We start from the raw sequence: 62,911 nt of genomic DNA on the forward strand, positions 1-62,911 counted from the left end.
CTTCCATGTAGCATGCTCATAACCAAGACCATGCCATTTTGCAAGCCATTCATAGAGGCAATCCGGGATGTCACCAGCCTGCCCAGTATAATAGCCATCACGCTGCTTTGTGGGCATTAACAGTCTCTTTAGTAGCAAATGATGTGGCACAGTCCATTCTAGCTTATACCTTATGACCTGATTCTTTCGATTGAATTTTGCCGCAAAAGATGGAGCCTCAAGAAGCAGCTGAGGTTCTGGTATCCAATGATTGTGCACATGATCAAAAACTGTTTATATCCTTCTCTAAGGCACATGCCTTTATGCCTTTCTCATATTTGGTTGTCCATTGATTTTCCATAGAGGATCTTAGGATCTTCATGAAGGATATTCCTATCGCAAATTTCATTTTGCTTCCGAGAATGAGGGCTTGACTGATTTAAAATCTTAAGCACATTGCATGGAAACGATTCAGATGGTAGATGACAGATGTTTTCTGAACTATTCAGTCTCTGATCGTTCAAAGGCTGGCAAATCCTCTTTCTTTTGAAAACACACAGTACTGGTGGGAGAAGTGGTAGTTTCTTTCCTATAAAATTACTATCCCAATAAGTGAAGTTCATGCTCTGTTTCATCCTAGCCAAAATAGAAACCGCTTCTAAAGCTTCAGCAACATCTCGATTAATAATTCTATTGCACATCACAAAATTCTGTAATGCACAAATTACCACCGTTTTGTGCAGATTTTAAGGAATGCCCTGATAAACTGACAAAAATTCGCAGGCAGAGAGGACTCTAGTGCATTCAAGTTATCACCTATAGTTTGTGGGGTATTTTATCAAACAGCTTCTGGACAAAAGTAAAGCTTCCCACCTCAACATATGCACTGACTGTTGCAGTTTGACACACCAAACCCTGCTCACGAATTGAAGAAAAAAAAATCCAATAGCAAGCAGCCAAGCCATCCAATCCTGCCACATGTAAACTAAATCACTTCCTGCTTGAACCCATATTTCAGAACAGCACCATGTACAGACGAACTGAAACTTTCACGCAGAGAATACGAAGCTAGACACATTGCTCGTCATTGATTCCCCCGTCCAATCATCCTCCTCTGCTTTCTTCTCAAATTTAACCTCTGATTCTGTGACCCACAGGTGCAAAACTCTTTTGCCATATTTGCTATCATTCCCAAATTCGTCGGAAGACTTGGCACCATTAAGCTTACCTCTCATATCAACTCTTCCGCCATCCTCCAATGCAACCCAAATACAAAGGCCAGGATTCGAACACCGTGCGGAGAAAGGAATATTGAACCAGTAAAATAAAACACAACAAAACTCGGAGAAGGAAGAGAATAGGAGATTTTGGTTAGTAGACATAAGTAGCCCCCCACTTCAAATTTTAATCCATGGGCTGATAATAGTGGGAATAGAGCAGAATAGGATTTAAACAAAAAAAATGACAAAACGTGATCACATTCAGGCATAGAGTCATATACTTTCGAAGACATCAATGACACCTAAAATTAGAACGAGGTAAACAAGCAAGCAACCAATCTCAACAAAACAAACCATGGCCCTTTCCGCCCACACCAAATCAACAATACAATAGATATCCAGAAACGATTGTGCCGGAAAATCGAACATAGGTAAAAATTCCAAGAGTAATGAAAAACATACTTGGATAGCCTTGGTTGCAATTGCTCTTTTCCGTTTCCTCTGTTCTTCTCCCCCCCAAAAATTTTCAGAATCCTCCAATGCGTGCTGCTCCAAGAAGAATCTCCTCCCTCAATAAAAAAAAGCCTTTTTTTTCTCTCTAAAACTCCAATACGTGCTCAAAGTTTTCTTCAAAAAATCTCTCTTTTTGCTATCTTCCTTCTTCCTCTCTAAAACCAATCCCCTCCAATGCGTGCTGCCAGTCCCACTTTTCCAAAAAAAAAATAAACCTTCTTGCTGAAAAGGAAAATCCTACTTCCTTTTTTCCTTTCTTTCCTTTCTTTCCTTTCTTTCCTTACCCAGACTCCAATACGTGCTGCCTCCAAGAATAATCCTCCGAATTCTCTTTTCGCCTGCCCCCCAATGCGTATCCCACCTTCCATTCTTTTCCTTTTTCTCACCTATATATATCACCCTTCAAGACCTAAATTTGTTTCCAAAAAGGAGAATTCTCCTATTTCCTTTCTTCTCCTCTTCTCTTTTTTTAAATCTTCCAATCAAAAGCAATCTTCCCAATTTCAAATTCCCCTCCAAAACCTTCCAAGGAGAGTCCCGCCTTCCTTAAACTCCAATGGTAAGTTTCCTTGCAAAAAAAAACATGAAATTTTTGAAGTTAAATAATTGCATGAATAGATAAATAAGTAAATAAATTAAAAAATGGTAAAAATAATAAATAAATAAATAAATAAGTTAAGGAAAATAATATAAAGAGGAAGATAACCAATAAAAAGTGAATGATAATCATAAAATTAAAACTAAAAACAAAATAAATAAATAAATAAAATAAAATAAAATAAAAGTCTTCGTAGGCCTAGTGTGCCGAAACGGGCCTAAGGTGAGACTAAGTAGGCCTAGGGTGGTGCCTAATGGGCCAAGTGTATCTAAAAGCTATCCTAAACAAAAACAAGAAAAGCCTAAGTCTAAGTTAGGGCTACCAAGGGTCACAATAAGGGATCAAATAATCCCTCAACCAAAATCTCTGAGGTGACTCAGAAAAAGGTAAGTGGTACGAGTAGTAATGGGCCACCAAGGAACTACTGTGGAGCACTGAAAACGAACTTAAAGACATGTGCTAAAGGGACAAAATTGAGGGTCTACAGTACTGAGGGCTCTAGATCCTATGAATAGCTCAAAGCTATGGTGGACACAAACAATTCCACGTACTAAGCTCAGGACACTAGATGCTATGAAAAGCTCATGGCAATGGATGACATGAAGGACTCCAGGTCGTGAGCTCTGAATTGTGGCTAACATGAACAACTTCGAGTCATGAACTCAAGGCTCTAGATGCCATGAACAACTCACAGTTGTGAATGATATGAACGACTCAGTATCCTGTGATCTCAGGCCTCCAAATGCTATGAATATTTCAGGGATGAGGATCATATAAATGATTCTTGGTCATGAGCCTATGAGTCCAAATGCTATGAACAACTCAGGGTGGTGGATGAAATTAAAGACTCTGAGTCATGAGGTCAGGGCTCTAGTTGCTATTAAAAGCTTAGAGTTGTGGATGACATGAACGACTCTGGGTCGTGGGCTCAAGGCTTTAGATGCTATGAATTTCTCAGAGCTATGGTTTACATGAATGACTCAAAGTCATGAGCTCAAGGGTCTCGATGCTATGAATAGCACAGGGTTATAACACATAGGTGCTACTCTGGCTTGTTAGTTTAGAGCTATGAATTTTATCAAGAAGTCAACATTATGGATTATATAAACAACTTGAAATCCTTTGAGCTGAAGCCTCTAGATGTTATGAGCTCAGGATTATGGATGACATGAGCTACTCCGAGTCATTAGCTCAGCGCCTTGGATTCTTGAAATAACTTAGGGTTGTGGATGATATGAAAGATGTTGGACCATGTGATTCGTGCCCAATTGGTGTCTCAGCTGATTCGTGTCCAGCTGGTGCTCCTTGATTGAGGGAGTAATCAACAAAATTTATAACCTATTACACCATGAACTAGGGTAGCAAAGACAAAGCTACTATAACATAGTGGCTCTAGGATCGTTCACTGGGATGGGTTTTCACTTTGCAAATGATATTAATTCAAAGCTGAATTGGTGCATTTTCATTTCAAGGTTAGCTTTAAAAGAAAACATAAAGATGTTTGAATGAAAAAGGTTTGGTTTTAAACTAATAAAAAATAGTCACTGATTTTACTTACAAAGAAAAGTGTTTCTTGGAGTTTAGATCACTAGGCTCAGGTTCCTCATACAAAAAGGGAGTTCCGGTCACTTGTTTCTTTTCCTCGCATTAAAGAATTAACATATAGTTCCTTCTCCAACCGGTGTTGTACAGATGCTTCCCATTAATGGGTTCAAACACTAAATCCCTCTCACTGATGCACCTTGCAATGGCTCATACCTCTCACCTAGCACTTGCCATTCAAGGTGATCTTTAACCTTGGACTTCCCTTCAAAAGCTCGCAAGAGATAACTAATGGATGTCTCCTTGGAGTCCAAAAGCTTACCAAGTGTTGGCTATTCTAGAAAATCCTACCTTCAAACCACCTCCCAAAAGCTCGCAAGAGATAAACTAGTGCATCTCCATGGACGGAGATCACTTGCCTTACCAAGTGTTGGCTCAGGTGAATTAAAGGCGTTTTAATTTAACTAAAAAGATAAAAACCATTAACGGGTCACACTTTCTCTTCATTAAAAACTAAAACAACAAAACTTCCAATTTATGCATGTGGCAATTTACCCGGCTTTCCTCACTCCAAGAGACAAAAAGCCTAGCCTCTCATCCTCTGATGAAAAATCCTCAGAGAATGTTTGGCTAGCAAGAAAATGAAAATGAAAGAGAAGGAAAAATAGAGCAAGGCTCTGTATATTCTATATATTTATATATCTATATATTTTACAGTGGATGCAAGGGAATATATATAGAGACGTTTTTCCAACCTTCCTAACTAAGAAATCTTATGGTTGGTGGATTACAAGGAGAATAATGGAAATTTATACAAAAATATCTGAAGAAAATATCTAAAAGAGTCGGTGCACAAATATCCCAGTTCGCACGTAGATTTCGCACGATGCATGGTGACTTGCGAAAATCTCGCAAGTTGATTTCGCAACTTGGAATCCATTTTCGCACATTGAGCTCCAAGTTCGCAAGTTGAAAAATCACTTTCACAAGTTGGGCTTCTATGTGACTGTGCGGCTGCATTCCATTTCCATTTCGCAAGGTAGGCTTTAATTTCGCACGTTGGAGTTCCAAATTCGCAAGATGCGAATTTGTCCTTCAACTGGATGCAGTTGTCTTACGAAGGCCATATCTTCCTCATTTCAGCTCCAATTCGTACACCGTTTGAAGCGTTGGATTCTTGACTTCCTGAGCTTTGAAATTTTATATAGCATGTAGAAAATGGACTTCGGTAAGTGTTCCAAAAGTGAAAAATAATACTGTAGCTGCCGTCCTCTGTTTTCTTCACTTTCTTTTTCCTCTCTCCGTTGTTCTTTCCTTGCATACTTTGAACGACTTTGGAAAAGGGCTATGGAGCTCCAAAGCTTGGTTCTTCATGAATTTGAGCTTCCAAAAGCTTTTCCATGAACTATATACAGCTCTCCCTCATTCTTGGATTGCTTTGGTGTAGCTAAAAGCTATCAAAAACACCAAAACTTAACACAATTTGATTAGAAACGATTGCAAGGGTCCTTAACATGTCAATTGAGTTAAAAGGTAATAATTAATACTCAATAGTGTTTAAAAAAGTTAATTACAAGCTATGAAATAGCACTTTTTGAGTAGTAATCACTCCCCCAAACCGACATATTGCTAGTCCCTTAGCAATGAAAGAGAGAAAAATAAAAATAAACAATACTATAATTTACAACATCATGCTGATCAAAAAAACAATTTTCAAGTGGCATGATGATCTAACTCTCACATGGAACATTAAATAAATAAAACTCAAACTTCAACAAGAGTTATCAAATAACTTGTCTAATCACAATTCATAAAGAGAAGGCATTATGAAAATTTAAGCTTTTAAAAGAGTTTCCACTCCCAAAGGGTCAAACCTTACTCTTCCACAAAAATCTAAGTGTTATTTATTAGCTTCTGAATATAGTATGTTAAACTAATCTCTTCCCCAAACCTAGTTCTTTTTCAAAGCTTAGCAAACTGATCAACCTCTAATAGGTTAAGAACGCACCTCTTTTTTCACAATTTTTTCATTGTAGGAGTACAAGGCTTAAAGGTATTATTTTTTAAATTGTCCATGTAACGGGGGTCCATCGATGACTCCCAACCAATTAAGGTTTAGGGCATCAAGCTTTAAGGATCTTTCAACCACTAACTCCTCGGATTTTATCCCGGACTTTTGAGAATGAATTTTAATACCCAAGCACCTACAGTATGTTAAACTCCACCTATTCACCCTTGTCACGAGTATTGAGGTCGGTGACTCCCAACCAATTAAGGCTTAGGGCACCAGGTTTTAAAGATTTTCACTATATACCCCTCAGACCTTGCTCGGGTTTCAAGGCAAGCAAACATTTTTTCTTTCTTTCTTTTTTTTCTTCAAAGACTCATTGGCCTTTTACAAGGGGTCCCAACACTATTAAATAAGGTCAAAGGTACCAAGTCTAAAATTTTCCTAAGTCAAGAGGGAAATAGTTTTTCATTTTACACTCGGAACCTATTGTGCACAGTGTGTGAATAGCTTAAAGTGGAAGAACTAAGGTTGAATCAATAGAAGTTTCAACAATTCATCAACTTTAGTAAGCATAATACAAACTCTAAGTCAAGTAAAAAGACAAAAATTCAATTTCTCCCTTTTTAGTTTGAAAATTTTTCCTTAATAACCATGGAGAGTAGAATAAAAACTTTCAAAAATTTTAAAAATTAAGCAAAAAGCAACTAAATTACCAAAATAACTTAGCATTATTAACAATACTTACTTCCTCGACTCTCCCCCCAAGCAAGCTGAACATTGTCCTCATTGTGACAAAAGCGATTGAAAAATAGGGAGGAAGTGGTACCTCCTTAGTGACATGAAGTCTGAGTCGTATAGGAGAAACCACATGTTTAAAAAAAACATAAGAGTTAGTAACTAGAGGAAATAGAAAAATGTCAAGTTTAAACAAAAAACGATGTCTATATATTAATCTTGAGAAAGTAGAATATAAGATATGATCAATGGATATCTCCAATCCCAGAATATAAGACATCAAAACATGGAATTATGTATACTAATATAATAAGTAAATACAAAAATAAAAAGATGATCAAGTAGTGGTAGGGTCCTATGGAGCTAATGCAACTATGGTGGCCTCTTGAGTGGATTGGATCAGGACTTTGGCCTCTGTTCTGGTAGTCTTCTTAGGTGGCATAGTCTCCTCAGTTGGAGCTATGGGCTCTGATGGTTTAAGGAGGTCAAAAATGGAGTGAGAGGCTTAGTGTGTGTGATCCTAGGGTGCGCGGGGCTCTCCTCTTCAGATGCATGGTCGCGGGACTCTATTGGCATTTTAGCAACTTCCCTTGGCTTTGCAAAGTGTTTTTGCAAATCACCCTCCATTTCGCAAGTCAATTTCGCCATTTGAAGGCCATTTCTAAGCTTGGAGGTCACTTCGCAGCCATTTCGAAGCTTGGAGATCATTTCGCAGCAAAGTGGCATTTTCGTAGACCATTTCGCAGCCTAAAGGTGACTTCGCAGCCCATTTCGCAGCTGCGAAATGAGTGTATGGGGCTTCGAAATGGCACTCGTGTGCCAAAAAGTGGTTTCGCAGCTTTGAAATACCTTGCGAAATGGAGCTTTGGCTGTGAAATTGGAAGTTTTTACGCTTTGGGATTTCGTAGCCGTTTCGCAGCTGTGAAACACCCTGCGGAATGGGGCTTTGGCTGCGATTTTTTTTTTATTATTATTATTATTTTTGGATTTTGCAGCCATTTTACAGCTGCGAAATGAGGTTCACTGTGCTACAAAATGGCACTCGTGTGCCAAAAGTTGGTTTCGTAGCTTCGAAATACCCTGCGAAATGGAGCTTTGGCTGCGAAATTGGGATTTTTCACGTTTTGGGACTTCGCAGCCGTTTAACAGCTGGGAAATGAGGGTCACTGTGTTGTAAAATGGCACTCGTGTGCCAAAAGTGGTTTCGCAGCTATGAAATTTTCGCAAAGAGGGGCCTGAGGCTGCAAACTGGTTTCGCAGCAAAGTACTGATTTCGCAGAGACTGCGAAATCTCGCAGACCCCTGTTTTTGCCCTATTTTTGCCCTGTTTTTGCTCTGAAAGACTTCCTTTCAATTTCTTTGCATTTTCTCCTACCTGAGATCATCCAAAAACCTATATTACATCAAAACAAATTAGAATTAAAGCATTGAAATCAAAATTAAAGCATTTAAATCAAAATTAAAACAAGTAAAAAAAACAAAACAAAAAGATATGGACTGGCTAGTCTTTAAAAAGACTAAGTCCATCAAAAAATTTACTCCTGATTTAGCTTGCTCGGATCCCATATGAAGCTTGCATTTCTCACTTGGGGCTTTCTCTGTATGATTTTGACATACAAAGCTTGGAGAAAAGGTGGAGGCATGTGTTTCTTCATCAATTCTTCCTTGATGACTATCCTCTGTGGTTCTCTTTGTACATTAACATCATAGCCATCTTTCTCTATGCTTTTCCCCTTTTTCTTTCCTTTGATTTCCTCCCTCTTTTCTTTCTCTGTTTCACTCTCTACCTTATGCTCTAGCTTGCATGTGGGCAGATCAACCTCTTTACCACTCCTCAGAGTGATCACTTCTTTGACTTCCCTCTTTTGTGAAGGTTCTCCCTCCTTAGCCTCCATTTCATGGATACTCATGGAATTTTGATAAGGTTGAGAAGGAGAGTTTTCTTTCTCTTGCACTGTGTTGAGGTTGCCAAACCTTGAGATTGAATCTTGGAGATTATCTATCTTCTGAGATAGATCATTTTGCACTTCATCCATCTTTTTGTTCAATGAACTCTCTACACTGTCAATTCTTTGACTGAGCTGAGCATTGATGGATTGTTTAGCTTCAACAAAGTCTTCCATGACCTTGTTAAGATTCATCATAGCTTGTTCAAGGTTTGAGGCTTGCTGAAGTGCTTGAATAGGTTGCTGATACTCAGGTGGATGTGGTTTCCAAGAGAATGTTGGATGGTCCCTCCAATTGGAATTGTAGGTGTTGCAATCACCAAACATTTCTCTCACCGTTGGAATGGTAAGACACTCATCCACCAAGTGCTCATATGATCGACAAATGGAACAGGGCATAGCTTGCAATGGTGTTTGAGAGATGGTTTGCACTTCTTGCATCTTCTTTATTTCTAGCTCTTCCAATCTCCTTGCCATAGCTGTAATCTTTGCCTTCATGTCTATGTCGTCATTCAAAATATACATCTCACCCTTAGCATTAGGTTGAGACGTCATTCTTCCCATATCTCGAGCATTTGGTTCATCCCATCCTCTTGAGACTTCAGCCACATAACTCATGAAGTTCATGGCTTCCTCTGCTATCTCTTATTCAATATGGCATGCACAACTAGCAATTTGTGAATTAAAAACAGAGAAAACAAAAGAAAAACAATTCAAAGGAAAAAAATTAAGGTAAACTAAAAACTAAATAAAAGGTATACTAAAATATGAACAATAAAGAAATAAAAAGAGTTAGTAAAAGGAAAAGAAAAGTCACCAAACTTGTGATGAAGATCACAAGTACTCTGAAAAGGTGATATCACTGTAAAGTGGCACCATCCCCGGCAACGGTGCCATTTGATTCGTGCCCAATTGGTGTCTCAGCTGATTCGTGTCCAGCTGGTGCTCCTTGATTGAGGGAGTAATCAACAAAATTTATAACCTATTACACCATGAACTAGGGTAGCAAAGACAAAGCTACTATAGCATAGTGGCTCTAGGATCGTTCACTGGGATGGGTTTTCACTTTGCAAATGATATTAATTCAAAGCTGAATTGGTGCCTTTTCATTTCAAGGTTAGCTTTAAAAGAAAACATAAAGATGTTTGAATGAAAAAGGTTTGGTTTTAAACTAATCAAAAATAGTAACTGATTTTACTTACAAAGAAAAGTGTTTCTTGGAGTTTAGATAACTAGGCTCAGGTTCCTCATACAAAAAGGGAGTTCCAGTCACTTGTTTCTTTTCCTCGCATTAAAGAATTAACATATAGTTCCTTCTCCAACCGGTGTTGTACAGATGCTTCCCATTAATGGGTTCAAACACTAAATCCCTCTCACTGATGCACCTTGCAATGGCTCATACCTCTCACCTAGCACTTGCCATTCAAGGTGATCTTTAACCTTGGACTTCCCTTCAAAAGCTTGCAAGAGATAACTAATGGATGTCTCCTTGGAGTCCTAAAGCTTACCAAGTGTTGGCTATTCTAGAAAATCCTACCTTCAAACCACCTTCCAAAAACTCGCAAGAGATAAACTAGTGCATCTCCATGGACGGAGATCACTTGCCTTACCAAGTGTTGGCTCAGGTGAATTAAAGGCGTTTTAAGTTAACTAAAAAGATAAAAACCATTAACGGGTCACACTTTCTCTTCATTAAAAACTAAAACAACAAAACTTCCAATTTATGCATGCGGCAACTTACCCGGCTTTCCTCACTCCAAGAGACAAAAAGCCTAGCCTCTCATCCTCTGATAACAAATCCTCAGAGAATGTTTGGATAGCAAGAAAATGAAAATGAAAGAGAAGGAAAAATAGAGCAAGGCTCTGTATATTCTATATATTTATATATCTATATATTTTACAATGGATGCAAGGGAATATATATAGAGACGTTTTTCCAACCTTCCTAACTAAGAAATCTTATGGTTGGTGGATTACAAGGAGAAGAATGGAAATTTATACAAAAATATCTGAAGAAAAGATCTAAAAGAGTCGGTGCACAAATATCCCAGTTCGCACGTGGATTTCGCATGTTGCATGGTGACCTGCGAAAATCTCGCAAGTTGATTTCGCAACTTGGAATCCATTTTCGCACGTTGAGCTCCAAGGTCGCAAGTTGCAAAATCACCTTCACAAGTTGGGCTTCTCTGTGACTGTGCGGCTGCATTCCATTTCCATTTCGCAAGGTAGGCTTTAATTTCGCACGTTGGAGTTCCAAATTCGCAAGATGCGAATTTGTCCTTCAACTGGATGCAGTTGTCTTGCGAAGGCCATATCTTCCTCATTTCAGCTCCAATTCGTACACCGTTTGAAGCGTTAGATTCTTGACTTCCTGAGATTTGAAATTTTATATAACATGTAGAAAATGGACTTCGGTAAGTGCTCCAAAAGTGCAAAAGAAGACTGCAGCTGCTATCCTCTGTTTTCTTCACTCTGTTTTTCCTCTCTCCGTTGTTCTTTCCTTGCATACTTTGAACGAATTTGGAAAAGGGATATGGAGCTCCAAAGCTTGGTTCTTCATGAATTTGAGCTTCCAAAAGCTTTGCTATGAACTATATACAGCTCTCCCTCATTCTTGGATTGCTTTGGTGTAGCTAAAAGCTATCAAAAACACCAAAACTTAACACAATTTGATGAGAAACGATTGCAAGGGTCCTTAACATGTCAATTGAGTTAAAAGGTAATAATTACTACTCAAGAGTGTTTAAAAGAGTTAATTACAAGCTATGAAATAGCACTTTTTGAGTAGTAATCACCATGTGAGCTTAGGCCTCTAGATGCTATGAATAGCTCAATGGTGTGTTCTTCGTCGTGTATCCATGGCTCTAAATTCTATGAATAACTTAAGGATATAGATGACATGAACAACTCATGATTGTGAATAATATGAACAACTCCGATCCGTGAGCTCACAGTTCTAGTTGCTATGAACATCTCAGGGTTATGGATGACATGAGCTACTCTGGGTTGTGAGCTAAGGGCTTTGGATGCTATGAACAAGTCAGGGTTGTGAATGATTTGAACGATTCATGGTCATGAGCCCAAGGCTCTAAATCTTATGAACAACTCAGAACTGTAGATGACGTGAACGACTCAAGGTCGTGAGCTCAAGACACTAAATACTATGAACAACTCATAATTATGGTCGACATCTTGAGCTCAAGGCTCTAAATACTATCAACATCTCAAGCCTATGGATGATATGAGTTGCTCCGCGTCTTGAGCTCATGGCTCTAAAATCTATGAATAACTTAAGGTTGTGGACAATATGAATAACTTAGAATCTTGTGAGCTCAAGCCTCTAGGAGTTATGAATAACTTAGGGTTGTGGATGATATGAACAATTCTTTCTCATGAGCCCAAGGCTCTAAATGTTATGAAGTGGTCAAGGTTATGAATGACATGAATTACTCAAAGTCGTTAGCTCAAGGCTCTTCATGCTATGAACAACTTAGGGTTGTGATTGACATGAATGACTTTATGTTGTCAGCTCAAGGCTCTAGATGCTATGAACAACTTAGAGTTGTGGATGATATGAATGGCTTGGGATCCTATGGGTTACGGTCTCTAGATGCTTTGAATAGCTCCAAATTGAGGATGATATGAATGATTTTTAGTCATGCATATAACGCTAAATGTTATGAATAACTTGGGATTATGGATGACATGAAAGAATAAAGGACGTGAGCTCAGGGCTTTAGATGTTATGAACAACTTAGGTTTATGGATGACAAGAACGACTCTAGGTCATGAGCTTAAGGCTCTAGATGCTATGAACAGCTCAAGGCTAAGGTTAATATGCATGTCGTGAGCTCATGGTTTTGGATGCTATGAACTACTCGGGGTTATGGATGATATGAATGACTTGAGATCCTATAAGCTTAAGCCTCTAGGTGCTATGAATAACTCATGGTTGTGATTTTTGGTCATGAGCCCAAGGCTCTAAATGTTATGAACAACTAAGGGTTGTGGATGACATGAATGATTGAAAGTCGTGAGCTTAGGGCTCTAGATGCTATGAACAACTTGAGGCTCTAGATTCTATGAATAGTTCAAGGCTATGCAAACATGAATGACTCTAAGTCATGAGCTCTATGAAAAAATCAAGATTGTGGATGACATGAACGAGTCAAGATCATGAGCTCTGGGCTCTAAATGTTAAGAATAGCTAAAGGCTTGGATGACATGAACAACACTGGGTTATGAGCTCAACACTCTAGATGTTATGAACAACTCAGGGCTATGGTTGACATGAACGACTCTGGGTCATGAGTTAAGGGCTCCAAATGCTATGAACGGTTAAGGGATGTTGATGACATGAACAACTCTGTGTGATGAGCTCAGGGCTCTAGATGCTATGAACAACTCAGAGTTGTGGATGATATGAACAACTTGGGATCCTGTGAGCTCAGGCCTTTAGATGCTATGAATAACTTCGAGTCATCATCTCAAGGCTTTAGATTTTATGAACAACTTAGGGTTATGTATGACATGTGCTACTCTGGGTCATCAGCTCAGGGTTTTAGATACTATTCATAACTTAAGGTTGTGGTTGACATGAATCACTCTGGTTCGTGTGCTTAAAGCCTAAGATGCTATGAGAAGCTCAGGGTTGTTGATGACTTGAGCAACATTGGGTTGTAAGCTCAGGGCTCTAGATGTTATGAACAACTCTTGGCTATGGTTGACTTGAATGACTTTAGGTTGTGAGCTTAGGACTCTAGATGCTATGAACAACTCAGGGTTGTTGATGACACAAAAAAATCTAGGTCATGAGCTTAGGGCTTTAAATGATATGAACAACTTAAGATTGTGGATACAAAGAAAATCTCAAGGTCGTGGTTGACATGAATGACTTTGGGTTGTGATTTTAGAGCTTTAGGTGCTTTGAACAACTCAAGGTAGTCGAAAACATAAGCTACTCTAGGTCGTGAGCTCAGGGCTTTAGAAGTTATGAACAGGTTTGGGCAAAGATTGACTTGAACAACTTCAAGTCGTGTGCTTAAGGCTCTTGATGCTATGAACAACTCAGGTTTATTAATGATATGAAAGAATTCGGGTTGTGAGCTTAGGGCTCAAGATGCTATGAAGAGCTTAAGGCTGTGGATCACATCAGCTACTTTGAGTTGTGAGCTCAAGGCTCTAGATGCTATGAACAACTCTGTGTTGTGATGACATGAGCTACTCTAGGTCGATCTCTCAGGGCTATAGATGTTACAAATAGCTCTGAGTTGTGGTGGAAATGAACGACTCTAGCTCATGAGTTTAGGTCTCTAGACACTATGAACTACTCCGAGTAATGGATAACATGGCCTACTCTTAGTCGTGAGCTCAAGGCTCTAGTTGCTATGAACAACTCTAGGTTGTGGTTTACATGAACAACTCTGGGTTGAGAGCTCAAGGCTCTGGATGTTATTAACACCTCACAATTGTGGATGACATGAGCTACTATGAGTTGTGAGCTCAAGGCTCTAGATACTATGAACAACTCTAGACTTTGGTAGACATGAATGACTCTCGATCATGAGCTTTAGCCTCTTAATGCTATGAACAGTTTAGGGTTGTCATGACATGAAAGTCTATAGGTCGTGAGCTCAAGGCTCTTGATGTTATGAACAACTCAAGGTTGTGGATAACATGATCTACTATGGGTTGTGAGCTCAAGGCTCTAGATTCTATGAATAACTCAGGCCTGTGGATCACATTACCTACAATGGATTGTGAGCTCAGGGCTTTAGATGCTATGAGTAGCTATAGACTATGGTTGACTTGAATAACTTTGGGTCATGAGCTTAGGTCTCTAGATGTTATGAACTGCTCTGGGCTGTAGATGACATGGGCTACTCTAGGTCGTGAGTGTAAGGCTCTAGCTATTATGAATAGCTCTCGACTGTGGTTGACATGAACAACTCTGGGTCATGAGCTTAAGGCTCTGGATGCTATTAACAACTCAAGATTGTGGATGACATGAGCTACTATGGGTCGTGAGCTCAGGGCTCTAGATGTTATGAACAACTCTAGGCTTTGGTAGATATGAATGACTCCCGATTGTGAGCTTATACCTCTTGATGCTATGAACAACTCAAGGTTGTCGATGACATGAAAGACTACAGTTCATGAGCTAAGATCTCTTAATGTTCTGAATAACTCAAGGTCGTGGATGACATGATTTGCTCTAGGTCATGAGCTCAGGGCTCTAGATAATATGATTAGCATAGGGTTGTGGATCACATTAGCTACTTTAGGTCGTGTGCTATGGGTTGTAGATGCTATGAATAGCTCTTGGTTGTGGTTGACTTGATCGACTCCATGTTGTGAGGTCTAGGCTTTAGATGCTATGAAAAACTTAGGGTTTTCGATGACATGAAAGACTTTGGGTCATGAGCTTAGGGTTCTAGATGTTATAAAAAGCTTAAGGTTCTGGATGACATGAATGACTCAGAGTCATGAATAAAGGACTATAGATACTATGAGCATCTCAGGGTTATGGTTGACATGAACGACCCTAGGTCACGAGCTCAGGGTATTAGATGCTATAAATAGTTCAAGGTTGTTAATGACATGAGCCAATTCAATTCGTGACTTTAAGGCTGTAGATGCTATAAACAGTTCAAGGCGGTCAAAGTCATGAAAGAATCCGGGTCATGAGCTCAAGCCACTAGATTCTATGATTATCTTAAGGTTGTGGAAAATATGAATAACCCTAGGTCTTAAGCTCAAGGCTCTAGCTGTAATGAACAGCTCTAGGTTGTGGTTGACATGAACGACACTAGGTCGTGAGCTTAAGAGTATAGATGCTATGAACAACTCAGGGCTTTCGATGACATGAGCCACTCTAGGTCTTAAGGTCAAGGCTTTAAATGTTATGAACAACTCTGGTTTGTTGATGATATGAAAGACTTTAGGTCATGAACTCAGGGCTCATGATTTTATGAAGAACTTAGGACTGTGGATGACAAGAATGACTCTTGGTCATGAGCTCAGAGCTCTAGACGTTACAAATAGCTTTGTGCTATGGTTGACATGAACAAATCCCAATCGGGAAATCAGAGCTCTAAATGCTAATAACAGCTCAGGGCTATAGATGACATAAAAGACTACGAGTTGTCAGCTTAGGGCTCTTGATGCTATGAACAACTTAGGACTCTGGATGACATCAACTACTCAGAGTCACGAGCTTAGAGCTCTAGATGTTATGAATAGCTCCAGGTTGTGGATGACATCAGCTACTCTGGGTTGTGATATCAAGGTTTTAGATGCTATGAACAGATTTAAGTTATTTTTTACATGAATAACTTTAGGTTATAAGCTCAGAGCATTAGATGCTATGAACCACTATGGGCTATGGATAACATGGTCTACTCTGGGTCATGGTCAAGGGTTCTTGATGTTATGAACAGCTCTAGGTTGTGGCTCACATGAACAACTTTAGGTCATGAGCTCAGGGCTCTAGATGTTATTAACAGCTTATGGTTGTGGATGACATGAGCTACTCTAGGACGTGAGCTCAGTGCTCTAAATGTTATGAACAACTGTTAGCTTCGGTTGACGTGAACGACTCTCAATCATGAGCTCAAGCCTCTTAATGCTATAAAAAACTTAGGGTTGATGACATGAAAGGCTACGGGTCGTGAGCTCAGGGCACTTGAGGCTATGAACAACTCAGGGCTATGGATTACATTATCTACTCTGAGTTGTGAGCTCAAGGCTTTACATGCTACGAACAACTCTAGGCTATGGTTGACTTGAATGACTCTAGGTCGTGAGCTTTGGGCTTTAAATGCTATGATCGGCTTAGGGTTGTTGATGACACGAAAGACTCCAGGCCATGAGCTTAGGGCTTTAAATGTTATGAACACCTCAGAGTTATGCATGACATGAATGACTCGGGGTTATGAGCAAAGGGCTATAGATACTATGAGCATTTCAAAGCTATGGTTGACATGAATGACTCGAGGTCCTAAGCTCGAGGCTATAGATACTATGAACATCTTAGGGTTATGGTTCACATGAACAACTCTAGGTCATGAGCTCAGGGATTTAGATGTCATGAAGAGCTTAGGGTTGTCAATGGTATAAGCCACTCTAGGTCTTGAGCTCAAGGCTTTAGATGCTATGAACAACTTTGGGTTATGGTTTACATGAATGACTTCAAGTTGTGAGCTCAAGCCTCTAGATTTTATGAACATCTTAGGGATGTGGATGACATGAATGACTCTAGGTCTTGAGCTTAAGGCTCTAGATGTAATGAGCAACTCTAGGTTGTGGTTAACATGATCGGCTCTGGGTCATCAACTCAAGCCTTTAGATGCTATTCACAGCTCAGGTTGTTGATGACATGAGCAACACTATGTCATGACCTAAGAGCTCTAGAGGCTATGAACAACTCTGGGTTGTTATTGACGTTAATGACTTTAGGTCGTGTGCTCAGGGATCTTGATTCTATGAACATCTTAAGCCTATCGATGACATGAAAGACTATGGGTCGTGATCTTAGAGCTCTTAATGCTATGAACAACTTAGGGCTCTAGATTCTATGAATAGTTTTGGGTTGTGGTTAACCTAGACAACTTCGAGTCATGAACTCAAGGCTTTAGATACTATTAACAACTCAGGGTTGTGGATAACATGAGCTACTCTAGGTGGTGAGCTTAGGATCTATAACAGCTCTAGGTTATGGTTGACATGAACGACCATGGGTCATGTGCTCAATGCACTTTTTGCTATGAACAACTCAAGGCTATTGATGATATGAAAGTCTATGGGTCGTGAGCTCAGGGCTCTTGATCTTATGAACAACTTAGGGCTATGGATGAAAAGAGCTACTCTAAGTCAATAGCTCATGTCTCGAAATGTTATGAACAACTAAGGCTTGTGGATGACATGAGCTCCTTTCAGTCATGATCTTAGGGATTGAGATGTTATGAACAAGTTTGGGTTGTGGTTCATGAGAATGACTCTAGGTCATTAACTCAAGGCTATAGATGCTATGAATAGCTTAAGATTATGGATGACATGAGCTACTTAGGGTCATGAGCTCAGGCATCTAGATGAGATGAATAGATCTAGGTAGTGCTTTACATGAACAACTCCGGGTTGTGAGATCAGGGCTCTAGATGCTATGAACAACTCTAGACTTTGGTAGATGTGAACAACTCTCGATTGTGAGCTTTAGCCTCTTAATGCTATGAATAGTTCAGGGTTTTGATGACATGAAAGACTACAAGTCGTGAGCTGAAGGATCTTAATGTTATGAAAAATTAAAGTCTATGGATGACATGATCTACTTTGGGTTATGAGCTCAAGGATCTAGATGCTATGAACAACTCAAGTCTATGGATCACATTACCTAAAATGAATCATGAGCTCATGGCTTTAGATTCTATGAATATCTCTAGGCTATGGTTGACTTGAATGACTCTAGGTCGTGAGCTTAGGTCTTTATATGCTATGAACTGCTCCAGGCTATGGATAACATGGGCTACTGTAGGTCATGAGCTTAGGGCTCTAGCTATTATGAATAGCTTTGGGTTGTGGCTAGCAAGAAGAACTCTGGGTCATGATCTCAAGGCTCTGGATTCTATTAACAACTCATGATTGTGGATGACATCAGCTACTATGGGTCATGAGCTCGAGGCTCTAAATGCAATGAATAGCTCTAGGCTTTGGTAGATATGAACGACTCCCGATTGTGAGCTTAGGCCTTTTGATGCTATGAACAACTCAGGGTTGTCGATGACATGAAAGACTACAGTTCGTAAGCTAAGAGCTCTTGATGTTGTGAACAACTCAAGGTCGTGGATGACATGATCTACCCTTGGTCATGAGCTCAGGGTTGTAGATGCTATGAATAGCATAGGGTTGTGGATCAAATTAGCTACTTTAGGTCATGAACTTCATGCTTTTGATGCTATAAATAGCTCTGGTTTGTGGTTGACTTGAACGACTCTAGGTTGTGAGCTCCGAGCTTTAGATGCTATGAAGAACTTAGGGTTCTTGATGACATGCAACACTCTGGGTTATGAGCTTAGGGTTCTAGATGTTATGAAAAGCTTAAGGTTCTGGATGACATGAATGGCTCGAGGTCATGAACAAAGTATTATAGATACCATGAACATCTCAGGGTTATTATTGACATGAACAATCCTAGGTCGTGAGCTTAAGGCTTGAGATGCTATGAACAGTTCAGGGTTGTCAATGACATGAGCCAATCCAAGTCACGACCTTAAGGCTCTAGATGCTATGAAAAACTCAAGGCAATCGAAGACATGAAAGACTCTGGGTCATGAGCTAAAGCCACTAGATTCTATGATTATCTCAAGGCTGTGGAAAACATGAACAACCCTAGGTCTTGAGCTCAAGGCTCTAGATGCTATGAATAGCTTTAGGTTATGCTTCACATGAACGAAACTGGGTTGTGAGCTCAAGGGTTTAGATGCTATGAACAACTCAAGGCTTCTGATGATATGAGCCACTCTAGGTCTTGAGATCAAGACTTTAAATGCTATGAACAATTGTAGGTTTTTGATGATATGAAACACTATGTGTCGTGAGTTCAAGGCTCATGATTTTATAAAGAGCTCAAGACTATGGATCACAAGAACGACTCTTAGTCATGAGCTTAGAGCTATAGATGTTGTGAATAGATTTAAGTTATGGTTGACAAGAACAACTCCTAATCAGGAAATCAAAGCTCTAGATGCTATTACCAGCTTAGTGTTATCGATGACATAAAAGACTATGGGTTGTTAGCTTAAGGCTCTTGATACTATGAACAACTTAGGACCATGGATGACTTTAACTACTCAGAGTCGCGAGCTTAAGGCTCTAGATGCTATGAATAGCTCCAGGTTGTGGATGACATCAGGTACTCTCGGTTGTGATATCGAGGCTTTAGATGCTATGAATAGGTTTGAGCTATATTTGACATGAATAACTCTAGGTTATGAGTTTAGAGCCCTAGATGCTATGAACTGCTATGGGTTGTGGATAACATGGGCTACTCTGGGTCATGAGTGAAGAGCTCTTGATGTTATGAACAACTTTTGGTTATGGCTCCCATGAATAACTTTGGGTCATGAGTTAAGGACTTTAGATGTTATTAACAACTTACGATTGTGGATGACATGAGCCACTCTAGGTCATGAGCTCAAGGTTCTAGATACTATGAACAGTTGTTAGCTTTGGTTGATGTGAACGACTCTCGATCATGAGCTTCGAGCTTTAAATGCTGTGAACAGCTTAGGGTTGTTGATGACACAAAAGACTTTAGGTCATGAGCTTAGGGCTCTAAATGCTATGAACACCTCAGTGTTATGAATGATATCAATGACTCAGGGTTGTGAGCTAAGGCCTATAGATACTATGAGCATCTCAAAGCTATGAATGACTCAGGGTCGTGAGCTCAAGGCTATAGATACTATGAACATTTTAGGGTTATGGTTCCCATGAGCGACTCTAGGTCATGAGCTCAAGGCTTTAGATGCTATGAAGAGCTCAGGGTTGTCAATGGCATGAGCCACTCTAGATCGTGAGCTCAAGGCTTTAAATGTTATGAACAACTTTAGGTTATGGTTTACATGAATGACTTCAAGTTATGAGCTCAAGCCTCTAGATTTTATGAACATCTAAGGATGTGGATGTCATGAACGACTCTGGGTCTTGAGCTCAAGGCTCTAGATGCTATGAGTTGCTATAGGCTATGATTAAAATGATCGACTCTAGGTCATTAGCTCAAGCCTCTAGATGCTGTAAAAATCATGGTAACGGTAATAGTGATGGTAATAGTAACGATAATGGAAACAGTAATGGTGACAGTAAAGGTGACAGTGACGGTAATGGTTACGGTTACTGTAATGGTTACGATGATGGTAACGGTAATAGTGACTGTGATTGTAACGGTAACAATAACGGTGATAGTGGGGTGACGGTGACGGTAACGGTAATGGTTACAGTAACAATGAAGATAATGGTAACTATCACAGTAACGGTCACTTTAACGATTATGGTTATGATAATGATAATCGTAAAGGTGATGGTGACAATAATGGTAATTGACGGTGATAGTAACAGTTATGCTAATAGTTACGGTGATGGTAACGGTAACGGTCACGATAACAGTATCGAATACGATAGCAGTAATGGTAACGATAATGATAACGATAACGGTGTTGGTAATGACAATGGTGACGGTAACGGTAATGGAGACGTTGATAGTAATAGTGACGGTAACGGTAATGGTGATAGTAACGGTAACAGTAACGGTGATTACTACTCAAAAAGTGCTATTTGATAGCTTGTAATTAACTCTTTTAAACACTTTTGAGTAGTAGTTATTACCTTTTAACTCAATTGGCATGTTAAGGACCCTTGCAATCAATTCTAATCAATTTGTGTTAAGTTTTGGTGTTTTGATAGCTTTTTGATCACCAAAGCAATATGAGATTGAGGAGAGTTATTTGGAATCCATGGCAAAGCAATGGAAAGCTCAGAAACATGAAGAACCAAAGCTTTGAGGTCCTTTTCCATAAGCAAATCCGGAATGCAAGGAGGGGAAGCAAAGAGAAATCTGCCATGAAGCATTTTTTATGATAGTAATGTCAGCCACTTTTGGAGCACTTCCTGAAGTCCAATTTATGCATGCTATATGTCGTTTCAAAGCTTAGGAAGTCAACAATTCAATGCTTTAAATGGTGCACAATTCGGAGCTGAAATGAAGGAGTTATAGCCGTTGGAAGCCAAACACTGCAAGCTGAAAGCCAACTTCGCAGCGCTGCGAAATCAGCCTTTTGCTGCGAAGTGATTTCGCAGCCCTTTTTGTGTGTCTGCGAAATCTCGCAGACCTCGTTTTCACCTGTGAAATGGTCCTTAGTGCTTCCTGATATTTGCGACCGACACATTGAGATATTTTTCTTCAGATTTTTGTTGTCTAAATCCCAAAACTCTCCTTGTAAGCCACCAATTATAGGATTCCTTAGCTATTAAGTTAGGAAAAATGGTGAATATCCATGTAATAATTATTATTGTAATTTTCATATAAATAGCTCTCGGGAGCCTGTTCTCAGGGAGAAAGGACGACGAACCCTTTTGTATAAGTAAGAAATATATCTATAGAGCACTTGCTCTGCTTTTCATATATATTTTTGTTTTCTCGTTCTTTTTCTTTCTAGCCAACCAAACTCTGAGGATTTTTCCTCAGAGGATAAGAGGCTAGGCTCTTCGTCTCTTGGAGCTAAGGTAACCGAGTAAGTTTTTGAATACATAAATTGGAAGTTTTGTTGTTTTAGTTTTTAATGAAGAGAAAGTGTGACCCGTTAATGGTTTTTATCTTTTTAGTTAACTTAAAACGCCTTTAATTCACCTGAGCCAACACTTGGTAAGGCAAGTGATCTCCGTCCATGGAGATGCACTAGTTTATCTCTTGCGAGCTTTTGGTAGGTGGTTTGAAGGTAGGATTTTCTAGAATAGCCAACACTTGGTAAGCTTTTAGACTCCAAGGAGACATCCATTAGTTATCTCTTGTGAGCTTTTAACAGGTAATCCAAGGTTAAAGATCATCTTGAATGGCATGTGCTAAGTGAGAGGCATGAGCCATTGCAAGGTGCATCAGTGAGAGGGATTTAGTGTTTGAACCCATTAATGGGAAGCATCTATACAACACCAGTTGGAGAAGGAACTATATGTTAATTCTCTAATGTGAGGAAAAGAAACAAGTGACCGGAACTCCCTTTTTGTATGAGGAATCTGAGCCTAGTGATTTGAAACTCCAAGAAAAACTTTTCTTTGTAAGTAAAATCAGTTACTATTTTTGATTAGTTTAAAACCAAACCTTTTTCATTCAAACATCTTTATGTTTTCTTTTAAAGCTAACCTTGAAATGAAAAGGCACCAATTCAGCTTTGAATTAATATCATTTGCAAAGTGAAAACCTATCCCAGTGAACGATCCTAGAGCCACTATGCTATAGTAGCTTTTTCTTTGATACCCTAGTATATGGTGTAATAGGTCATAAATTTTGTTGATTACTCCCTCAATCAAGGAGCACCAGCTGGACACGAATCAACTCAGACACCAATTGGGCACGAATCAAACGATAATGGTGACTGTGATGGTGACGATAATAGTGATGGTAACGGTGACGGTCACAATGATGGTAAGAGTAACGGTCACGGTAACGGTAACAGTAACAATGGCGGTAACGCTGACGGTAACGGTGATGGTAACAATAATGAGGACAATCACGGTAACGGTAATGGTGACGATAACATTCACGATTACGGCAAAAGTAGCGGTGATGGTAATGGTAACTGTGATGATAATGATAATGGTGACGGTGACGGTAACGATAATGGTAATGGTAATGGTGATGATAACGGTAAAAGTAGCAGTAACTATAACAATGACGATTACGATAACGATTATGGTAACGGTTATGGTAACGATAACGGTAAAAGTAACAGTTATTGTAACAGTGACGGTGACAATAACGATAATGGTAACGATCACTGTAACTCTGACGGTAATGGTAACAGTAATGATGATGAAAATGATGACGGAAACGGTGATGGCAACAGTGATAATGACAATAAATGTGACGGTGATTGTAAAAGTGACAGTGACGGTAATACTGCCAGTAACGATAACGGTGACGGTGATGGTGACGGTAACGAAGACATTAACGGTGACTGTAATAGTGACACTAATGGCTACAATAACGGTAATAATAACGATAACGTTTATAGTGACAGTAATGGTAACACTCTCGATAATGGTCACAGTAATGCTTATGGTGACAGTAACGGTAACGGTAACGATAGCAATAATGGTGATGGTGACGGTAACAATAACGATGACGGTGACAATAATAGTAACCATGACAATAACAATGACACTAACGGTAATGGTAAGAATGACGGTGAGAGTAATGGTAATTCTAACAGTGACGGTTACGATGACGAAGAAAGTAACGGTAACAGTGACGGTGACTGTAGCGGTGATGGTAATAGTCACAGTAAAGGCTAGGGTGACGATGGTAGAAATAGTAACAGTAGTGGTAATGGTGTCAGTCACTATAACGGTAGCGATAATGGTAAGGGTAACGGTCACGGTCACGGTTATGATAACGGTGACGATAATTGTGACGATAACTATGATGGTAATGGTAATGGTGATAGTAACGATTACGATAACAATTATGGTAACGGTTATAGTGATGGTAACAATAATGGTATCAGTGACAGTGACAGTCATAGTAAGGATAACGGTAATGGTAATAGTAACTTTAACAGTAACAGTAATGGTAATGGTAACTTTAACAGTAACATTAATGGTAATGGTAACTTTAACAGTAACAGTAATGGTAATGGTAACAATAATGATGACGGTAACGGTGATGAAAACAACAATAGAAACGGTGACAGTAATGGTGACAATGACGGTAACGGTGACGATGACGGTGATGGTAACGGTTATAGTGACGGTAACGGTAACGGTGATGATGACACTAATGATAACGGTCATGGTCATGGTAATGATGATGGCAATAGTGACGGTTACTATTACTGTGACGGTAACAGTAATGGTAATGGTATCAGTGACGGTAACAATAACAGAAACAGTAACGGTAACGGTAATGATGGTGGTAAAAGTAACGGTAACGGTAACGGTTATGATAATGGTTAGGGTGACTGTAACTTTAACGGTAACAATAACCGTGACGGTGACCGTAACAGTAAAGGTAAGGGTGATGGTGATGGTGACGGTGACGGTAACCGTAACGGTAATGATAACGGTGACGATCGGTGATGGTAATGGTGATGGTGACACTAACAGTAATAGTAACAATAATAGTGACGATAACGGTGACGATTATGATTATTATAACAGTTACGGTAATAACAGTAATGGTTATGGCTACAGTAATGGTGATGGTAACGGTCACGATCACGGTAACGGTCACAGTAATGGTAACAATATCAGTAATGGTAACAGTAACTCTAACCGTAACAGTCACGATAATAGTGACGGTAATGGTGACAGTAACGGTGACGGTGATGGTGACGGTAACGGTGATGGTGATGGTCACAGTGACATTAATGGTGATAGTAACGGTGATGATAACGATGACGATAACAATGGCAGTCATGGTGATGGTCACGGTGACAGTAACAGTAATGGTGACGCTAACAATAACGGTGACGATAATGGTAACGGTGACGGTAAAGATAACAGTGACTGTAACTGTAACTGTAACTATAACGGTAACGGTAACGGTGATAATAACGGTAAAGAAAACGATAACTGTAACAACAACGGTGATGATTACAGTAACAGTGATGGTAATGGTAACTGTAACGGTAGCGGTCACGGTGATGATAATGGTGACGGTGACAGTAACGACGATAGTGATGGTAACGGTAACACTGATGGTAATGATGACAGTGACAATAATGGTGATTATGATGATGGTCACGGTAATGGTAACGGTAACGGTCACTGTATCCGTAACAATCATAGAATGATGAGAGTAATGGTAACGGTATTAGTGATGATAACAATGATGGTGACTGTGATGGTAATGGTTACGGTGACGGTGTTAGTAATGTGACGGTAATTATCACAGTCACAGTAATAGTCACATTCATGGTGACGATATTGGTTACGGTGACAATGACGGTAACAGTAATGATTACTGTAACGATGACGTTAATAGTAACAGTAATGGTAATGGTAATAGTCATGGTAACGGTAACGAACACGATGATTGAAACAGTGACCACGGTGATGGTAACGATAACGGTTACAGTGATAGTCACGGTCAAGGTAATGATGACAGTAATGGTGATGGTAACGGTTACGGTAACAGTCACGATAACGGTAACGGTGATGGTAATAGAGACGGTAACACTAACGGTGACTGTAATGGTGACGATAATGCTAACGATGATAGTGATGATAACAATTATGGTAATAGTTACAGTGACGGTGACGTTAACGATCATGATAACGGTATCACAGATAGTAATGGTAGCTGTAACGATAACGATAACGGTGACGATAATTGTAAAGGTGATGGTAAGGGTAACGGTGATGGTGACGGTAACGATAACGGTGACGTTGACTGTAATAGTGATGGTAATAGTGATAGTAACAGTAACAATGACGTTAACGGTATTGGTGACTATGATGGTGACTATGACGGTGACGGTGATGGTAACGGTAATGCTAACGATAATTGTGACGGTGACGGTGACGGTAACTTTAACAATAACGGTCACGATCACGGTAACTATAATGGTGACGATAATGATCACAATTATGATGACGGTAATGATAACAGTGATGATAATGGCAACAGTGACACTAACGATGATATTGATAATAATAGTGACGATAATGGTATCAGTAACGGTAACAATGATGATGATAAAAGTAACGGTAACGGTAAAGGTAACAGTAACAGTGATGCTAACAGTAATGGTAACGGTCATAGTAACGATGATGGTAATAGTAACAATAATGGAAATGGTAACAGTAATGGAAACGGTGACGATGACGGTGACGGTAATGATTACGGTAACAGTGACGATAACGGTTACGGTGATGGTAACGGTGATAGTAACAGTAACGGTGACGGTAATGGTACTAATGACTGTAATGGTGATGGTAACAGTGACGGTCACAATGACGGTGACGAAAACGGTCACGGTGATTGTAATGGTAATAATGACGGTTACGTTAATGGCGATGGCAACGGTCACGGTCACGATAACGGTCATAGTAACTGTGATGGTAATGGTTATGGTGACAGTAATGGTAACGATAACAATAACGATAATAGTGTTGGTAATGATAATGGTAACGATAACGGTAAAGGTGACAGTAACGGTAACGGTGACGGTAACGGTAACGGTGACGTTGATAGTAATAGTGATGGTAACGGTGATAGTAACGGTAACGATGATAGTAACGGTGATAGTAACGGTAACTGTGATGGTGATGGTAACGATGATAGTAACGTTGATGGTAATGGTAATGAGGACAGTCACGGTAATGGTAATGGTGATGATATCATTCACGATTACAGTAACACTAACGGTGACGGTAAAGGTAACAGTTACGGCAACGATACTAGTGACGGTAACGATAATGGTAACAATGACAATTACTACGACGGTAAGGGTGACGATAATGGTAACAGTAACGATAATGGTCACAGTGATGATAATAGTGACATTGAAGGTGACAGTGACGGTGACGGTAACGGCGATGGTGACGGTAACAGTGAACGTGACAATAATGGCAATTACAAATATGGTCATGGTAATGGTCACCGTAACAATAACGGTGACGGTGACAGTGACGATGACTGGAACGGTAACGGTCACGGTCACGATAATGGTCAGTGTATCGGTAACAATCATAGTAATGACGAGAGTAGCGATAACGATGACGGTAACAATGACGGTAACGGTCACAGAGACAGTAACGGTTATGGTAACAATTACAGTGACGGTGATGGTAACAGTCACGGTAACAGTGATGATAACTGTATCAAAGACGGTAATAGTAATGGTAATAGTAACAATAACGATAAAGTTGTGGATAATGATAACGATGACGGTAAAGGTAACGGTGAGGGTAATGGTGATGGTAACAAGGACGGTCACGGTAATGGTAATGGTGATGATAACGTGTGATTATGGTAACGATGATGATAGCGGTAATGGTAACGATAATGATAATAGTGATGATAATGGAAACGGTAATAGTAACGGTTACTGTGACGGTAACAATAACGGTAATGGGAACGGTAACGGCGACGGTGATGGTAACGATAACGGTGACGGTAACAATGACGGTGATGGTAGCGGCGACGGTGACGGTAACGACGACGGTGATGGTAATGGTGACGGTGACGGTAACAATGACGGTGATGGTAGCGGCGACGGTGACTGTAACGACGACGGTGATGGTAACGGTGACTGCGACGGTGACAGTGACGGTGACAGTAATGGCAATTACGGTGATGGTCACGGTAACGGTAACGGTATCAATAACGGTGATGGTCACGGTGATGATGACGATGACTGTAACGATAATAGTGACGGTAATGGTCATTATATTGGTAATAATCATAGTAAGGATGAGAGTAGCGGTAATGAAAATGGTATCAGTGACGGTAACAGTGATGGTTACGGTAACGGTAATAGGGACAGTAACGATTATGGTCATAGTGACGGTGACGGTATTGGTTACGGTGACAATAACGGTAACAATGACAGTAATAGTAACAATTATGGTAACGGTGATGGTTTCGGTGATTGAAACAGTGATGGTAATGGTGACGGTGACGGTAATGGTAACGGTTATGGTAACGATCATGATAACAGTAATGGTAATGGTAAGAGTAACGGTAACGGTGACGGTAACAATAACAGAAATAATAACGGTAATGGTGATGGTAACGGTGACGATAACTGCAAAGGTAAGGGTGACTGCAACAGTAACGGTGATGGTCACAGTAATGGTGACGGTAATAGTCACTGTATCGGTAACAGTCATAGTAATGATGAGAGTAACGGTAATGATCATGGTAATGGTGATGGTAACATTAATGGTAACGGAAACGGTAACGGTAATGGTAATGGAAACGGTAACGATAACAGTGACGAAAATGGTCATGATAACGGTAACGATCACGGTAATGGTAATAGTGACTGTTACAATAATGGTGATGGAAACGGTCATATTCATGATAACGGTCACAATAACGATGACGGTAATGGTAACAGTAATGGTTACGATAATAGTAACTGTAATGGTGACGGAAAAATAATGGGAACAATAAAGGTAATGGTAAAAGTGATGATAATAGTAACGGTTATGGTGACGGTAATGGTGACTCTAATAGTAATGGTACCAGTAACGGTGAGGGTAACGGTTACAGTGAGGGTAACGGTGACGGTGACGATAATGGTAACTGTCACGGTAATGGTCACTTTAACTGTTATGAATACGGTAACGATGACGGGGATAATAATGGTAATTGTAACGGTGACGGTGACAATAACAGTTACGATGACGGTGACGGTAACGACCATGGTAACGGTGACAATAACAATATTGAAGAAGGTAACAACAGTGGTAACGGTAACGATAACGATAATAGTGTTGGTAATGATCACGGTGACGATAATGGTAAGGGTGACGTTTTCAGTAATAGTTAAGGTAATGGTGATAGTAATGGTAACGGTGATAGTAACTGTAACGTTGACGGTAACGGTAATGGTGACGGTACCGATAATGGTGATGGTGATGGTAACGGTAACGGTGACAATCACAGTGACAGTAACGATAACAGTAATAGTAACGGTAACGATAATGGTGACGGTGATGGTAATGGTGACAATAACGGTAATGATGATGGCAATGATGACCGTAATTGTAATGGTAATGGCAACGGTAATGGTAACGGTAACGCTAATGGTGATGATGACGGTAACGGTCATGGTCACGATGACTGATACGGTGATGGTAACGATGATGGTAACGGTGACGATGAGGGTGGTGATAATTGTGACGGTCACGATGACGATCACGATAACGTTGACGGTTACGATAATGGTGACAGTCAAGGTAAAGATGACGGTAATGGTAACGATGATGGTAATGGTTACAGTAACAATCACGATAACGGTAACAGTGACGGTAACAATAATAGAAACAATAACGGAAACGGTAACGATGATGGTTATAAAGACGATAATGGTAATGGTGATTGTAATAGTGATGGTAATGATAACGGTGTCGATGATGGTAACGGTCATGATAACAGTATTACGGACGACAACGGTAATAGTAACGGTAACGGTGATGGTAAGGGTAATGATGATGTTGATGGTAATAGTGATAGTAATGGTGATAGTAACGGTAACGGTGGCAGTAACGGTATTGGTGACTATGATGGTCACAGTGACGGTGATGGTAATGTGACGGTAATGATCACAGTCACAATAATGGTCACAGTGACGGTAATGGTGACTCTGACAGTAATGGTACCAATAACGATGACGGTAACGATTACGGTGACGGTAATGGTAACGATTACAGTAACGATGACAATAATGGTAACTGTCATGGTAATGGTCACTTTAACTGTTATGAATACGATAACGATGGTGGTGACAATAATGGTAATTGTAACGGTGATGGTGATAGTAACAGTTACCATGATGGGGACAGTAACAGTGGCGATAACAGTATCGAAGACAGTAATAGTAGTGCTAACGGTAACAATAACGATGTTGGTAATGATCACGATGATAGTAATGGTAACGATAATGGTGATGTTGACAGTAATAGTTAAGGTAATGGTGATAGTAACAGTAATGGTGACGATAGCGGTGATAGTAACGGTAACATTGACGGTAACAGTAATGGTGACTGTGATGGTGACGGTAACGGTAATAGTAATAGTGATGGTCATAGTGATGCTAACGGTAACGGTAACAGTGACAGTAATGGTAACAGTGATGATAATGGTAACGGTAACGGTGACTGAAACGGTTCTGGTAACAGTGACTGAAACGGTTCTAGTAACGGTGACGATGACGGTGAGGGTGGTGATAATTATGACGGTCACGGTCACGATCACGGTAACGTTGACGGTTACGGTAATGATGACGGCCAAGGTAACGATGACGGTAATGGTGACGGTCAAGGTAACGATGACGGTAACAATGACGATAATGGTAATGGTGATGGTAACGATAACAGTGATGGTAACAGTTACAGTAACGATCACGATAACGGTAACGGTAACGGTGACGGTAACAATAATAAAAATAATAACGGTAACAATAACGATGATGGTTATAGAGACGGTAATGGTAATGGCTACTGTAACGGTGATGGTAATGGTAACAATGGCGGTGATGGTGACGGTAACAGTAACAATAATGGTGATGGTAATGGTAACGATAACGGTGATGGTAATGGTGACGGTGACGGTAACAGTAATGGTAATGGTGACGATAATAGTGACGATTACGAATATTGTAATAGTTGCGGTAACAATAACGGTAATGGTGATGATAACGGTGATGACTACTATTATTGTAACAATTATGGTAACAGTGATGGTAACGGTGATAGTTATGGTAATGGTCATGGTAACGGTCACGATCACGGTAACGATAACAGTAACGGTTACGATGATGGTAGTGGTAACGGTAACGATGATGGTAACAATATCCATAACAGTAAAGGTAACGGTAAAAGTGGTAACAGTAACGGTCACGGTAAAGGTGACGAGAATAGTAACAATAATTGTAATGGTAACGGAGATGGTAACGATGACGGAAATGGTACTGATAAAGGTGACGGTAACGGTAATGATAATGGTGATTGTGAAAGTAATAATAACGGTGGCGGTGATGGTGGTGGTAATAGTGACTACAATGATAAAGGTGATGGTAGTAGTGATGGTAACGGTTATGGTGACGGTAACGGTAATGGTAAAGGTGACGGTGATGGGAATGGTAATGGTAATAGTAACGATATCGGGGATAGTAATGGTAACAGTAACGATAACTGTAACAATAATAGTGATGGTAATGGTAACAATAACAGTAATAGTGACGATAATGGTGACAATAACAACAATGGTGATGGTAATGGTAGCAATGACGGTAACAGTAACGGTGACGGTAACAACAACAGTGATGATAACGATAACAGTGATAGTAATGGTAATAGTGACGATGATGGTAACTGTAATAAAAAGGGTGATGATAATGATCTTGATGATGGTAACATTGATGATTACGTTGAAGGTCACGGTAACGATGATGCTAACGGTGACAGTAACGGTTACGGTGACGGTGACGGTGATGGAAACGGTGACGGTGATGGAAACGGTGACGGTAATAGTGACACTAATGGCTACGATAACGGTAACAATAATGGTGACGATAACGGTAACAGTATCAATAACAGTCATGATAACGGTAACAGTATCGGTAACAGTCACGATAACGGTGACAATAACGTCGTTGATAATGATAACTGTAACGATGACGATAACTGTAAGGATGACAGTAACGGTTATGATAATGGTAAAGATAACGGTAATGGTTATGGTAACAATGATGGTAATTGTCATGGTCACGGTAATGGAGATGCTAACAGTGATGGTGATGGTCGTAGTGACGTTAACGATGACAATAATAGTGGCGGTCATGATGATGGTCACGATGACAGTAACAGAATGGTGACGCTAACGGTTATTGTGACGATAACGGTAATGGTAACGTTTATAGTGATAGTAATGATAACACTCTTGGTAATGGTCTCGATAATGGTTATGGTGATTGATTACTACTCAAAAAGTGTTATTTCATAGCTTGTAATTAACTCTTTTAAACACTTTTGAGTAGTAAAAGGGTGACATTAATAGCCACGGATGGTCTGACTAAGGAGTAGTTATTGCTTTTTAACCCAATTAACATATTAAGGACCTTTACAATCAATTCTAATCAAATTGTGTTAATTTTTGGTGTTTTGATAGCTTTTTGATCACCAAAGCAATCCGAGATTGAGGAGAGTTATTTGGAATCCATGTCAAAGCAATGGAAAGCTCAGAAACATGAAGAACTAAAGCTTTGAAGTCCTTTGCCATAAGCAAATCCGGAATGCAAGGAGGGGAAGTAAAGAGAAATCTGCCATGAAGCATTTTTTATGACAGTCATGTCAGCCACTTTTGGAGTACTTCTTGAAGTCCAATTTATACATGCTATATGTCGTTTCGAAGCTCAGGAAGTCAACAATCCAATGCTTCAAATAGTGTGCGATTCGGAGTTGAAATAAAGGATTATAGCCATTGCAAACCGATCACTCCAAGCTGAAGGAAGAATTTTGCACGGCTGCGAAATCACCCTTTTGCTGCGAAATGATTTCGCAGCCATTTTGCACAGTGCAATGGAATTTCTCCTGAAGTTTTCCGATATTTGTGACCTACACTTTTGGACATTTTGCTTCAGATTTTTGATGTCTAAATTCCCAAATTCTCCTTGTAACCCACCAATTATAGGATTCCTTAGTTATTAAGTTTGGAAAAAGGGTGAATAACCTGAGATATTTTGTTTTGTAATTTTCATATAAATAGCTCTCGAGAGCTTGTTCTCGAGAGGGGGAGGAGAGAACCCTTTTTTAATAGGAAGGAATATATTTTACAGAGCACTTGCTCTGCTTTTCATATATATATTTTTGGTTTTCTCGTTATTTTTCTTTCTAGCCAACCAAACTCTAAGGATTTTTCCTCAGATGATGAGAGGCTAGGCTCTTCGTCTCTTGGAGTGAAGAAAGCTGGGTAAGTTTTCGAATGAAAAATTGGAAGTTTTGTTGTTTTGGTTTTTAATGAAGAGAAAGTGTGACCCGTTAATGGTTTTTATGTTTTTAGTTAACTTAAAACGCCTTTAAATCACCTGGGCCAACACTTGGTAAGGCAAGTGATCTCCGTCCATGGAGATGCATTAGTTTATCTCTTGCGAGCTTTTGGGAGGTGGTTTGAAGGTAGGATTTTCTAGAATAGCCAACACTTGGTAAGCTTTTGGATTCCAAGGAGACATCCATTAGTTATCTCTTGCGAGCTTTTGACGGGTAATCCAAGGTTAAAGATCACCTTGAATGGCAAGTGCTAGGTGAGAGGTATGAGCCATTGCAAGATGCATCAGTGAGAGGGATTTAGTGTTTGAACCCATTAATGGGAAGCATCTGTACAACACCGGTTGGAGAAGGAACTATATGTTAATTCTCTAATGCGAGGAAAAGAAACAAGTGACCGGAACTCCCTTTTTGTATGAGGAACTTGAGCCTAGTGATCTAAACTCCAAGAAACATTTTTCTTTGCAAGTAAAATCAGTTACTATTTTTGGTTAGTTTAAAACCAAACCTTTTTCATTCAAACATCTTTATGTTTTCTTTTAAAGCTAACCTTGAAATGAAAAGGCACCAATTCAACTTTGAATTAATATCATTTGTGAAATGAAAACCCATCCTAGTGAACGATCCTAGAGCCACTATGCTATAGTAGCTTTGTCTTTGCTACCCTAGTTCATGGTGTAATAGGTTATAAATTTTGTTGATTACTTCCTCAATCAAGGAGCACCAGCTAGACATGAATCAGTTGATACACCAAGTGGGCACGAATCAGTGATGGTAACTGTAGCAATAATGGTGACAGTGATGGTAACAATAACGATGACGGTTATCATAAGGATAATACTAATGGTCACGGTGACGGTGACAATAACCGTAATCGTGATAGTAATAGTGACATTAACGATTATGGTGATGGTAACAATGACGATGAGAGTAATGGTAATTGTAACAATGACGGTTATGGTGATGGTGACAGTAACAGTAATGGTGATGGTGACTTTTGTGGTGATGGTAACAGTGACGATTTTGGCTAGGGTGACAGTGGTAGAAGCAATAACGATAGTGGTAATGGTGACGATCACTCTAACGATAATGGTAATGGTCACGATAATGGTGACGGTAATATTAACGGTAACGGTAATTATTACGGTGACAATAATGGAGATGGTAAAGGTGATGGAAACGGAGATGGTAACGGTAACGGTGACAGTAAGAGTAATGGTGATGATAACGGTTACAGTAACTGTTACTGTAACGATTGTAGTAAAGTTTACTGTCACGATAACGAAAATGGTAACGGTCACGATAATGATAATGGTAACGGTGATGGTAATAGTTACGGTAACGGTAATAGTAATGGTAACAGTAACAGTGATAGGTAACGTTGATGGTTGTGGTACTGATGATGGTTACGGTCACGATCATGGTAACATTCACAGTAACAATGATGGTAAAGGTGATGATAATGGTCACGATGACAGTAATGATAACGGTAACGGCGACGATGATGGTAACTGTGATTGAAACGATAACTGTAATGGTAATGGTGATGATTACTGTAACGGTGACGGTAATGGTAACAGTACGATAACGTACATAGTTACGGTAACGGTGATGGTAACGGTAATGAAAACGATAACTGTAATGGAAATGGTGATGATTACTGTAGCAATGACGGTAATGGTAATGGTAACGGTCATGGTGATGAGAACGGTGACGGTGACAGTAACGGCGACAACGACGGTACCAGTGACAATGATAGTAATGACGATTACAATGATGGTCAAGGTAACAGTAATGGTAACAATAACAGTGACGATGACGGTGATGGTCACGGTAACGGTAACGGTAACAGTGACAATAACGGTGACGGTAACGGTCACTGTATCGATAACAGTCATAGAATGATGAGAGTAATGGTAACGGTATCAGTGATGGTAACGGTGATGGTGATGGTGATGGTGATGGTGATGGTGACGGTGATGGTAATGTGACTGTAATGGTAATGTGACTGTAATGGTCAGAGTCATGCAACAGTCACATTCACGGTGATGATAATGGTGACGGTAACGGTAATTGAAACGATAACTATAACAATGGCGGTAATGGTAACGGTAACAGTGGTGATAACGGTGATGGTAACGACGACAATGACGGTAACGGTAGCAGTGACGGTAACAATAACAGTGACGATGATGGTGATGGTCACAGTAACAATAACGGTAACAGTGATAGTAACGGTAACGGTTACGGTAATAGTGATGGTAACTGTATCGGTAACAGTCATAGAATGATGAGGGTAACGGTAACGATATTAGTGATGGTAATGGTGACGGTGATAGTGACAGTAATGGTGACGATGACGGTGACGGTAATGGTCACAGTCACAGTAACAGTCACATTCACGGTGACGATAATGGTCAGGATGACAATAACGATAATGATGATGGTAGCAGTAATGATTACTGTAACGGTGACGATAATAGTAATAGTAATGGTAACGGTAATAGTCACGGTAACGGTGATCGACACAGTGATTGAAACAGTGATTGTAACAGTGATGGTGACGGTGAGGGTGGCAATAATTATGACTGTCACGGTCACGGTGATAGTATCGATGACAATTACGTAACTATCACGGTCAAGGTAATGATGACAGTAATGGTGAGGGTAACGGTAACAGTGATGGTAATGGTTACGGTAACAGTCACGATAATGGTAACGGTAATGGTGATGGTAATAATAACAGAAACAATAACGGTAACGGTGATGGTAATAGACATGGTAATTGTAACGATGACTGTAACGCTGGCGGTAATGGTAACGGTGACGGTAATGGTTATGGTAATGGTGACATTAACGGTCAGGATAACGATGAAGATAACGGTAACAATAATGATAACGATAACGATAACTATGACAGTATTGATAACGATAACGATAACTGTGACAATATTGATAACGATGACAGTAACGGTAATGGTGATGGTAAGGGTAACAGTGACAATCATGGTAATGGTGACGTTGAAGGTAATAGTAACGATAACGGTGATAGTAACGGTAACGGTGATAGTAACGATAACGGTGATGGTAACGATATTGGTGACTATGACGGTGACTGTGATAATGAAGGTAACGGAAATGGTCACAGTCACGGTAACGGTAATGGTGACGATAACGATCACGATTATGTTGACAATAATGATAACAGTGACAATAATGGCAATAGTGACGGTAACAATGATATTGACAATAACAATGATGATAATGCTAACAGTAACGATAACAATGATGGTAATGGTAAGGGTGACGATAATTGTCATGATGATGGTAACGGTGACGGTGAGGGTAACAATCATGGTCACGGTCACGGTAACGGTAACGGTAACGGTAACGGTAACACTAACGGTAATGGTAACACTGATGGTAACGTTGACAATAACGGTGATTGTGACTGTGATGGTAACGATGACAATAATGGTAACAGTAACAATAACGATAACGGTAATCGTAATAGTAACGGTAACAATAACGATAATGGTGAAGATAACAGTAACGTTGACGGTAATGGCAATAGTGACGGTAACAGTAATGGTGATGGTAATAGTAACGGTGACGATAACAGCAACAGTGACGATAACGATGACAGTGACGATAACAATAACGTTAATGATGATAGTGACAATGACAGTAGCTGTAACAGAAAGGGTGATGATAATGGTCATGATGATGGTAACGGTGATGGTAACAGTTACAGTGACGATGACAGTAACGGTCATTGCAACAATGACATTAATGGCTATGATAACGGTGATGGTGATGGTAACAGTATCGGTAACAGTCATGATAATGGTGACGGTAACGTCGTCGATAACTATAACGATAATGATAACGGTAACAGTGAGGGTAAGGGTGATAGTAATAGTTATGATAACGGTAAAGGTTACGGTAACGATGATAGTAACAATGACAGTAACAGTCATGGTAACAATGACATTAATGGTGATGGTAACGGTGATGGTGACGATAATGGTGATGTTAACGGTGATGGTAATGGTGACGGTAACAATGACAATAAAGTGACGTTCATGATGATAGTCGCGATGACGATAATAGTAATGATAACGCTAACGATAATGGTGATAGTAATGTTTATAGTGACGATAACGGTAACTGTCTTGGTAATGGTGACAGTAACGGTTATGGTAGCAATAATGGTGATAATGACGATAACGATAACAATAACGGTAATGGTGACGGTAACAATAACGGTAACCATGATAGTAACAATAACGTTAACGGTTATGGTGATGGTAATGGTAATGGTAACAATGACTGTGAGAGTAATGGTAATTGTAACGGTGATGATGATAGTAACGGTAATGGTGATGATGATGGTGACTATAGCGATGATGGTAATAGTAACAGTAACTGCTATGGTGGTGATGGTAGAAGCAATAACGGTAGTGGTAATGGTGATGGTCACTGTAACGGTAACGATAATGGTAACGGTCATGATAACGGTGACGGTAACATTAACGGTAACGGTAATTGTAACGGTGACAGTAATAGAGACGGTAACGGTGATGGAAACGAAGATGGTAATGGTAAGAGTGATGGTTACGGTAATGATTACAGTAAAGGTTATGGTCACGATAACGATAATGGTAACGGTGATGGTGACAGTTATGGTGATGGTAACAGTAATGGTAACAGTAACAATGACTGTAACGGTGACTGTTACGGTACTGGTGACGGTGCAATCATGGTAATGTTCACAATAATAATGATGGTAATAATGATAATAAAGGTGATGATAATGGTCACGGTGATTGTAATGATAACGGTAATGGTAATGGTAATGGTAATGATGACGTTAACAGTAATGATAATGAAGAGGATAACAGTAATGGTAATAGTAACGGTAATGGTAATGGTGATGGTAGCAGTAACCATAATGGTAACAATCACGGTAACGATGATGGTAACGGTAACAGTAATGGTAACGGTAACGGTAATGGTAATGGTAACGGTAACAATAATGGTAACGGTAATGGTCACGGTAACAATTATGAAAATGGTGATAGCAATGGTGACAGTGATGGTAAAGGTGATGGTCAGAGTGACGACAACGGTCACTATCATGGTGATGGTGACGGTGACGGTGACGGTAACGATGACAATTGCGGTGATAGTAACAGTAACGATAACAATTACTGTGACGGTTACTGTAATGATAACGGTGAGGTAATGGTAACGATAATGATAATAGTAATGGTAATGGTGACGATAACAGTAATGGTAATGGTAACGATGATAGTAACAGTAATGGTAACAGTAACGAAAACAGTAACGATAATGATAACAATGACGGTAACGGTCACGGTAACTGTGACAGTAACAGTAATGGTAATGCTAATGGTAATGGTAATAATAACAATTATGGTAATGGTTATGGTAATGATTATGGTAACGATTACGGTAATGGTTAAGGTAACGATTACGGTGACAGTAATGGTAACAATAATGGTAACGACAACAGTGACGGTAAGGGTCACGGTAACAGTAACGGAAATTGTAACTGTAACAATGATGGTTATGGTGACAGTGATGGTAATGGTTACAGTGACTGTTACGGTAACAATTACATTGACAGTAACAATTACGGTGACGGTAATGGTTACAGTGACGATAACGGTTACAGTGACAATAACGGTTACAGTGACGATAACGGTTACAGTGACTATAACTGTGACGATAATAGTAACGATAATGGTAACGGTAATGGTAACAGTACCAATGATAATAAAGGTGACAGTGAGAGTAATGGTGATGGTGATGGTAACTATGACGATAATAATTACGTTGACAGTCACAATTACGATGACGGTAATGGTTTCAGTGATGATAACTGTGGTGGTAATAGTAACGATAATGGTAACGGTAATGGTAACAGTAACGATTATGATAACGGTGACAGTGACAATAACGATGATTGTAACGATGACGATAACGGTTACGATGACAGTAACGGTAACGGTTGCGGTGAGGGTAACAGTTATGGTGATGTTAACAGTAACGATGACACTGATAGTGATGGTAACGGTAACCGTCATGGTAATTGTGACGGTAACTATAATGGTGATGGTAACAGTAATGGTAACGGTAACGGTGATAGAATGGTTATGGTAGCGGTTACGATAACGGTCATGGCCACGGTAACGATGACGGTAATGGTGATGGTAATGGTTACGATAACAATTATAGTGACGGTAATGGTAACGGTGACGGTGATAGTAATGGTAACGATGACGTTGACAATGACAGTGGTGGTAATGGTCCTAATCATGGTTACGGTAATAGTCACAGTCACAGTAATGGTAATGGTAACGGTCACGTTTATGGTTACGATAACAGTGACGGTAACAGTGACAATAATGGTAACCATACGGTTAAGGTGAGGGTAACCGTTACGATAATGATTACGGTAAGGATTGCGGTAATGGTTACGGTAACAGTTATGGTAACGGTTATGGTGACGGTAAAGGTAACGGTAACAATGACGGTGACAATAATGATAACGGTAATGGTCATGGTAATTATGACGGTAACAGTAATGGTAATGGTAATAGTAACGATGATGGTAATGGTGATGGAAACGGTTATGGTAATGGTGATGGTGACAGTAACAATGACACTAATGGTAACGATGACGATAATAGTGACGGTAACGATGACGCTAACGGTGACGATAACGCTTATGATGATTATAACGGTGGCGATAACTGTAACGGTTACGATGATCGTAATAGTTATAGTGACAGTAACGTTAATGGTTACGGTGACGGTAACAGTTACGGTGATGGTAATAGTAACGGTAATGGTAATGGTAATGGTAATTGTAGACCCTCAATTTTGTCCTTTTAGCACATGTCTTTAAATTCACATCCAGTGCTCCACGGTAGGTCCTTGGTGGCCCATTACTACTCATACGACTTACCTTTTTCTGAGTCACCTCGGAGACTTTGGTTAAGGGATTATCCGCCCTTTTATTGTGACCCTTGGCAGTTTTGATTTAGACTTAAGCTTTCCATTCCTTTTTTCGGATGGTTCTTAAGCATGTTTAGGTCATTTAAACAATATCCCGATCACTTTAGGACACTTAGGTTCACCTTAGGCCCGCTTAAACACTTCATTGAGGCTCAACTTTTTTTTTTCTCTTGATCATTATTGCATGCATTTGATGATTATATTTACTTTGTCTATTCATTTGTTTATTTGTTTATTTATTCATCTATTTATTTAGTCATTTTTTTAATTTCTATTACGTTTTTTTCTTCTTTTATTTTTCTTTCTTTTATTTATTTACCTACTTGATAGAGAATTGTTAGAATTGTTTAGACATTAAATATGCATACGACCCCTTATTGAATGATGGAATTATATAATATGGTCTCTCATTGTTCCCTTTCTCTTCTTTTAAATCATATTTTATTTTATTACCAATCTCATAATTTTCATTAGTTTTTTTTTTTGTTATTTATTTATTTATTTATTTTGTTTTGCATGAGGAGGTGGAATTACATAATCTGGGATGAGTGGCTCTTGTGAAGGGAGAAATATGAAATTAGTGAGGGCTATCACGTGAGGAAGGGGCGTTTTCTTGAATTCAGCACCAATAAGAGAAGTCCAATGCTTGTTAAACATGAAGAGTATTATAAATACAATATTGGGGACAACAGGAGCCTGGGGGAATCTCTCTGATTGTCACGTTCTTAGATGCAAGCTGCATTGCAATGCCCTAGATCCTTCCAAGAAAAAGCTATTTAAACTTCATGATATATTTAAGAGCTTGCCTACTGTAGCAATCAAGAGACCTAAAAGCAGCAGAGCTTGATGTGGACCATTTTATTAAGGACATGGAATCAGTAATGAGGCGTCCAATTCATGAAGATGTCACAGCTGACGTTGACTCTGAAGAAGGCTCGTCATCTGACATGGATTTTGATGAATCTGAAGGTGACAGCAATGTAGCATATCCATATGAGGATAAGAGGTGTGCGAAGGCTTGGTGCTACTGCAGTGGACATGCACCATGATGCTCTTGGGATTGTAGAAGCGTATTGGGAATAAAACCATGGGATTGACGCCGCCAAGGATGATACGCAGTCCACGCATGAGAAGAAGTGGACATGTAGTCTACCATTAGCGTACAACACGCATGATCAGTTCCGAGGAATGGAGGGCTCCACAACACGGCCTGTAGCTTCTTTCCTTTTCTTTCTTTAAAAATGAGCAGTCATCACATCGAAGAGAAGGGGGAAGCCAATAAACTAGTCATTTTTCAGCACTATAGAATTGAGAAAGTAAGAATCTTCCACCTCATATTAAATAATTTTCAAATCCGGAAAGATGCAGCGTATAAGGAAATATTGTGGCTGAATAAGAGATCCTTTGGGAGGACAAAATAAGAAACCTCGTACACAGATGGTAGTGCATTCCATATCAGCAGTCATACTTTCCATACTGAAGAGGCCATCCACGCGCATTAAAAGAGGAAATAAAAATTCCAATAGAAGGAAGGTGCTGCCATATAAATAAGGGTCAGAGAGAACACGCAAGAGACTTTTCTTTTTTTTTGGGGAAGAGATCAAGACATAAAGCAGATTTCTTCCAAAGAGGATGAGGACAGATTTTTTTTTAGAGAGATCCACAGCAGAGGAGATATTATTTTGCTGAAACAAAAGAAGGATTTTTGGCAGGAGAAGGAGAAAGGTGAGAAAATTTTTTCTGGGAGAGCAAATAGATCCACACAGAGATGGAAGCCACCTCAACGCATCAAAGGCAGATTTTTTTTTTAATACAAGTGAGTTTTGAAATAGTTTTGATTATTTTTGTTCGTAATTCATAAGTCTATGCTATTTTTGTTTGAATCCATATGATAGTCAAAATGTGTTTGTGGGTTTAATTTATTTAGTTTTGTCTTAATTCACTCCTTAGTTTAATTTTGTTATTGATTCTGATTTCTTAGTTTAATTAATTGATCTTTTTTTAGGTATAATTTAGGTTTCGATTTGGTTTATTAATTTATTCTATTCATAATGTTAATTCAATTGTCTGATTAAACCTTTAGAAAGATTGCGTATTGTTTTTCCAATTTCGATTATTTTGATTTGATCCCTATTTAATTTTGATTGATTGCATCAGATTGGAAACATTTGAGTTTTATTTATTCATACATTTTCTACTCTTTTAATTACTTGTATTTCATTTATTTATTTATTGATGAAGTTGATCCCATATTTGAAAGTTCATATTTTTAGTATTCTTTGATTTAATGTGATTCATTTTAATTAGTTTAGATACTTTTATCATTTTAGTTCGTTAATAAAATTGATTCTATATTAAAAGTTCATGTCTTTAGTTTACTTTTGATTTAGTTTAATTCATCTATTTAGTTCAAACACATTTATAGTTTTAGTTCACTGATAAAATTGATTTTATGTTTGAAAGTTCATGTTTTTAATTTAATTTAGTCAAACTCGTTATAATTAGTTTAGGTACTTCTATAATTTTAGTTCCTTACCCGAATTGATCCCTTTTTAGTTTTTATTCCAAAATCATTAATGTTAGTTCCTAATCATCCTTATCTTAGCTTATATGCTTTTAAAATCCTAGCGGTTAGTTCATGAATTGATACTTTGTTAGTTTGTCTAATTTAGAATGTCTTGCCTGTTAGTGATCCTTCATTTAATTTGATTTTTTTTCTGAGGCCATTGGAAAATCATGAAGATTGGCCTCTACCATCACCATTATCATTTTTGTTAATTACTAAAAAAATTTTACTTTGAGGTTTCATTTTGTTTTGTTTGGTATTTTATTTCTTATATTTTATTTTTTTTCCCAAATTAATCCCTTTTATTTTAAAATAAAATACTTTTCTAAAAAAAAAAATCATTTTAAAAATCTATTTCAAAAACTCATTAGAGTCCTCAGGATCAAAATTTCCTTTTTTTTTTATTATTTAAAAATAATATGCAACCATATCTTGTTCGATTTGCATCCTTCTCGGTTTTCAACAAAAATTTTGGTTTTGAACAAAGACACGAATCAAAGCTTGTGGTCCCACATAAATGGGATAATTCTGAGCTAAATTCGTGTATATCAATTAGGGAATTGGTGAAACCCCTACATAAGAAAATCTTTTCAAAAATTATTTTTGTTGCCACTTTTGTCACTTATTGAAATTATGTCTATCTTTTTTTAGGAGTTGTATACAGGATGAGTGTGATAATTATTGTTTTCATATACTTTGACAATTTCTACTATGATAATTAGATAACGAGCATGCTAGGATTTCTATATTTTATTATTTATTATCTAACCCCTTACAACTTGAGGAAGCACATTACAAATTATCTATGCTATCCAGGTATGTCCTCTATCACCTACTTTATGAATTATGTGAATATGCTTGTCATTGTGAAATAATGCTTATGTCTAATAATGTTTGAGTGTTTTGATATACATGTTTCATTGTTTGATTATTTCTAATAAAACACATGCTGGATGATATATTGTTTAAATTAACCATCGATGTTTTATGATAGCACTTGAGAAGCGGTCCAGGTACGCATCCTAACCTTCCTTTATTATGATTTGATCTTATTTGGCATGCTATTTTTTTGGAACCACCTAGCCTACTTAGGTATCCATAATTAACCGATTAATTGCCACACCCCTTAACTTAGTTAGTAGAGACCTTTATAGGGCTTAGAGAGGTGCTACCTTTTAAAGGTACCTTCCCAATAGGTAACCTGATCCTCGGACTTAGACTCGGGTTTTTCAAAGACACACTTTTCCAAAAATTATGGAGTCATTTTTTTAGGGTTTTATTTCTTGTTTTATTTTCCCTTTAAAAAAATATAAAATAAGTGGCGACTCCAACATTTTTTCAAAAATCAATTTTTCACAAAATAAAAAGCGAGTCTCGCCGATCGAGTGGGGGCGCACGTGAAAATGCGGGTCCACAGTAATGGTAACGGTAACAGTAACAGTCATGATCACGGTACAGCTATGACGGTGACCGTAATGGTAACGGTGACGGTGATGGTGATAGTTGTGGTAATAGTCCCAGTGATGCTTACGATAACGGTCACGACTATGATCACTATCACGATCATGGTCACAGTAATGGTAATCGTAACGGTAACGGTCACAGTCATAGTTACGGAAATGGTGAAGGTAATAGTGACGGTAACGGTAGCGGTGACTGTAACCGTTACAGTAGCGGTTACGGTAACAATTAAGATAACAGTTATGGTAACAGTTGCAGTGACGATGGTGGTAACAATGTCGGTCATAGTAATGATAACAGTAACAGTCATAGTAACTATGATGGTAACCGTAATGGTAATGGTCACGATAATGGTAACAACAACGATGATGATAACGGTGACGGTGATGGTGACGGTAACGGTCACGGTCACGGTTACAGTGTCGATGACATTAAAGATAAGGTTCATGGTGACGATGAGGATGGCAGTAACGGTCACAGTCATGGTGATGGTAACAGTCACGGTAATAGTGATGGTAACGATCACGGTAACAGTGACGATAACGGTGACAGTGGCGATAATGGTCACAGTCATTGTGATGGTAACGATGACGATGACGATGACAGTGACTGTAACGGTGATGGTAACGGTGAGGATGATGGTAATGGTGATGGTCACAGTTACGGTGACGGTAAAGGTTATGGTGATGACACTAAAGATAACGATGACGGTAACAGTCACAATAACGATCACGATAATAGTGACGGTAACAGTCATGATCACGATCACGATAATAGTGACGGTAACGGTGATGGTGATGGTAATGGTCATAGTCACGGTGATGCTAACGATGACGGTGACGTCACAGTAACAATGATGGTAATAGTTACGGTGGCGGTAATGGTGACGGGAAAAGTAAATGTAACAATAATGGTGACGATTATGGTTACGGTTATGGTGATTGTAACGGTGACAATGACGGTAATGATGAAGGTGATAGGTACAACAATGGTTACAGTGATGGTAACAATAACGGTGACCGTAATTGTAAAGGTAAAGATGATGGTGATGGTGACTATAACAGTAGCCGTAATAGTGATGGTAACGGTGATGGTGATGATAATGGTGATTGTAACGACCACGATCACGGTAACGGTGACAGTAAAGATGGCTCTGATGATAATCTTAACGAGAACTACAACGGTAATGGTAATGAAAACGATAACGGTAACACTAAAGGTAACAATAACAGTTATGGTAACGGTAATGGTAATAGTAACGATGATGATAACGGTGACGAAAACAAAAACGATTACGGTAACAATGATGGTGACAGTAACGGTGACGGTAACGGCAACGATGACGGTAATGCTTACGATGACAGTAATGGTAATGATAACGGTTATGATGACGGTAGCAGTAATGATTACAGTGACAGTAACGATAACTATTACGATGACTGTAACATTTACGGTGATGGTAACGATAACGGTGATGATCATGGTAATTATGACAATAATAGTAACAGTAATGGTAACGATAACGGTGATGGTAACGGTTACGATGACGGTAATGGTTACGGTGACGATAATGGTAATGGTGACGATGATAGTGACGGTAATGGTTACAGTCACGGTAATTGTAACGGTAACAGTAACAGTAATGGTAATAGTAATGATGATGGTCACGATAACGCTGACGGTGATAGTAACGGTGACAATAATGGTTACGATAACAGTAATGGTAATGGTGAGGGTGATGGTGACAGTTGTAGTAATGGTCCCGGTGATGGTTATAGTAACAATCAAGGTCACTGTAAAGGTAACTATAACGGTAACGATCACGGTCATGGTTACTATAACAGTGAAGGTAATAGTGACTGTAACCATTACGATGACGATAACCATTACGGTAACGGTTACAATAACAATTACGGTAACGATTATGGTAATAGTTGCGGTGACGATAATGGTAACAATTGCGATGACAGTAATGATAACATAACAGTCACGGTAACTATGACGGTAACAGTAACGATAATGGTAACAACAATGATGACGATAACGGTGATGGTGATGGAAACGGTGACGGTAACAGTGACAGTAACGATAACGGTGACGGTAATGGTCACAGTCACAATTACGGTGATGGTAATGGGTCGGTGATGATGACACTAAAGATAACATTAATGGTGATGGTGACGATGGCTATACCGGTCATAGTCACAGTGAAGGTAATGGTCATGATCACGGTAATAATGATGGTAACGGTGATAGTGGTGGTAACGATCACAGTCACGGTGATGGTAATGGTGACGATGACAGTAACTGTCATAGTCACAGTTATGGTGACGGTAATGGTTACAATGGTGATGACACTAAAGGTAACAGTAACGGTGGTGGTAACGGTCATAGTCACGGTGACGGTAACGATCACGGTCACGATCACGGTAACAGTGAAAATAACGGTGACGATGGCAGTAACGGTCACAATCATGGTGACGGTAATGGTGACAGTGACGGTCACGATAACGGTGATGGCAATAGTAATGGTGACGAGAAAAGTAAGAGTAACAATAAGTGTAATGATTACGGTTACTGTGACTGTAACGGTGAAGGTGATAGGTACGACAATGGTTATGGTGACGCTAACAGTAATGGTAATAATAACGGTGACGGTGACCGTAACGGTAAAGGTAAGGATGATGTTGTCGGTGACTATAACAATAACGATAATAGTGATGATAATGGTGATCGTAACGATGGTTGTGATGATAATCATAAAGATAATGACTATGGTAACAAAAACGGTAACGGTAATAATCGCGGTAACGTTAAAGGTAACGATAACAGTGATGGTAACGATAATGGCAATAGTAACGATAACGATAGAGTTGACAGAAACCGTTACGATGACAATAACGGTGACAGTAATGGTGACAATGATGGTAACGGTGACGGTAATGGTAACGGTAACGGTTACGAATACTGTAACGGTGACGGTTACGATGACGTAAGGGTGATGGTTACGGTAACAGTTACAATGACGATAATGGTGATGGTAATGGTTACGGTAACGGTGATGGTGACGGTAATGGTAATAGTGACGGTGACAGTGACGATAATGTTTAAGCTCATGGTAATTTTAACGATAAGAGTAACGATAATGGTAACAGTAACGGTGACGGTGACGGTAACCCTGACGATGATAGAAATGGTGGCGATAACGGTTACGATAATAGTAATGGTAACGGTGACGATCACTATCATAATCACGGTGACGACCACGGTAATGGTTATGGTAATGGTATTAGAGACAGTAACGATTATGGTAATAGTTGCGGTGATGGTAATAGTGACGATGATAGTAACGATAACAGTAACTATCACGATAACTATGACGGTAACAGTAACGGTAATGGTAACAATAATGGTAACGGCAACGATGACGATAATGGTGATAGTGACGATAACGATCACGATCATGGTTATGGTGATGGTAAAGGTTACGTGACGATGACACTAAAGATAACGTTAATGGTGACGGTGACGGTAACGGTCACGGTGATGGTCACAATAACAATGACAGTAATGGTGATAGTGGTGGTAACGGACACAGTCATGGTGACAGTAACGGTAACGATGACGGTGACGGTAACGGTAGCAATGACGGTAACAGTGAAGGTGACGGCTACAATAAGGGTTAAAGTGATGGAAACAGTAATGGTCAGTAACGATAACAATAATGGTGATGGTGACCGTAATGGTAAATGTAAGGATGATGGTGATGGTGACTATAACAGTAACAGTAATAGTGACGGTGACGGTAATGGAAATAATAACGGTAACGGTAAAGATAACGATAATAGTGATGGTAACGACAATGGTTATAGTAACGATGACGATAACGGTGACGGAAACGGTTACGATAACGGTGATGATGACAATAACGGTGACAGTGACGATGACGATAACGGTTATGATGACGGTAACGGTTACGGTGACGGTAACGGTTACGGACAGTTACGATGGTGGTAACGACTACAGTGACAGTGACGGTAACGGTAACAGTTATGGCGACGGTAACGGTAATGGTTACAGTGGCGGTAACTGTAATGGTAACGATTACGAGGACGAAAATGGTTACAGTGGCAATAACGGTAACGGTTACGATGAAGGTAATGTTTATGGTGATGGTAACAATTACGGTTATGGTGATGGTGACGATAACGGTGATTGTTATTGTTACGGTGACGGTGATGGTAATAGTATCGATAACAGTGACGATAATGGAGATGATAATGGTGACAATAATAGTAACGGTAATGGTAATAGTGACGGTTACGATAATGGTGATGGTCACAGTCATGATCACGATAACGATCATAGTAACGGTGACGATAATGGTGATGATAATGGTTATGATAACGGTAACTATAACAATGACGGTAACAGTGATGCTAATAGTAACGGAATGGTAACGGTGACGGTAACAGTGACGGTGACGGTAATGATGATGGTAACAATAACAGTAACAGTGACGGTGATGGTGACGGTGACGGTAACGGTGATAGTAACAGTTACGGTGATGATAATTGTAATGGTGACTGTGATAATAATGGTAACGGTAATGGTGACGGTAATGGTTATGGTGACGGTAACGGTAGCGGTTATAGTAATGGTGATGATAATTATAACTTTCACTGTAACAATCACTTTAATAGTTATGGTTACGGTAACGATAATCGTAATGGTGACGGTGAATATAACATTAATTGTAACGGGGACGGTGATAGTAACGGTTACGGTAACAATTAAGGTGATGGTAATGGTGATGATAGCAGTATCGAAGACGGTACCGGTAATGGTAACGGTGACGATCCCTGTATTGAAGATGGTAATAGTAATGGTAATGGTAATGATAACGATAACGATAACGGTATTGGTAATGAGAACGGTGATGGTAACGGTAATGGTGATTGTGACGGTAACAATGATGGTAACGATGATAGTAATGGTAACGATGACGGTAACGGTGATAGTAACAGTAACGGTGATGGTAACGGTAATGGTGATTGTGATGGTGACGATAACGGTAACGGTAATGGTGACAATCATAGTAACGGTAACAGTAACAATAATGTTTATGTTGACGGTGATGATAACGGTAACGGTGATGATAACGATGACGGTAAGGGTAACGAGAACGATCACAGTAACGGTAATGGTAGCGATCACTGTAACAGTAATGGGGATGGTCATAGTGACGATAATGGTGATGATAACGTTCATGATTACGGTAACGATAATGGTAACAATAATGGTAACGGTGATGATAACGATAACGATAATAGTGATGGTTACTATGACAATAAAGGTGATGGTAATAGCAATGGTAATGGTAACAGTAACGATAACGGTGATGGAAATGGTCACGGTAACGGTTACGATCACAATAATGGTGATGGTAATGATCATGATCACGATAACAGTCACAGTAACTGTGACGGTAACTGTTATAGTAATGGTTATGATAATTGTAACTATAATAGTGATGGTAAAAATTATAGTAACGGTAATAGTGACGGTAACAATAATGGTGACTGTAACAGTAACGATAATAGAAATGGTAACGATGACCGCAACGGTTACGATTACTGTAATGGTTACGGTAATGGTAACGATAATAGTGACTGTGATTGTAACGGTAACGGTGACAGTGACAGTGAGGTGATGATGACGGTAACGATAATGGTAACAGTAATGGTGAAGATAATAGTAACTATCACAGTAACGGTCACTTTAACGGTTATGGCTAGGATAATGATAATCGTAACGGTGATGGTCACAATAATGGTAATTGACGGTGATAGTAACGATTATAGTAACAATTACGGTGATAGTGATGGTAACGGTGATGATAACAGTATCGAATACTGTAGTAGTAATGGTAATTGTAACAATAACAATAACAGTGTTGGTAATGATAATGGTGATGGTAACGGTAACTGTAACAGTAACAGTGACGGTAATGGTAACAGTGATGGTAACGGTAACGGTAACAGTGACGTTGACAGTATTAGTGACGGTAACGGTGATAGTAATGGTAATGGTGACTGGGATGGTGACGGTCACAATGATAGTAAGAGTAACGGTGACGGTAACGGTAACGAGGACAATCATGGTAACAGTAATGGTGACGATAACGTTCACAATTACGGTAATAGTAATGGTGATGGTAACGATAATGGTGATGGTAATAGTAACGATAACAGTAACGGTTACTACAATGGTAACGGTGGCGGTAATGGTAACGGTAACGGTGATGACAATGGTGATGGTGATGGTGACAGTGACGGTAATAGTGAACATGGCTGTAATGGAAATTACAATGATGGGCACGGTAACAATAACGGTGACGATGACTGTAGCGGTAACGGTGATGGTCACTGTAATGGTGATAATAACGGTCACTATGTCAATAACAATCGTAGTAATGATGAGAGTAATGGTAATGATGACGGTAATGGTGACGGTAACGGTGACGGTGACAGTAACGGTTTTGGTAACAATTATGGTGATAGTGATGGTAACGATCACTGTAACGATGATGATAACAATATCGAAGATGGTAACAGTAACGGTAACTGTAATGATAACGATAATGCTGTGGGTAAGGATAACGGTGATGGTAACACTAATGGTGACGGTGACGGTAATGGTGACGGTGACGGTAACGGTTATGGTAATAATTACGGTGACGATGACAGTAACAGTCACAATAACGGTGAAGATAACGGTATTACGGACGGTAACGGTAACGATAACTATAACGGTGATGGTATTGAAAAAGGTGACAGTAATGGTAAGAGTGATGGTAAAGGTAACGATGATAGTAACGGTAACGGTGACGTTGACTATAATAGTGACAGTAATGGTGATAGTAACGGTAACAGTGACGGTAACGGTATTAGTGACTATGATGGTGACTTTGACGGTGATGGTAACGGTAACGATAATGGTAATGGTGACGGTAACAGTAACGGTGACGGTAACTTTAACTGTAACGGTAATGGTGATGGAAACGGAAATGGTAACGGTAATGGTGACAATAACAATCACGATTACAATGATGGTAATGATAATAGTGACGGTAATGGAAACAATGATGGTGACGGTGATATTAATGATAATAGTGATGGCAATGGTAACAATAACGGTAACAATGATGGTAATGGTAAGGGTAACGATAACGGTAACAGTAACAGTGATGGTAACATTGATGATAACAGTGACTATGATGGTAACGGTGACGATTACAATGACAGTAACGGTGATAGTGTGGTAATAGTATCGGTAAGGATGACAATAACGGTGATAGTAATGGTGATGATGGAGACGGTATCAGTAATGGTAATGGTAACAGTAACGGTCACGGTAACGATATCGGTGATGAAGACGACTACAATAATGGTGATTGTAACAATCACGATCACGATAACAATCACAGTAACAGTGACGTTAATGGTTACAATAACGGTAGCTATAATGGTGACGGTAAAAATAACGATAACGGTAACAATGACGCTAACAGTAACGGTAATGGTAATAGTGATGGTTATGATAATGGTGATTGTAACAGTCACGATCACAATAACAGTCACAGTAATAGTGACGGTAATGGTAACGGTAACGGTAACGGTTACAATAATGGTATCTATAACGGTGACAGTAAAAATAACGGTAACGGTAACTATGATACTAACAATAGCGGTAACGGTAACGGTAACGGTGACGATAATGGTAACAGTAATGGTAACGATGACAGTGATGATAACAATGACGGTAACGATTACGGTGACAATAATGGTAACGGTAATAGTGATAGTGAGGTGACGGTGACGATAACAGTAAATGGTTATTGTAACGGTGACAATAATCGTAATGGCAGTGGTGACTGTGATGGTGATGGTAATGGTAACGGTCACAATGACAGTAATGGTAACGGTCACGATAACGGAAACGGTAACGGTCATGATAACGATAACTGTAACGGTCATGATAATGGTGACAATAACGGTAAGGGTGACGATAATTGTCATGATGATTGATTCGTGCCCAATTGGTGTCTCAACTGATTCGTGTCCAGCTGGTGCTCCTTGATTGAGGGAGTAATCAACAAAATTTATAACCTATTACACCATATACTAGGGTAGCAAAGACAAAGCTACTATAGCATAGTGGCTCTAGGATCGTTCACTGGGATGGATTTTCACTTCACAAATGATATTAATTTAAAGTTGAACTGGTGCCTTTTCATTTCAAGGTTAGCTTTAAAAGAAAACATAAAGATGTTTGAATGAAAAATGTTTAGATTTAAACTAACCAAAAATAGTAACTGATTTTACTTACAAAGAAAGGTGTTTCTTGGAGTTTCAGATCACTAGGCTCAAATTCCTCATACAAAAAGGGAGTTCCGGTCACTTGTTTCTTTTCCTCGCATTACAGAATTAACATATAGTTAATTCTCTAATCGGTGTTGTACAGATGCTTCCCATTAATGGGTTCAAACACTAAATCCCTCTCACTGATGCACCTTGCAATGGCTCATACCTCTCACCTAGCACTTGCCATTCAAGGTGATCTTTAACCTTGGATTACCCGTCAAAAGCTCGCAAGAGATAACTAATGGATGTCTCCTTGGAGTCTGAAAGCTTACCAAGTGTTGGCTATTCTAGAAAATCCTACCTTCAAGTCACCTACCAAAGGCTCGCAAGGGATAAACTAGTGAATCTCCATGGACGGAGATCACTTGCCTTACCAAGTGTTGGCCCAGGTGATTTAAAGGCGTTTTAAGTTAACTAAAAGAATAAAAACCATTAACGGGTCACACTTTCTCTTCATTAAAAACTAAAACAACAAAACTTCCAAATTATGCATGTGGAAACTTACCCGGATTTCCTCACTCCAAGAGACAAAAATCCTAGCCTCTCATCCTCTGAGGAAATATCCTTAGAGTTTGATTAGCTAGCAAGAAAACTAACGAGAAAACAAGAATATATATGAAAAATAGAGCAAGTGCTCTGTTCGTTAATTCTATATATGATATATCTATATATTGATCGATTACATGATTCTCTTACAGTGGATGCAAGGGAATATATATAGAGACGTTTTTCCAACCTTCCTAACTAAGAAATCTTATGGTTGGTGGATTACAAGGAGAAGAATGGAAATTCATACAAAAATATCTGAAGAAAAATATCCCAAAGTGTCGGTCGCAAATATCGGGGTGCTTCAGGAACCATTTCGCAGGTGAAAACGAGGTCTGCGAGATTTCGCAGACATCCAAAAAGGGCTGCGAAATTACTTCGCAGCAAAAGGCTGGTTCCGCACCGCTGCGAAGTTGGCTTTCATCTTGTGGTGTTTGGCTTCCATCGTGGCATGAAACTTCAAGGGAAATCCAAAGCACTGTGCAAAAAGGCTGCGAAATCAATCCGCAACAAAAGGGTGATTTCGCAACACTTTGCTGAATCCTTCCTTCAGCTTGGAGCAGTCATCTTCCAAAGGCTGTAACTTCCTCATTTCAGCTCCAAATTGTACAGGTTTAAAGCGTTGATTCTTGACTTCCTGAGCTTTGAAATGGTATATAGCATGTAGAAAATGGACTTCGGGAAGTGCTCCAAAAGTGCGAAAGAAGACTGCAGCTGCTGTCCTCTGTTTTCTTCACTCTGTTTTCCTCTCTTCAGTGCTCTTTCCTTGCATACTTTGAACGACTAAGGCAAAGGGATATGGAGCTCCAAAGCTTGGTTCTTCATGAATTTGAGCTTCCAAAAGCTTTGCCATGAACTATATACAGCTCTCCCTCATTCTTGGATTGCTTTGGTGATCAAAAAGCTATCAAAACACCAAAACTTAACACAAATTGATTAGAATTGATTGCAAGGGTCCTTAACATGTTAATTGGGTTAAAAGGCAATAACTACTACTCAAAAGTGTTTAAAAGAGTTAATTACAAGCTATGAAATAGCACTTTTTGAGTAGTAATCAATGATGGTAACGTTGATGATAACAATGACTGCGATGGTAACGGTGACGATTACGATGACAATAACGGTAACGGTGACGGTAACTGTCACGATAACGGTGAAGATAACGGTATTGCGGAAGGTAACAATAATGGTAACAGTAATGATAATGGAAATGGTGACGGTAAAGATAACGGTGATGGTAAGGGTAACGATGATGGTAATGGTGACGTTGACAGTAATACTGATGGTAACGGTGATAGTAACGGTAACGGTGGCAGTAACAGTATTGGTGACAAAGATGGTGATACTGACGGTGATGGTAATGGTAATGGTAATGGTGACGGTAATGGTGACAGTAACGGTAACAGTAATGGTGATTGTAACTTTAACAGTAACGGTAATGGTGATGGAACCGGTAACGATAACAACGACGATAACGACAATGGTGACAGTAACGGTGATGTTGATGATAATAGTGACGATAATGGTGATAGTAATAGTAACAATGACGATAACGATAAGGGTGATGATAAGTATCATGATAATGGTAACGGTGACGGTGAAGGTAATAGTAACGGTCACAGTCACAATAATGGTAATGCTAATGGTGACAATGACAATAACAACAACAGTGACAGTAACGATGATATTGACTATAACAGTGATGATAATGGTGACAATAACAGTTACAATGATGGTAACAGTAAGGGTGACGATAATTGTCATGATGGCAGTAACGGTGACGGTGAAGGTAACGGTAATGGTAACGGTCATGGTCACGATCACGGCAACGGTAACGATGTCGCTAACATTGACGATAATGGTGATTGTGATGGTAATAGTGATGATTACGATGACGATGATGGTAACTATGACGGTGATAGTAACGGTCACTGTATCGGTAATAGTCATACTAATGATGAGAGTAATGGTAATGGTGACGGTGACAATAATGATGAAGGTAATGGTATCGCGAACGGTAATGGTAATGGTAACAGTAATGGTAACTGTAATGATAACGATAACGGTGACGGTAACGATAAAGGTGATGGTAAGGGTAACGATGATAGTAACAATGACATTGATATTAATAGTGACGGTAATGGTGATAGTAACGATATTGGTGACTATGATGGTGATGGTGATGGTAACAGTAACGGTAACATTAACGGTGATGGTAATGGTAACGGTAATGGTGACGGTAATGGTGATGGTAACGATAATGGTAACGGTGACAGTTACTTTAACGATAACAGTAATGGTGATGCAAATGGTAACGGTCATGGTAACGGTAATGGTGACGATAACGATAGTAGTGACGATAATGGCAACAGTGACGGTAACGATAAGGGTGACGATAATTGTCATGATCACGATAATGGTGACGATGAAGGTAGCAGTAACGGTCACAATCACGATAACGATAACGGTGACGATAGCATTGACGATAACAGTGACTATGATGCTAATGGTAATGATATCGATGACGATGACGGTAACGGTGATGGTAATGGTCACTATATCGGTAAGAGTCATAGTAATGATGAGAGTAACGGTAACGGTGATGGTGACGGTAACAAACATGATAATTGTGAAATAATGATATCGTGGAGGTAACGGTAATGGTTACGATAACGATAAAGATAATGGTGACAATAATGGTAACGGTGATGGTAAGGGTAACGATGACGCTAACGGTGATGTTGACGATAATAGTGATGGTAACAGTGATAGTAAAGGTAAATGTGGCAGTAACAGTATTGGTGACTAAGATGGTGACAATGACGGTGATGGTAACGGCAACATTAACAATGACGGTAAAGGTAACGGTAGTGGTGACAGTAACGGTAGGTAACAGTAATGGTGATGACAATGGTAACGGTAACGGTAATGATAACAGTGACGATAACGGCAACAATGACTGTAACGGTGATGTTGACGATAACAGTGATGATAATGGTGACAATAAGAGTAACAATGTCAATAACGGTAACGGTATTGGTGACTATGATGGTGACAGTGACGGTGACGTTGATGGTAACGGTAACGGTAATGGTAACATTAACGGTGACGACAACGGTAATGGTAATGGTAACGGTGACGGTAATGATAATGGTAACGGTGACTGTAACTTTAACAATAATGGTAATGGTGATGCAAATGGTAACGATCACGGTAACGGTAATGGTGATGATAACGATCATGATTACGGTAACGGTAATGATAATAGTGACAATAACAACTACAGTGACGGTAACAGTAAGGGTGACAATAATTGTCATGATGACGGTAATGGTGACAGTCAAGGTAACGGTAATGGTCACGGTAATGGTAATGGTGACGGTGACGGTAATGTTGATGATAACGGTGACAGTGACAATAACGGTCACTGTATCGGTAATAGTCATACTAATGATGAGAGTAACAGTAACGGTGACGGTGACGGTAACGGTCACGATAACGGTATCGCGGATGGTAAGAGTAATTGATTCGTTCCCAATTGGTGTCTCAGCTGATTCATGTCCTCTCAATGGTCCCTGACAGTGGTGCCATTTGGTTCGTGTCCAGCTGGTGTCCCTTGATTATGGTCCTCATGGAGTAATCAACAAAATTTATAATCCATTACACCATGTACTAGGATAGCCTTAGCAAACATAGCATAGTGGCTCTAGGGTCGTTCACTGGGATGGGTTTTCACTCTACAAATGATATTATTTCAAAGTTGAATTGGTGTCTTTTCATTTCAAGGTTAGCTTTAAAAGAAAACATAAAGATGTTTAAATGAAAAAGGTTTGGTTTTAAACTAACAAAAAATAGTAACTGATTTTACTTACAAAGAAAAGTGTTTCTTGGAGTTTATATTACTAGGTTCAGGTTCCTCATACAAAAAGGAGAGTTCCGGTCACTTGTTTCTTTTCCTCGCATTAGAGAATTAACATGTAGTTAATTCTCTAACCGATGTGGTACAGATGCTTCCCTTTAATGGGTTCAAACACTAAATCCCTCTTACTGATGCAACTTGCAATGGCTCGTACCTCTCACCTAGCATTTGCCATTCAAGGTGATCTTTAACCTTGGATTACCCATCAAAAGCTCGCAAGAGATAACTAACGGATGTCTCCTTGGAGTCCAAAAGCTTACCAAGTGTTGGCTATTCTAGAAAATCCTACCTCTAAACCACCTTCCAAAGGCTCGCAAGAGATAAACAAGTGCATCTCAATGGATGGAGATCACTTGCCTTACCAAGTTTTGGCCCAGATGATTTAAAGGCGTTTTAAGTTAACTAAAAAGATAAAAACCATTAACGGGTCACACTTTCTCTTCATTAAAAAATAAAACAACAAAACTTCCAATTTCTGCATGAGGAAACTTACCCGGCTTTCTTCACTCCAAGAGATGAAGAGCCTAGCCTCTCATCCTCTGAGGAGAAATCCTCAGAGTTTGATTGGCTAGAAAGAAAACTAACGAGAAAACAAAAATATGAAGGAAAAACAGAGCAAGTGCCCTGTTCATCGATTCCATATATCTCATTCTAAAGAAAATTACAAACTATATATAAGAGGTTATTTCACCCTTTGTTCTTGCTTAAAGACTAAGGAATCCTATGATATGTGGGTTACAAGGAGACTTTGAGGATTTAGACAACAAATATCTAAAACAAAATATCTCAAAAAGTCGGTAGGAAATATCAGGAAGCTTCAGGAGAACACCGCGACACTGTATACTGAGAGAAAAACTCTCCGGGTAAGCGCTATTAGAGGATCTGGATATGTTTGACCAGAGAAGTTGAAACGTCTTCCTGTCCCATCCGGCGTGAGGCTCTGGATGTGAAATATCCGATCAAAGGATCCAGACATGTCTAACCGGGAAAGTTGAAACGTTTTCCTCTCCCATCCGACGTCAGGCTCCGGATGTGAAATATCCGATCAAAGGATCCGGACATGTCTGACCGGGAAAGTTGAAACGTCCTCCTCTCCCACCCGGATGTGAGATATCCCGCGCCGCAAGGCTATCCGGATCAACTCCATCCGGATTCCCCCCGGTGGAAGGAGCTATGTCGCAAGGGAGACCGTCTGCGTGTGCAAGGTGTAGGGACCCCTCTCCCAGATGACACGGGAGCGCGCAAGGCTATCCGGATCAACTCCATCTGGATTTCCCAAGAGGACATGTGGCGCGCTTCCCTATCCGGACTCCTTCAGGGAGAAGCACACGACACTCGTGAACATCACACCCGGACGATAGCATATCCTATCCGGATGTGTTGTCCGGATCATTGACTTAATGTGAGCAAGCCTTGCTACGTCATTTGGACAACCTACCACAAACCATGTTCCGCCGCCATCCTGTCCGGACGCCCTGTCCGGACATCTTTACCATGGATTTCAAAGAACTCTCCTCAATCTTGGATTGCTTTGGTGATCAAAAAGCTATCAAAACACCAAAACTTAACACAATTTGATTAGAATTGATTGCAAGGGTCCTTAATATGTTAATTGGGTTAAAAGGTGATAACTATTACTCAAAAGTGTTTAAAAGAGTTAATTACAAGCTATGAAATAGCACTTTTTGAGTAGTAATCACTTCCCCCAACCGACATATTGCTAGTCCCTTAGCAATGAAGGACAGAAAAATAAAAATAAACAGTACTATAATTTACAACATCATGCTGATCAAAAAACAATTTTCAAGTGGCATGATGATCTAACTCTCACGTGGAACATTAAAGAAATAAAACTCAAACTTCAACAAGAGTTATCAAATAACTTGTCTAATCACAATTCTTAAAGAGAAGCCATTATGCAAATTTAAGCTTTAAAAGAGTTTCCACTCCCAAATGGTCAAACCTTACTCTTCCACAAAAATCTAAGTGTTATTTATTAGTTTCCGAATATAGTATGTTGAACTAATCTTTCCCCCAAACCTAGTTCTTTTTCAAAGCTTAGCAAACTAATCAACCTCCAATAGGCTAAGAATGCACCTCTTTTCTCACAAAATTTTTCATTGTAGGAGTACAAGGCTAAAGGTATTATTTTTTTTTTCTAAATTGTCCATGTAACGGGGGTCCATCGATGACTCCCAACCAATTAAGGTTTAGGGCATCAAGCTTTAAGGATCTTTCAACCACTAACTCTTCAGATTTTACCCCGGACTTTTGAGAATGAATTTTTATACCCAAGCACCTACAGTATGTTAAACTCCACCTATTCACCCTTGTAACGAGCATTGAGGTCGGTGACTCCCAACCAATGAAGGCTTAGGGCACCAGGTTTTAAGGATTTTCACCATATACCCCTTAGACCTTGCTCGGGTTTCAAGGCAAGCAAATATTTTTTTCTTTCTTTTTTTATTCTTTTTTTTCTCAAAGGCTCATTGGCCTTTTATAAGGTGTCCCAACACTATTAAATGAGGTCAAAGGTACCAAGTCTAAAATTTTCCTAAGTCAAGAGGGAAATAGTTTTTCATCTTATAATCGGAACCTATTGTGCACAGTGTGTGAATAGCTTAAAGTGGAAGAACTAAGGTTGAATTCAATTGAAGTTTCAACAGTTCATCAACTTTAGTAAGCATAATACAACTCTAAGTCAAGTGAAAAACAAAAATTCAATTTCTCTCATTTCATTTTGAAAATTTTTCCTTAATAACCATGGAGAGTAGAATAAAAACTTAAAAAATTTTAAAATTAAGCAAAAAGAAACTAAATTACCAAAATAACTTAGCATTATTAACAATACTTCATTTCTCAACTCTTCCCCCAACCAAGCTGAACATTGTCCTCAATGTGACAAAACCAATTGAAAAATAGGGAGGAAGTGGTTCCTCCTTAGTGACATGGAGTTTGAGTCGTATAGGAGAAACCACATGTTTAAAAAAAAAACAAAAGAGTTAGTGAGTAGAGGAAATAGAAAAATGCTAAGTTTAAACAAAAAATGATGTCTATATATGATGCATCATCAGTAATACATCCAATTCCAGAATATAAGACATCAAAATATGGAATTATTTATACTAATATGTAAATACAAAAAATGAAGAGATGATCAAGTAATGGTAGGGTCCTGTGGAGCTGATGCATCTATGGTGGCCTCTTGAGTGGGTTGGATCAGGACTTTAACCTCTGCTTTGGTAGTCTCCTTAGGTGGCATAGTCTCCTCAACTGGAGCTCTCAGCTGGTAGCTATGGGATTTAATGGTTTAAGGAGGTAAGAAATGGAATGAGAGGCTTTATGTGTGCTATCCCAGAAAGAGGGCTCTCCTCTTTAGATGCATGGTTACGGGCTCTCTTGGCATTCTCGCAACTTCCCTTGGCTTTGCAAAGTGTTTTTGTCAACCTCTCTTCATTTTGCAAGTCATTTTTATAGCCTGGAAGTCATTTTGTAGCTTAGAGATCATCTTACAGCCAAAGGGAATAAAGAAAAACATTTTTCACAGCCCAAGGGGAATTTCACAGGGGGTAGCTATGGGGCTGCGAAATCATTTCGCAGCCAAATGGGAATTTCGCAGCTCGTGGAGAATATAGAAACATTTTTTTTTCAGCCATTTTAAAGCTTGGAGCATTTTCGCATCAGGGGGTTGATTTCGCGAATGAGGGGAATTTTCGCAGCCCATTTCGTAGGGGCTCACTTTTGCTGCGAAATTTCGTATGCCATGCTCTCTCCTTGCTTTTTGAGCTCCTCTTGATTCCCAACTTCCTTCTTTCAACTCTTTTGACATTCCTCTTGATTTTGATCATCCAAAAACCTATAATACATCAAAACAAAGTAGAATTAAAACATTGAAATCAAAATTAAAATAAGTAATAAGTAAAACAAAAAGATATGGACTAGCTAGCCTTTAAAAAGACTAAGTCCATCAAAAAAATTTGATCCTGGTTTAGCTTGCCCGGATCCCATATGAAGTTTGCATCTCTCACTTGAGACTTGGTTTGTATGATTTTCCCATACAAAGCTTGGGGGAAAGGTGGAGGCATGTGTTTCTTCCTTGATGACTATCCTCTGTGGTTCTCTTTCTACATTAACATCATAGCCATCTTTCTCTGTACTTTTCCCCTTTTTCTTTCCTTTGATTTCCTCCCTCTTTTCTTTTTCTGTTTCACTCTCTACCTCATGCTTTAGCTTGGATGTGGGCATATCAACCTCTTTACCACTCCTCAAAGTGATAACCGCTTCAAACTCCTTCACCATTGAAGATTCTCCCTTTTGAGCTTCCACTTGATGGATACCCTCAGAATTTTGATGAGGTTGAGAAGGAAAGTTTCCTTTGTCTTGCACTATGTTGAGGTTGGCAAACCTTGAGATTGAATATTGGAGATTATCTATCTTCTGAGATAGATCATTTTGCACTCCATCCATCTTTTTATTCAATGAACTCTCTACACTGTCAATTCTTTGACTGAGCTGAGCATTGATGGATTTTTGAGCTCCAACAAAGTCTCCCACGACCTTGCTAAGATTCATCATAGCTTGATGAAGGTTTGAGGCTTGTTGAGGTGCTTGAGCAGGTTGCTGGTACTGAGGTGGCTGTGGTTTCCAAGGGAAATTTGGATGGTCCCTCCAATTGGAATTGTAGGTGTTGCAATCATCAAACATTTCTCTCACCGTTGGAATGGTAGGACACTCATCCACCAAGTGCTCATATGATCGACAAATGGACCAAGGCCTAACTTGCAATGGTGTCTGAGAGATGGCTTGCACTTCTTACATCTTTTTCATTTCTAGCTCTTCCAATCTCCTTGACATAGCTGCAATCTTTGCCTTCATGCCTATGTCGTCATTCAAAATATACATCTCCCCCTTAACATTAGGTAGAGGCGTCATTCTTCCCATATCTCTAGCATTTGGTTCATCCCATCCTCTTGAAACTTTAGCCACATATCTCATGAAGTTCATGGCTTCCTCTGCTATCTTGTATTCAATATGGCATGCACAACTAGCAATTTGTGAATTAAAAACAGAGAAAACAAAAGAAAATAAAAGAAAAAAAAATTCTAAAGAAAAAAGAAAATTATTAATATTAACCAAAAACTAAATAAAAGATATACTAAAATATGAACAAAGAAAAAAACAAAAACAAATAAAAAGAGTTAGTAAAAAGAAAAGAAAAGTCACCAAACTTGTGATGAAGATCACAAGAACTTTGAAAATGTCATATCACTGTAAAGTGGCACCTTCCTCGGCAGCAGCGCCATTTGATTTGTTCCCAATTGGTGTCTCAGCTGATTCATGTCCTCTCAATGGTCCCTGACAGTGGTGCCATTTGGTTCGTGTCCAGCTGGTGTCCCTTCATTGTGGCCCTCAGGGAGTAATCAACAAAATTTATAACCCATTACACTATGTACTAGGATAGCCTTAGCTAACATAGCATAGTGGCTCTAGGGTCATTCAATGGGATGGGTTTTCACTCTACAAATGATATTAATTCAAAGTTGAATTGGTGCCTTTTCATTTCAAGGTTAGCTTTAAAAGAAAACATAAAGATGTTTAAATGAAAAAGGTTTGGTTTTAAACTAACCAAAAATAGTAACTGATTTTACTTACAAAGAAAAGTGTTTCTTGGAGTTTAGATCACTAGGTTCAAGTTCCTCATACAAAAAGGAGAGTTCCGGTCACTTGTTTCTTTTCCTCGCATTAGAGAATTAACATGTAGTTAATTCTCTAACCGGTGTGGTACAGATGCTTCCCTTTAATGGGTTCAAACACTAAATCCCTCTCACTGATGCAACTTGCAATGGCTCGTGCCTCTCACCTAGCATTTGCCATTCAAGGTGATCTTTAACCTTGGATTACCCGTCAAAAGCTCGCAAG

General features: G+C 39.3%; 10 protein-coding genes across 10 annotated transcripts; 5 read left to right on the top strand and 5 right to left on the bottom strand.

The window, feature by feature from the left end:
• Positions 1-22,668: 22,668 nt before the first annotated feature.
• On the bottom strand, positions 22,669-23,832 carry LOC132253773 (uncharacterized). The gene is made up of 4 exons (XM_059736788.1): positions 23,431-23,832; positions 23,167-23,343; positions 22,993-23,095; positions 22,669-22,889 (listed from the first exon to the last, which is right to left on the bottom strand). Exons 1-4 carry the CDS (start codon positions 23,830-23,832, stop codon positions 22,669-22,671), a joined length of 903 nt encoding a protein of 300 aa, XP_059592771.1.
• A 1,331-nt stretch (positions 23,833-25,163) lies between these two features.
• LOC132253774 (uncharacterized) lies at positions 25,164-26,072 on the bottom strand. The gene has a single exon (XM_059736791.1). It carries the CDS (start codon positions 26,070-26,072, stop codon positions 25,164-25,166), a length of 909 nt encoding a protein of 302 aa, XP_059592774.1.
• A 2,735-nt stretch (positions 26,073-28,807) lies between these two features.
• On the bottom strand, positions 28,808-30,070 carry LOC132253776 (uncharacterized). The gene is made up of 3 exons (XM_059736792.1): positions 29,693-30,070; positions 28,908-29,627; positions 28,808-28,846 (listed from the first exon to the last, which is right to left on the bottom strand). Exons 1-3 carry the CDS (start codon positions 30,068-30,070, stop codon positions 28,808-28,810), a joined length of 1,137 nt encoding a protein of 378 aa, XP_059592775.1.
• Positions 30,071-30,122: 52 nt separating this feature from the next.
• LOC132253777 (uncharacterized) lies at positions 30,123-32,639 on the top strand. Its single transcript, XM_059736797.1, has 5 exons — positions 30,123-30,401; positions 30,463-30,467; positions 30,601-31,256; positions 31,419-31,885; positions 32,625-32,639. The coding sequence occupies exons 1-5, from the start codon at positions 30,123-30,125 to the stop codon at positions 32,637-32,639; spliced, it is 1,422 nt and encodes a 473-aa protein (XP_059592780.1).
• Positions 32,640-33,843: 1,204 nt separating this feature from the next.
• On the top strand, positions 33,844-35,318 carry LOC132253778 (hyphally regulated cell wall protein 1-like). Its single transcript, XM_059736803.1, has 3 exons — positions 33,844-34,353; positions 34,608-34,872; positions 35,062-35,318. The coding sequence occupies exons 1-3, from the start codon at positions 33,844-33,846 to the stop codon at positions 35,316-35,318; spliced, it is 1,032 nt and encodes a 343-aa protein (XP_059592786.1).
• A 65-nt stretch (positions 35,319-35,383) lies between these two features.
• Positions 35,384-41,123, top strand: LOC132253779 (uncharacterized). Its single transcript, XM_059736805.1, has 13 exons — positions 35,384-35,652; positions 35,732-36,054; positions 36,157-36,414; positions 36,571-37,032; positions 37,183-37,295; positions 37,367-37,529; positions 37,835-38,014; positions 38,112-38,271; positions 38,345-38,451; positions 38,518-39,481; positions 39,543-39,649; positions 39,711-39,883; positions 40,890-41,123. The coding sequence occupies exons 1-13, from the start codon at positions 35,384-35,386 to the stop codon at positions 41,121-41,123; spliced, it is 3,513 nt and encodes a 1,170-aa protein (XP_059592788.1).
• A 2,964-nt stretch (positions 41,124-44,087) lies between these two features.
• Positions 44,088-44,912, bottom strand: LOC132253780 (uncharacterized). The gene has a single exon (XM_059736811.1). It carries the CDS (start codon positions 44,910-44,912, stop codon positions 44,088-44,090), a length of 825 nt encoding a protein of 274 aa, XP_059592794.1.
• A 2-nt stretch (positions 44,913-44,914) lies between these two features.
• LOC132253781 (uncharacterized) lies at positions 44,915-45,583 on the bottom strand. The gene has a single exon (XM_059736813.1). The coding sequence runs from the start codon at positions 45,581-45,583 to the stop codon at positions 44,915-44,917; it is 669 nt and encodes a 222-aa protein (XP_059592796.1).
• A 621-nt stretch (positions 45,584-46,204) lies between these two features.
• Positions 46,205-52,037, top strand: LOC132253782 (uncharacterized). Its single transcript, XM_059736814.1, has 11 exons — positions 46,205-46,242; positions 46,304-47,141; positions 47,237-47,906; positions 47,974-48,707; positions 48,805-48,815; positions 49,201-50,372; positions 50,434-50,531; positions 50,585-50,771; positions 50,851-51,089; positions 51,323-51,865; positions 52,032-52,037. Exons 1-11 carry the CDS (start codon positions 46,205-46,207, stop codon positions 52,035-52,037), a joined length of 4,536 nt encoding a protein of 1,511 aa, XP_059592797.1.
• A 2,126-nt stretch (positions 52,038-54,163) lies between these two features.
• On the top strand, positions 54,164-55,711 carry LOC132253783 (hyphally regulated cell wall protein 3-like). Its single transcript, XM_059736819.1, has 3 exons — positions 54,164-54,339; positions 54,468-55,258; positions 55,350-55,711. Exons 1-3 carry the CDS (start codon positions 54,164-54,166, stop codon positions 55,709-55,711), a joined length of 1,329 nt encoding a protein of 442 aa, XP_059592802.1.
• The last annotated feature ends 7,200 nt before the right edge of the window (positions 55,712-62,911 follow it).

Source organism: Vitis vinifera, chromosome 1 (assembly GCF_030704535.1).
Source record: "Vitis vinifera cultivar Pinot Noir 40024 chromosome 1, ASM3070453v1".
NCBI classification, from domain to species: domain Eukaryota; kingdom Viridiplantae; phylum Streptophyta; class Magnoliopsida; order Vitales; family Vitaceae; genus Vitis; species Vitis vinifera.

What these genes read in the sequence shown, in the direction of transcription:
- LOC132253773 (XM_059736788.1), bottom strand. Translation starts at nt 23,832, where the DNA reads ATGACTGTCACTGTCACTGATACCATTATTGTTACCATCACTATAACC. An exon ending in CTATTATTGTCACCGTCATC is followed by an intron (nt 23,344 to 23,430) that starts GTTATTGTTACC and finishes ACCATTATCGAG; the next exon opens with AGTGTTACCATTACTGTCAC. An exon ending in CAATCACCGTCACATTTATT is followed by an intron (nt 23,096 to 23,166) that starts GTCATTATCACT and finishes CATTACCGTCAG; the next exon opens with AGTTACAGTGATCGTTACCA.
- LOC132253774 (XM_059736791.1), bottom strand. Translation starts at nt 26,072, where the DNA reads ATGACCGTTACCATTACTGTTAGCATCACTGTTACTGTTACCTTTACC.
- LOC132253776 (XM_059736792.1), bottom strand. Translation starts at nt 30,070, where the DNA reads ATGACCATCACTATTACTATTACCGTTACCGTCACCATCACAGTCACC. An exon ending in CCATTATTGTCATCGTTACT is followed by an intron (nt 29,628 to 29,692) that starts GTAATCGTTACC and finishes CATTACTGTCAG; the next exon opens with AGTCACCATTACCGTCACTG. An exon ending in CTGTGATTGTCACCGTTACC is followed by an intron (nt 28,847 to 28,907) that starts GTTACCATCACC and finishes TCAACGTTACAG; the next exon opens with TTACTATCACCGTTACCATT.
- LOC132253777 (XM_059736797.1), top strand. Translation starts at nt 30,123, where the DNA reads ATGGTAACGGTAACGGTGACTGAAACGGTTCTGGTAACAGTGACTGAA. An exon ending in CAATAACAACAATGGTGATG is followed by an intron (nt 31,257 to 31,418) that starts GTAATGGTAGCA and finishes ATTACGTTGAAG; the next exon opens with GTCACGGTAACGATGATGCT.
- LOC132253778 (XM_059736803.1), top strand. Translation starts at nt 33,844, where the DNA reads ATGACGGTTATCATAAGGATAATACTAATGGTCACGGTGACGGTGACA. An exon ending in TGATAATGGTAACGGTGATG is followed by an intron (nt 34,354 to 34,607) that starts GTAATAGTTACG and finishes TAATGGTAACAG; the next exon opens with TACGATAACGTACATAGTTA. An exon ending in TGGTCACGGTAACGGTAACG is followed by an intron (nt 34,873 to 35,061) that starts GTAACAGTGACA and finishes GTCATGCAACAG; the next exon opens with TCACATTCACGGTGATGATA.
- LOC132253779 (XM_059736805.1), top strand. Translation starts at nt 35,384, where the DNA reads ATGACGGTGACGGTAATGGTCACAGTCACAGTAACAGTCACATTCACG. An exon ending in TGGTAATGGTGACGTTGAAG is followed by an intron (nt 36,055 to 36,156) that starts GTAATAGTAACG and finishes GTGATAATGAAG; the next exon opens with GTAACGGAAATGGTCACAGT. An exon ending in ATGGTAACCATACGGTTAAG is followed by an intron (nt 39,482 to 39,542) that starts GTGAGGGTAACC and finishes TTACGGTAACAG; the next exon opens with TTATGGTAACGGTTATGGTG.
- LOC132253780 (XM_059736811.1), bottom strand. Translation starts at nt 44,912, where the DNA reads ATGACCATTACCATCACCATCACCGTTACCGTCACTATTATCGTGATC.
- LOC132253781 (XM_059736813.1), bottom strand. Translation starts at nt 45,583, where the DNA reads ATGATCATCACCGTTATCGTTACCATCACCGTAAATGTTACAGTCATC.
- LOC132253782 (XM_059736814.1), top strand. Translation starts at nt 46,205, where the DNA reads ATGGTCACAGTCACAATTACGGTGATGGTAATGGGTCG. An exon ending in CAGTAATAGTGACGGTGACG is followed by an intron (nt 47,907 to 47,973) that starts GTAATGGAAATA and finishes CAATGGTTATAG; the next exon opens with TAACGATGACGATAACGGTG. An exon ending in CAGTAACGGTTACTACAATG is followed by an intron (nt 50,373 to 50,433) that starts GTAACGGTGGCG and finishes TGATGGTGACAG; the next exon opens with TGACGGTAATAGTGAACATG.
- LOC132253783 (XM_059736819.1), top strand. Translation starts at nt 54,164, where the DNA reads ATGGTAACGGTGACGATTACGATGACAATAACGGTAACGGTGACGGTA. An exon ending in ACGATGATGGTAATGGTGAC is followed by an intron (nt 54,340 to 54,467) that starts GTTGACAGTAAT and finishes TAATGGTGACAG; the next exon opens with TAACGGTAACAGTAATGGTG. An exon ending in CTATGATGGTGATGGTGATG is followed by an intron (nt 55,259 to 55,349) that starts GTAACAGTAACG and finishes TAACGGTGACAG; the next exon opens with TTACTTTAACGATAACAGTA.